The sequence below is a fragment of the Nuphar pumila genome, chromosome 6 (assembly GCF_984573655.1).
Source record: "Nuphar pumila chromosome 6, dmNupPumi1.hap1.1, whole genome shotgun sequence".
NCBI lineage: Eukaryota > Viridiplantae > Streptophyta > Magnoliopsida > Nymphaeales > Nymphaeaceae > Nuphar > Nuphar pumila.
The window spans coordinates 44,341,633-44,413,721 of record NC_143254.1 but is presented as its reverse complement, the minus strand read 5'-3'; the positions used below and the strand labels follow the sequence as shown (position 1 = coordinate 44,413,721).

Here is a 72,089-nt window from a genome sequence, read left to right as displayed (position 1 = left end):
CTCTTGATTAAGTGCCTTTAATGCATAACGACATAAAATACCTTTAAATTCATACATTTTGCACGTACATTCAACTGTTCTATTGTTAACATTGTACGTAACATGTGCTTCTTGCCTTTTCAAATGCTCTTCGCCCTCCCATATAATATGGTATTTGTGCATATTCTCAGTTTGTACATGTCCTTCTATGTTGCAATTCATGGCTTGTATTAACCTCCTTCTTAATCCATTCAAATACAGTTAGTGTATATAGATCTATGAGTCACATCAATATTTTCATGCCCAAAGTTACAGGGCGTGTATTAAAGCATTTCACATCTTGTTCAAGCTCATTCTGTCTAAAATCGTCTACAAATAATTAATATTGTTCCATGATGCGAAACATTGTTAAACATGAATACAGGGTTTTCTTTAGTGTGGCATGCATAGATTCAGCTCTTTGTGTGCTTATCATACCTGCACAAAAGTATTGTCTTTCATATGCCAATGCTCACTTCTCTTTTTCTGCATATAAATTTTGTAACCACATATAGTCTTCAAAGTGGTACATTTGAATCATTTTCTTCCAATCAAACATAAAGGTGACCTCGTCTATGCTCTCAAGTACACACCTTGTAAACTTTTTATCAAACCCTGTATTCTGATTAAATATGTGTCATATGTTCCTTGCTGCATTTTGAAAGATATGTCACAAACATAGGCGATGAGGTGCATCTGGCCACACATGAAGCACTACATTCGCAATTGCGTGATCATCATATGTAAGTACAGCTTGAGGTTGCTTCTCATTCATTACCTGTATAAATACTCTGAACAACCATTCAAAGCTTTCCTTGGTCTGGTCATACAAAAAAGTGCCGCCTAATATACAACTGTGTGAGTAATGGTTCACTTCGACAAACTGCGCAAATGACCATTGTTCACTATTAATCTTCACTGTCTTATCAAAAACAAGCACATCATTGAAGCATTCATAATCTACTCTTGACTTCGAATCTACCCAAAACATATTCACATCATATCCATCTTCATCCAGTTGCATTTCACTAAAGAAACCAGGGTCAGTGCTTGATTTCTTCTGTAAGTAATCAACCAAAGAACATATTTCTTCATTCTTCATGTTATTTGTCCTCTTCCTTCTCAAGTGGTTTCTTAGATCCATAGGTGTGAATGACACATTCTCGCGACCACCATCTATGTGCGCACACAAATTGTATGTTTTTCTTGGTGCAATGTCGCTGCTATCAGTTATTTTAGCAATTACAATATGCGCTTCAGTTACTTTACGATGTGACCTTAACATAGGACTCATAAATGAAGCTACTAAATCATATTTATGATCACTGATTAAAGTATAAACTACATATTTCTCATTCGAAAGTCTTCTTAACACCATTCTCGTTGGACATCCACATCTTGAATCTGGCTTGCTCCTTGTTGGATTTCCACTTGACTTCTTCAAACCTTCCTTAGAACAAACATATATCTTTTTCACCACGATACCCTGTGCATTTTTTGACCAAGAATACCTTATAACACTGAAGCGAAGTTTTAAGGCATAATCATTGTAAAATTTATATGCAACTTCCTCATTATTAAACTGCATTCCTTCTACATGAATAAAGTCAAGTGTACTATCATGTACATTCCCATTTCCTGCACCTTTATCAAGTGTACTGTCATGATCGTCTATCTCATTATCAAATTGCATTTCTTCTGCTGGAACATTCAAGTCAAGAGTGAATCCAATGCTTGCACCCTTCTTATCATTTGCATCATTAGTGCACATGTTCACTTCTTCAGGTGCATCATTAGTACAGATGTTCACTTCTCCATAACTTTCCAATGATTGAGATAGATCATCTTCACTGCAACCAGATGATAAGCTCACAACTGTTATAAGCAAGATATCAATTTGTGTTAGCCAGCACATACATTTACTATGATTTATTCAAGATGCATATAACAACGGATACCAATAAGATTAAGCAAGTCAAAGAAACAATTGAATAAATTATAGTATAAAAGCAACAACAATTTGTTATTTGCTTATACTATGCATCGAGTTGTTATTTACCATGCCAATAAAAGAAATGATTTGTCGTATATGTGTGTTGATGATACGTGACAGCGATTTAATTATATCTACGATGATGTGAAGCAATTTCAATAGAAACCACTAAATAAGCAGCGATTTGAATACAAAAATTGCCATTGCAAGCACGCAATAATGTATTTCTGCATGCACACATTTTAAAATTCTTTGTACAAATATCTTACAAATTGATACTAATAAACACATAATATCTTACAAATCAATATACATATCGCATAATTTATTACAAATCAATACAGCAATTTAGCATAATAGCTTATAAATCGACACTACAAAACACATAATATCTTACAAATTGATATACATATCACAAAATATATTATAAATCATTACAGAAATTCAACATAATAGCTTACAAATTGATTTAACAAACAAAACAATATCTCACAAATTGGTACTATGTTACTACAACCACGATTTGTGATACATTGCATATACTGAGTGAATGGACAATACTAGATGGGGTAGATGCCCTTCCTCTCATCTGTACACAAGCATTCTTGTCAACAGATTCAGCATCTTACACATATCTTTAATTTTCAAACTGTAAAAAAGACAAGATCCACCTACAATAACAAAACAACGCCTTAATGGCACTCACGATGACATATGTTCTTCAACAATAGCATGATGACATGGAAAGGTACTCACGATGCCTTAATGGTACTTGTTGGAATGTTTGTGCATCATTGTTTTTTTTCATACTGCCTAATGAAAATGAAAAAGAAGAAAAGATTATAAAAAGAGATGGTCGACAAATGCCCCTATGACTCCCACCAATGATCGAACCAGTTAATCGATTTATAGTTATCTCCATGAGGTAGGAACGAACCCGAGAATGTTTTGTAACACAAGGCAAGAACAAGAAGGTGGCAATGTGTTATAACACAAGCTAAAAACCAAGGCGAAAACCTGAACTCGAGACGGCGGCAAAGGTTGCTCCGGTGGTGGCAAAGGCTGCTCCGTCGGCAGCAGACGACGTAAAGGGTGCATCGTCAAAAAGAGCTCATGTTACAGCAGATGGTGCAAAATATAACTGCTTAGGGCAAAAATGCAACGTTTGGACTTTGAAGAGTTAACATCATCCTCGACTTTTTGGATGAAGAACATTTTTTGTCCTTTTCTTGAACGGTCGTTTCCTTTTTTTGGATGAAGAATATTTTTGTCCTTTTCTTGAATCGTCGTTTCATGGCGAGAATGACAGAAAAGGGTAATTAAGTCTTTGCAATCGCACTGAACTCTGATGCTAAGTGATGCAGACACACACGAGAATACGAGCCCCACGTGCTTATATATGTGGCGCTCATTTGGACTCCGGAACACGCACTATAGCAAACAATGCATCTTCGGGGGAGAACACACAACACCCTCCCACATTTCGGCCATCTCTTCACCTATTGTAGCGCCTTCATCATCCCAAGGCTCTGATTTTGGTTCCCTCTCTCCCTCAAGCGTGGGTGACTTACCTACCCAGTTATTCTTTGCTTTGTTTCAATCTTTGAGGATATCTTGGTGGGGCTCCACTAGTTTTTTTCTTAAAACACGGATTGGGGCCCTTTAGAATCTCTTTATTATCTTTCCCTACACTTACTTTTTTCTTTTTTTTAGTTGATCGACTTGTTGGACCCGACTTGATCATGGGTTCAGATCCAGCCCTAACTCTGCCCGATTACTGCTTAGAGAATATGAAAAGTCTGATTCGATATTTGGCATACCCCCTGCTTCATTTGGGACAATTTTTTAGGAGGAAACATGAAATGGTGGTTATCATATATTACCTGATTCCTTGGTTGTTCAACCAACATATCATCTTTCACCTTTTTAGCAAGATTTTGTGGATCTCTCCCATCTAGCCGTCCTTGGCCTTGGAGCCTGTGCAATGTCTTTTTTTTATGATTGACCTACCGATCGTGTCCAGCCTCTCTACCACATCTTGTATCACGAAGCAGGTTATATGCCCCCTCCCACCCACCCCCACCCACCCGAAGACGGTTGTTAGCTACATTGTGTGTTTGGGGGGTCCCAATGAGTGCCACATATGTAAGCACGTGTGTCTCGTATCCCCATTTTTGTCAGCATCAGTTAGCATTGGAGTCTGATGCGGTTGCAAAGACTTAAGTACCCTTTCCTCCATTGGTGCCATAAAACGACGATTCTAGAAAAGGAGTGGTTGTAAAGACTTAAGTACCCCGAAGATGGTTATTTAAGACCTAGTCCCTGCATTGCAGGATTATCCAAGAAAGGAATCCCCCCTGAAGAAGGCCATGAACATCAACCCTCTCTTACTCTTTCCCTTCTCTTTCTGCCTCTGTGCACATCCAGCAGACGATCCTATACTGTAGCATGGTTTAACTTGATGAGTTGTGGAGCCTAATTCAGAGTTTTTGCCCTTACAGGAGGGGGGTCCGGGGCTTGTATAAATTCTTTCCTTTCTTTCCCTCTTATAACTGTCGAAAAAGAGCAATAAAGTATTTTGTTTGATCGTGGCGCTCATATGTTTCCTTCAGTTGTTTCTTGCTCGAGGTTTTCGTAACACTCTTTCCTGCGATTTTCTGGGGTTTTTTTTTCGCTATGCGATTTTCGTAAATCGCTACTCGATTTAGCGATTTTCTATTTTTTTTTGCTACGCAATTTTTGTAAATTTCTACTCGATTTAGCGATTTACAAAAATCGCATAACGATTTGCCATTTCTTTTTGCTACACGATTTTTATAAATCGCTACACGATTTTCGTAAATCGCTACTCGATATAGCGATTTACGAAAATCACATAGCGATTTGCCATTTATTTTCGCTACATGATTTTTGTAAATCGCTACTCGATATAGCGATTTACGAAAATCGCATAGCGATTTGCCATTGATTTGGTGAAGAGGTGGGTCTTGTTGGAGAGCACGGCGCCGATGGTCGAGATGAGGACCTCGCAGTGCCAGAACCCGATGAATGTCTGCCAAGACTTGAGGGTGTGAACGCCCATGTTGAGCAGTGTTAGGGTGGCCTGGAAGGCATAGCCTTGATTGAAAGTATTGCCAACGTAGGGGTAGATGGATTGTACTTTGAAAGACTCCGTTGTAGGTGTACTTGAGGAAGATTTCGTTGTAGGTGTCCCTCGAAGGTGGCGGAGGGGCCGCCGCAGTCGGTTGCCCACTGAACGAGGGCAGCATTCCGGCCACTGCTAGCAGAAAGAGGACGACAATCACCATCGGATCGCTGACTCTTTGCCTCCCTTAATACAATGTTTCATGGAGAAGGAAGAAGAAGAAGAAGAAGATGACGACGAAAAGTTCAAATGGAAAAGAAAGAGCGTTTCAGGTTTGTTTCGATGTTTGGACTTTGAAGAGTTAACACCATCCTCGACTTTCTGAATGGAGGATATTTTTGTCCTTTTTTGAACCATCATTTTCATGTTTTTGAATGGAGGACATTTTTGTCATTTTCTTGAACCGTTGTTTCCGATGCTAACTGATGCTGACAAACATGGGGATACGAGCCCCATGTGCTTACATATGTGGCGCTCATTGAGACTCCCCAAACACGCGATATAGCTAACGGCCGTCTTCGGGGGAGAACACACACCACCCTCTCCTTGTATCATGCTTCACATGAACGTGGTGTCCTTCACTGGTCTGCTTTGGTGAGCCCTTCCTGTCGGCCATGCTGTGACGACAATGAAGCCATACATGATACTTCAAGTACAAGGTTTTGATGATGAGCAAGTAGAATCAACTGCATTTCAGCTAAGGCTATGAAGAAATTGAAGAATTCGGTGAAGAATCCTTGAAGACTAGTGTGCAAATGTTTAATTCATTAAAAGTCTTAGATTCTTGTAAGAGCCTTACTTAGAGTGCATATTTAGGTTGCATTTCACATTAAAAGTCATTAGAAAAACTTTTCTAAAAGAAACTCTTTTGAAAATCTTTCTAGAAAACTCTTTTCTTAAATTTTCATGTTTATTAGTCGACCAATAGACTTATCAGTCGACTAATCCTTTCGCGTCATATTTTCTAAAAAGTCATTTTTGTCAAATTAAGTCGACCGAAGGTTTTATCAGTCGACTGGACAGAATGTCTGTTTTCTGGAAAATTAGCAGCAGTCGACTAATGGTTTTATCAGTCGACTGAACAAAACATGTGTTTTCTGAAAAATTTAGCAGCAGTCGACTAATGCTTTTTATCAGTCGACCGAACAGAATGTTTGTTTTTCAGAAGATTTTAGCAGCAGTCGACTAAAAGGTTTTTCAGTCTACTGATGATATTATCAGTCGACTAACTTTTCTCCAGTCGACTAAGTTTCAAAAGTTTAGATTTTCAAACGGCTCGATTAACAGATCAGTCGACCGACGATAACTGTCAGTCTACTAATAACTAACTATTAGTCGACTAACTGATGTTTCAGTCGACTAATTTTGCCGTTTTCCTGAAACTTCAAAAAGGCGTGTCTTTTCATTTTTCAAACGTTTTGATCGTTCAAAATGGACAGTTTTGACACCCTTTCATACTCTCAACGTATGGAATCTTTTAACTATAAATATGAGTGCATTTTACACTAAAAAACAACAAGAATTTAATCGATTTGAATCATTTACTTCTTGCTTTTCACTCCTATTCATTCAAGTATTTGTTTTCTTACTCACGTGATATTTTCACTTCAGTTTTTCACTCAAATCACTTTGAGAGATAGTGAATTCGTGAGTAGAGTGTTTCAACAACCTCAAAAGCCAATTGCATCTCATTTGCATTCAAAAGGAAGGCTCATAGGTTGTATTGTAAGTTGTTATTTCTTTTGTGTAAAAAGGACTCCTTGGTGTAAAGGAGTTGTTTGCTTTCAGTAGGATTGTTACTGAAAGTGGGACCGGTTATGGTCTGTGTGATCTTGTAGTTTACAAGGTTGATAGTGAAAAATCTCAAGCGGGTTTTGCTTGGGGACTGGATGTAGGTCGGGTTTGACCGAACTAGGATAAAATCTTGTGTTCTTTGTGTGTTTGCTTTGAGATTTGCAAAATCATTCAATATTCCGAAGAAATTTTTAAAAACACTATTCACCCCCCTCTAGTGCTCATTGCCTCGATCCTAGTGCACTTTCATTTGGTATCAGAGCAAGGTTTGCTATTACTTTGATTTGACCATCATCTAGCATGGCAACTACAACATCTCAGCACAAAGAAGGAAGTTCCTCTGTTCGTCCTCCTCTCTTTGACGGAACAAACTATGGATACTGGAAAGTAAGAATGACAATATTCCTGCAATCCATGGATCTCGATATCTGGAGAGTTGTTTCAGAAAAGTACCAAACTCCATCAACTGATTTCAGCCGATGGACCGATGATGAAAAGAAGACTGCTTCACTTAATGCCAAGGCAATGAATGCCTTATATTGTGGTGTTGACAAGGTAGAGTTCAATCGCATCTCTCAATGCTCTACAGCTAATGAAATGTGGCATACTCTTCTCGTAACACACGAAGGTACGTCAAAGGTAGAAGAATCTAATGAAGAAGTCGCCAACATGTGTTTTGTAGCACAAGAAGATTCGGTAAGTCAATTTGACTATGATGAGTTATTTGAAGCATTTAATGATTTATATGCTAAATTTAAGAGTCTTAGTTCTAAAAATAAAGAGTTAAAAACTAAAAATTTAACTCTTGACTCTCAAAATAAAGTGTTACTTCAAGAAATAGAAGATCTCAAGAAGGAAAATTCTTGCCAAGCACTTGAGATAAAAGAAATTGGAGTTAGAACCAATCTCTTACAAAAGGGAATATCTAGTCTTAAAGAAAAGTCAAATGATCTTCTTTCTATAGTGAACAAATTCACAAATGGTCAAGAGAATCTAGAAAAACTTCTTGGTTCTCAAAGATGCTCGGTTAATAAAACCAGATTGGGATATAGCTTCTTTGATACTCAAAATAGACCAAACTATGTGGTGAAAAATCAAAGACATTATTCTCAACCTTTTGTTTATAAAACTAAACTTTCTACTTTTAATAGAAATGCATCTAGAAATGATTATTCTAGAAATATTTATTCTAAATTATTTTATAGAAAGAATATTTATTATCAAAGGAAACCAAAATCCAAATGGATATGGGTTCCTAAGACTAACTCTCATGGACCCAAAAATAGAAAGGGGTCAAATGCTCTGTTTTCTGATTTTGTTGTAGGTACACAACATAAGGAGCAAATGGATATTGGACAGCGGCTGTTCCAAACATATGACTGGAAGGCCGGAGTTATTTTCCACCCTCCAAAATAAGGATGGAGGAACCGTCACCTTTGGTGACAATAACAAGGGAAAAGTGATAGGTATTGGTAATATTGGTAATCCAAAATTTCCCTTGATAGAAAATGTTCTTTTAGTAGATGGTTTAATGCATAATTTAATATCTATCAGTCAATTATGTGATAAAGGTTTTCATGTTTCTTTTGAAAATGATTTATGCTTAATTTCTGATTTTCAATCTAAAAATATCATTTTTAAAGGTAAAAGAAGAAACAATGTGTATGAACTATATCTAGATGAATTACCCTCTTTTAATGAAAAATGTCTTATTGTTTCAAATGAAATTCAATGGTTATGGCACAAGAGACTTGGACATGTTAACTTTAAAATTATTTCAAAGTTATCCAAGAATGATCTTGTAAGAGGCCTACCTAGAATACCATATAAAAAGGATCACTTATGTGATGCTTGTCAAAGGGGTAAACAAATCAAGAGTTCTTTTAAAGCTAAAGATATAGTTTCAACAAAACGTCATCTTGAACTTTTACATTTAGATCTATTTGGACCATCTAGAATTCAAAGTTTGAATGGTAGCAAGTATGCTTTTGTTATAGTAGATGATTATTCTCGGTTTACATGGGTGATTTTTCTAAAAAGCAAAAATGATGCTTTTTCAGAATTTTCTAAACTTTGTAGAAGAATTACAAATGAAAAATCTACATCTATTGTTAAAATTCGTAGTGATCATGGTGGTGAATTTGAAAATAAATCTTTTCTAAAGTTTTGTGATTTACATGGTATATCTCACAACTTTGCTTTTCCTAGAGCGGCTCCACAAAATAGAGTTGTTGAAAGAAAGAATAGAACCTTGCAAGAATGTGCTAGAACCATGCTTCAAGATAAAAATTTACCAAAATATTTTTGGGCTGAAGCAATTAATACAGCATGTTATGTCTTAAATCGTGTTCTTATTCGACCAATTTTACATAAAACATGTTTTGAATTGTATTATGATCGTATACCAAAGATCTCATATTTCAAAATTTTTGATAGTAAATGTTTCTTGTTAAATACCAAAGATAATCTTGATAAGTTTGATTCAAAATCAGATGAATCAATATTTCTTGGATATTCTTCTAGAAGTAAAGCATATCGTATTTTCAATAAAAGAACATCTTGTATTGAAGAATCTTTACATGTTGCATTTGATGAGAATTGTGAGCAGGTTATTCCTCTAAGCGAAGAAGAAGAAGCAATACTTCAAGAAGAACCCTTGATAGAGAGTACTTCTCAAGAAAATATTCCTCTTCAACCGGTTTGGAAAGAAGTTCCTAATCATCCACATGAACAAGTTATTGGTGAAATAAAGAGTGGTGTCCAAACTAGAAGGCAGTTAGAAAAATATATTGCAAATGTTGCTTTCATATCTAAATTAGAACCAAAGAATATCAATGAGGCTTGTGTTGATGAATTTTGGTTTTTGGCCATGTCTGAAGAACTTAACCAATTTACTAGGAATGATGTTTGGGATCTAGTTGATAGACCAAAGGATCATCCAGTAATTGGAACAAGATGGGTCTTCCGAAATAAGCTGGATGAAAATGGTGAAGTCATTCGTAACAAAGCAAGGCTAGTGGCACAAGGCTATAATCAAGAAGAAGGCATAGATTTTGATGAAACCTATGCACCAGTGGCTCGATTAGAGTCAATTCGTATGATGCTTGCTTTTGCTAGTTACATGAACTTCAAGTTATATCAAATTGATGTTAAGAGTGCATTCTTAAATGGACACATCAATGAAGAAGTTTATGTAGAGCAACCTCCAGGCTTTGAAAATGAGAAATATCCAGAAAAGGTCTACAAATTGAAAAGAGCTTTGTATGGACTCAAACAAGCACCAAGAGCGTGGTATGAAAGACTACGAAATTTTCTAGAACAATCTGGTTTTTCCATTGGTCGGGTAGACTCCACTTTATTTATTAAACATTTTAATTCAGATATTCTTATTGTGCAAATTTATGTTGATGACATAATATTTGGTTCTACTAATGATTCTCTTTGTAAAAAATTTGCTAAGGCTATGCAGGAAGAGTTTGAAATGAGCTTGATGGGCGAATTAAACTACTTCATTGGACTTCAAATAAAGCAAACTGAAGAAGGAATCTTCATCAATCAGGCTAAGTATACAAAAGAACTTCTCAAGAGATTTGGGATGGACTCATCGAAATCAAGAAGGAATCCTATGAGTACAACTACTTCTCTTGATAAAGATGAAAATGGTAAAAGTGTAGATACTAAGCTCTACAGAGGTATGATCGGATCTCTATTATACTTAACTGCTAGTCGACCTGATATTATGTTTAGTGTTTGTATGTGTGCAAGATTTCAAGCTTATCCAAAGGAATCTCATTTAACTGCAGTAAAACAAATTCTTCGTTATTTGAAAGATACTTCAGATTTCGGTTTGTTTTACCCAAAATCATCTTCCTTTGATTTAGTTTCATATAGTGATGCAGATTTTGCAGGAAGTAAATCTGATAGCAAGAGTACTAGTGGAACTTGTCATTACTTGGGAAATTCCTTAGTCTCTTGGTTTAGTAAAAAGCAAAATTCAGTATCACTCTCAACAACTGAAGCTGAATATATAGCGGCTAGTTTAGCATGTTCACAAGTACTTTGGATGAAACAGACCTTAAAAGATTTTGGTTTGAATTACTCCACAACAACTATTTATTGTGATAACACTAGTGCTATAAATCTTTCGAAAAATCCTATTCAACACTCAAGAACTAAGCATATTGAAGTCAGACATCATTTTTTAAGAGATCATGTGTTAAAAGGAGATATTTCGTTAAATTTTATTTCCACTAAAGAACAACATGCTGATATCTTCACTAAACCTCTTAAAAATGAAGATTTTATGAGAATTAGGAGAGAACTAGGTATTTGCTCATTTTTGGATTTATAAAAATGTTGATTTTTGAACAAAATCTCAAAATCGCACTATATTAGTCAACCGATAAAATTCTAGTCGACTGGTGTTTTATATTTTGGAATGTATCGCACCATATTAGTCGACCGATATATTTCTAGTCGACTGATGATATTTTTAGAATAAGTCGCACTTTTTAGTCGACCGATAAAGTTTTAGTCGACTAAATTTTTTTTTTAAGAAAAAAAATTTAAGTGAAGGGACCCGACACCCCTTGGATTTGTTTTTAAACCCGTTTTTTTTTTTAAAAAAGAGGCATCGTTTCACTTCGTACCTTTTCGTTTTTCTTAAAAACGAAACCCTTAAACCCCTCTTTCTCTCTTGCCTCTCTCTCTTCCAAAAAACCCTCGGAGTGTCGTTCGACTCCATCATCGCCGAGAGTTTCTTACCGTAACAGGGAGACGCCGGAATCTTCTGGCCGTGATCTTGAAACGCCGGAATCCTCTTGCAGTGACTGGCGCATCTTCAAAACACGCCGGAACTCTCTTGCCGTGTTTTAAAATAGAGATACGAGTTAAAAGTCTATTTTGCTTATGCTATTTTTGCCCTTACTCTTTTTGATTCTGACAAAGGGGGAGAAAAAGATAAAGATAGCATTACATTGAAATTGCAGGAGATCTTGAGAAAAAAATGATAGCAATTACATTACAGGAGATCTTGCATGAGAAATGCAAAATTAAGAGAAAAAGAAAGCTTTGAATGAATGTATTTCTAAATATATGAAGAAATGATGAATGGAAATGCAAACCAATCAATATGTGATATATGTGCTTTAAATGTGCTAACTTTTAATGTTTTGCAGCATATTGATAGGGGGAGTAAAATCTTCATCTATGCATCTAAATGCTTCATCTTTGATTAAGTTTGTCATCATCAAAAAGGGGGAGATTGTTACGACAATGAAGCCATACATGATACTTCAAGTACAAGGTTTTGATGATGAGCAAGTAGAATCAACTGCATTTCAGCTAAGGCTATGAAGAAATTGAAGAATTCGGTGAAGAATCCTTGAAGACAAGAGTGCAAATGTTTAATTCATTAAAAGTCTTAGATTCTTGTAAGAGCCTTACTTAGAGTGCATATTTAGGTTGCATTTCACCTTAAAAGTCATTAGAAAAACTTTTCTAAAAGAAACTCTTTTGAAAATCTTTTTAGAAAACTCTTTTCTTAAATTTTCATGTTTATTAGTCGACCAATAGACTTATCAGTCGACTAATCCTTTCGCGCCATATTTTCTAAAAAGTCATTTTTGTCAAATTAAGTCGACCGAAGGTTTTATCAGTCGACTGGACAGAATGTCTGTTTTCTGGAAAATTAGCAGCAGTCGACTGAACAGAACATGTGTTTTCTGAAAAATTTAGCAGCAGTCGACTAATGCTTTTTATTAGTCGACCGAACAGAATGTTTGTTTTTCAGAAGATTTAAGCAGCAGTCGACTAAAAGGTTTTTCAGTCTACTGATGATATTATCAGTCGACTAATTTTTCTCCAGTCGACTAAGTTTTAAAAGTTCAGATTTTCAAACGGCTCGATTAACAGATCAGTCGACCGACGATAACTGTCAGTCTACTAATAACTAACTATTAGTCGACTAACTGATGTTTCAGTCGACTAATTTTGCCGTTTTCCTGAAACTTCAAAAAGGCGTGTCTTTTCATTTTTCAAATGTTTTGATCGTTCAAAATAGACAGTTTTGACACCCTTTCATACTCTCAACGTATAGAATCTTTTAACTATAAATATGAGTGCATTTTACACTAAAAAACAACAAGAATTTAATCGATTTGAATCATTTACTTCTTGTTTTTCACTCCTATTCATTCAAGTATTTGTTTTCTCACTCACGTGATATTTTCACTTCAGTTTTTCACTCAAAACACTTTGAGAGATAATGAATTCGTGAGTAGAGTGTTTCAACAACCTCAAAAGCCAATTGCATCTCATTTGCATTCAAAAGGAAGGCTCATAGGTTGTATTGTAAGTTGTTATTTCTTTTGTGTAAAAAGAAGGACTCATTGGTGTAAAGGAGTTGTTTGCTTTCAGTAAGATTGTTACTGAAAGTGGGACCGGTTATGGTCTGTGTGATCTTGTAGTTTACAAGGTTGATAGTGGAAAATCTCAAGCGGGTTTTGCTTGGGGACTGGATGTAGGTCGGGTTTGACCGAACCAGGATAAAATCTTGTGTTCTTTGTGTGTTTGCTTTGAGATTTGCAAAATCATTCAATATTCCGCAGAAATTTTTAAAAACACTATTCACCCCCCCTCTAGTGCTTGTTGCCTCGATCCTAGTGCACTTTCACATGCATCAGCCTCACATCCTTGGGCAGAGCCGGACTTGTAAAGAGGCCAATGAGGCTTGGGCCTCAGGGCTCCTGGGCCCAAAAAAATTTTAGGGGCCCATTTTTAAGGCCCGAGCTCTCTATTTGTTTGGAAAAGGTTCGGGTAAAGGATCAGACTCAGATGTTTTACCCCGACCCGGATCCAATTAAACATTAAAAACTCATGCGCCCCCTCGTCTTATTCAATTTTTTATTTAATATAATATAAATATTTGAAATATTATATTTGTTTAATGTGAATGCAAATTTTATTGTTATTTTGATTCTTTAAAAAAAAATCGGAGGCGCTGCCCCGAAACTCCTACTATTAATAGGGGGGCCATTTTTCCCTCTGCCTCATGCCCCATAAAACACAGGTACAGCTCTGTCCTTGGGTGTAGGTTTTCAACCGTGAAACCTCCTCACGGTGAGTCTTCTGAATCGTCTCTTCCTCTCTGGTCAACTTGTCATGTGGGCCAGGGTTCGTGCTCGACGACCCTTCTTCAAAATCCATCCTGTTTGTATCCTCCTCCCTGGCCTCTGAGAGAACCGAATCGATTCATGGAGTTCTTTTCCTTCCTTGATGGGGCGTTCTTCTGTTCACCTTAACTTGGTGCCACCCCTCTTCCACTGAAACTGAGTCCTCCTTCGTCATCGTTGGTCAGTCACGACACCGGTTGGACGAGTGCGTGATGGCTCCACAATATGTACAGTACAGTATACTGCTTTCGTACATGATTTCTAGTTGTATGAGACGACTATGTTCGATCTCAATCTCCTTGAAAGGGGCTGGTCAAAAATCCAAGGGCACTTCGCATTTCATCCGCGCGTATTGGACTCGTTCTTTTGATCGTGTGTACTAACTGGCTTCCACTGTCTGCACCCAATGCCTCTGCAATGCCCTCCAGCACATCCGCCGACCAGAGCTCCGTTGAAAGTTCTGGCATTCGTATCCAAATGGAGACTGTTGTGCGGACTTCCAGCTTCATTGGCATGCCCGGCTTTCATGGGTTTGTGACAAGCGTCCTACCCGCTATCCTCCACGCACCTTTCTTGGATATCTGCTTTAGCTGCTCCGCATTAGACGCCGTAATGAGGAACAAAGTCATCTTTAAAACTCGAGAAGGTTATCCCTTTCAGGTGAGCCCATTGAAGTTTGAGCTCTTCGATCATGTACCGATATTCCATCGGTTTATCAGTCAGCCCTCCGGGGAATCCAGCAAGCACCGTGAGGCCCATGGGCTCCAGGAGCTGCTGATACCTTCCGGCCGGGATTCTGACCTTTGGCCGGTGGTTGGTGCGGCTTGCCTGAAAAGTTTCTAAAGCCGGACTAGGTTGAGCTTTTCCTCTGGCCACTACGTTAGCCCAAGAGTGTCCATTTACCACGCTCTCAGCCCTCTCATAAAAAGCTTCTGTACTGTCCATCTTGTTACCGTCTTGTTTGCCTTTATCCTGCGGTGGTGGTGGTGGTGGTGGTGGTGGTGGCCACTCCTCTGCCATGCTCCCTCCCCTGCTCACTGAGTTCATTGGCCTAAAACCCCAGCCAAACCAAGCATACCCTACTCTACAGTGTTGTGAGAGGCGTACCCCTCAGTACTTGAAGCGTACGCCTCACAGGCGAGGCGCACGCTCAAGGTACTGAGGCGCACACTCAGTATCTGAAGCGCTGCCTCCTCAACGGGGATTTTGAGATTTTCTTTTTTTAACAGTCAGGTAAAAAATGATGAAGATATCAAGCATTAAATTCAATCCATTAACATCCCTACAAAAATGTTTTAGATATACCACGGACAAGGTTGTTAAATGTGATGAGGCGAAGCGAGGCGTTGAGCCTGTTATGAAGCGAGGCGTAAGCCTCGAGGCGTTGAAGCGTAAGCTTTATGATCAAAATAATAAAATATATAATATTAATAAAATAATGAAAATTTTATATGGGTAGCTACCATTTCATGTGTACCCATATCTCTAAAGTCATTAGATGGATTTGGTTTCCTCTGTGTTCATAACAGACAGGCTTATCTTGATCAATGCTAGAAAAAGGTAAAGGATTTTTTTTTCAAAAGCTTCTCTTTTCATGTTTTTTTATTTTTTATTTTATTTAATATGTTTATTTATCAATACATATTTTAAACAAAGTATGTGATCTAAGATAATAGGAATTGAAATCGTAAGAAAGTTTTGTAAAAAAAAAGAGATAAGTAGTTGCATTAATGCTAGTACGTCGGTAATTATATCATTTTCTGCCAAGCCAGCAAGGAAAAAAATATGGACGGGACAGTCTACATCACAATAGAAATCTTCCTCTCTCTCTCTCTACTGATTTACACTTATCTTCCTCTCTTTTTAAAAAAAATAACGAAAAGAAAAAACTAGAAAACAAACACTATAGAAAAGAAAAAAGAGGTACGGCATCACTGCTAATAAATATCGAGAATGAATAAGAAATCTCAAATCAACTCAGAAAAGAGGTACGACTTTTGTTGGTGGTATTGGTATCATCGATAGCCAGTTTATTATTCTCTAGAGTGGTGGTTTGCTTTCTCCATTTCCAGGGTTTGTGTGGTTCCTGAAATGGCGCGGGAGAAGATCCAGATAAAGAAGATCGACAATATCATAGTGTGGCAAGTGACCTTCTCAAAGAAGAGGAGAGGGTTGTTCAAGAAAGCCCAAGAACTCTCCATTCTTTGTGATGCTGAAGTTGGTGTCATCATCTTTTCTGCTATCGGCAAACTCTTCTCTAGGTACCTTCCCCTCCCGTCTTCTGCCAAGATTCCAAAAGTTGCAGGGGGCAAGCCCATGCCTGCAAAAAACAGAAAGGGAGAGAGAGGTGGAAGGTGCGGCAGGGGGTCGCTGACCTCCTGTCACTCCCCCGACGTATGCAGAGAGAGGAGAGGCGCAGCAGGGGGCCGCCGGCCCCCTGTCGGCCTCCCGGCGAACATAAAAGAAAGGGGGGAGAAGGAGAAGAAAAAGACAGAGGTAGAGAGGGTGCGTACCTTCGAGGTCATCGGCGGTGTTGATTGGAACACGTGGAAGGAGGTGACATTGGCTGCCCTGAGAGGCGTCAAACGCGAGGTCATCGGTGTTGGGAGCGAGAGACGAGGAGGAGAGAGGTGCAGGCTGAGATTCTGAGAAAGCTATCCCTCCCCTCTGCGATTTTTAAAGAGGTTTGGGGGGGGCACGAAAAGGGAAAGGGGGGGGGAGAATGAAGGTTTAAAAGAAACCCTCCCCCCCCTGTGTTTTTTATTTTCGTGGGTTGTACATGAAGCGCACGCCTTAGAAGCGAAGCGCGCCTCGATATGAGGCGTGCGCTTCAAGCTTGCAAAGGCCTCATACAACGCCTCAGTACCTTGAGCTTGTGCTTCACCTCTGAGGCGTACGCTTCAGGTACTGAGGCGTAAGCCTCTCACAACACTGACCATGGATACTTGAGAGTCTCACGTTGTGAGAGGCATACGCCTTAGTACCTGAGGCGTACGCCTCAGAGGCGAAGCGCAGGCTCAACGCCTCGCTTCGCCTCATCGCATTTAACAACCTTGTTCCAACAGAAGTTGGGCATTCTGCTAAATAGCCTGACTTCTATAGCAACCACAGATCAAGTATCGAGTTTGCTACGAGGGAGATCCGATACACGGACTGATAAAAGATATACGGATTGGTGCAGTGCACAAGGAACACTTCCCTCCGTGATTGCAACTTCTGATCTGACTACACCACCTTTAATATCATGATGAAATGGCACAATTTAGAGGGTTGTGAAATCATGACGTGCAGTTGCTGCGTGATGTTCTATATTGAGCAGTTTTATCTCCTTACACCACCTCCATGCAAATCTCCTCCATCAAATTCTACTCCCCAAAGCCGCTTGGAATGCCACTCTTCAAAAAATCCAGACCAAAAATTTTCCTGGCAGGCTTCCCACCTTTTCATCGCAGGTAGGCTTACCCTCATTAAGCATGTCTTATCCTCTATCTCGAAATTTCTTATGTCTATGTTATTGATGCCCACAGATGTGGAGAAGAAATTCTCTTGTTTGATGATGAATTTTCTCTGGTCTGACTGTCATCCTTAGACTAAGCGTTATATGGTAGCTTGAAATTCTCTGGTGCTTCTTAGGTGTATAGCGAGTCTGGGGATTCTTGCTCCGAGACTTAAAAGTATTGCTCTCATCATGAAGCAATACTGGATGGTGCACTATCCTGACAATCTGTGTGCTCCCTTATTGCATGTTAAATATGGCTTCCTTTAGACGTTCTATTATTATCGTCGTCATCACAAGCTTCCTACTTTGCACATGCGTCACATGTGGCTTAAAGCCATGTCTTTCATCCTCGTGAATGAGGACAATCCCGACCCTGCCACTCAACTTTTGCATCGGGTAATTGTGCCTAGCGGCGCTTTCTGCACCAAATCTTTTTATCAGTCTCTTCTTCCTCCTGGAGCTGACTGGCTACCTGAGCATTTGTTATGGGCTAAAGGCTTAACTCCGCATTCTTGGTTCTTAGCTTGGTTGATTCTGCATGATCGGGTTCAGATGGACAACTTCCTCAAAAGATCCTCAAAAGAGTAGGTTTTCAGCTTTCGAGTAGGTGTGTCTTATGCAATGCGGCAGAAGAATCCACCTATCATCTATTTTGAGACTGCCCCATCTTTGTGGATCTCTTCGAGAGTACGTGGAACAAACCTGATGTCAACGTGCGACAAGACTCCTTCATGCTCGATCTTTTGTGGGGCCTGCCGCAGGTGTATTATTTCAAGAGATGGCGGCTGATCCAGAGAAATTGGCTCCTCACTACCTGGTGGGTTGTTTGGATGACCCACAACAATGCGATATTTTGTCAAATTCTGGTTGTTTTCAATAAACTTGTGCATTGCATCTTGATTGATGTGTACGCAATTTTGTGCCTCTGCTGCTTTGGTCTTCACCGCCTTCAACCACCCTCTCTTCCTCCTAACCCTGGCTGAATTTGTTGGAATTTTGTTCTTTTTTGGCCTTTTGTTCTTATGTTTTTCTGTTTTTGGCCCTTGGGTTGGGTCTGTTGTTTGTTTGCTCTCGGGCTCAACATTTGTTAACCCCTTGTCTCGGTAATGTTAATGTTTCGTTGGTCCCTCTCTCCATATGGCAAGAATCTGTTCATGTAGGGCAGGAGAATCACTCAAGCACATATTTGGTCGCCATCATAGTTACTTGTCATTGATGTTACCATCACATCTACATTGTTATTCATGATACCTTCTTAGCTACCAGAGCGGGACCGTGGGACTTTTGATGATTGTTTACTACAAAGGCCTGGGCTAGTTCCCCTTGTAGTTATGTTTCTTGTGTGCGTGATTTACGCTGGGACCTCTTGATCATCTTGTTCTGTATGGTTTTCAGCAGAATGTTCTGACGGACTTTCGATGCATAAATGAGAGATCCCAAGATGGGTAAGACAGGGATGACATAGGGGATGAGTTGAACTGAATTGCCTCACCAATTCCTTGCCGCTTATGAGCGCAACCATTTAAGAAATTTTCAAAAATACGAATTGTGGACGATAATCATAGACACAATTGAGTTTTCAATATTGTTAAAGAGGCCATATTTTAGGCAGCAGCGCTCCATCTTGGCATTTCTCGAGATGGGTACCACACCCATCTCAAGAAATGTCAAGACGGATGGCTGCCAGGCCAGCAGGTCGCTGCATACAATCTGAAGTCATTGTTAAAAACATACCTAAACTATTTCACGTTTAATCAAGAAATGCAGTGGTTTATTTCAGCCAAAATTTTCATTAAATGTGCACGGTCATTACCAGCATTATGTGTTTTTTTTATTATTGTCAAAAACTACAGCTAATGATAACCTAGGTTAAATTGACAGAAGTGTATTTTTTGATTAACAGAACAAAAATTTAGGTGTACTTTTACAAAAACTTAAGTGTCTTTTTTATTATCACCAAAATTTTAGGTGTGCTTTTGAGAATTTTCAACAAAAAAAAAAGGAAAAAATTTGTCATCGTTGTTTTGGATATGGTGCTATTATATATGAGCCTAATTTGCATGCTGTGGGAATGAATTCTGAAGTCAGAAAAGGGAGCGGGTGGCCCCACGAGAACAGCAAGGATATTTGAAAGGAGAACGAAATGCTGCTATATGGGCCTGATCCTATAACAACACGCCCTGGACTGGAACCAATCCGTTTGCTAGCACCCTTAGTAGGGACATAAACGTTATACCTAGTCAAAAGATTATCACAATAATCCTGTGATATTTCATTTTCCTAGCATGGTACCTACAAAATGACACTCTGTCCTTTTCTCCCCTTTTCCTTGCACTCTTGTGGACATATTCTTCTTACAACTAAGCAACTCTTGAAAGTGGGTTCATTCTGGAACTCTGTATTCTTTGTCCAAATTACACAAAAAAGCTAAAGAATGAGTGAATAATGATTGAATGTACATAAAAAGTAGGGAATGTTTTTCATTCCTTGAAAGTCGAAGCTCATGGCGTTAATCTGAATATTTCAACTTAAAAACTTATACTTTCTAAAAAAAAAAAACCTTAAAAGCTTATACAGTTGGTTTGGATATTTCAAATTAATTAAAAGCTGGCCAACGATAATAATAATGCAGTTTCACGGTTTCAAATGATTTGTATATTTGCTGTATAGAGAAACAGATTTGGGCTCGACTCCCTTAGAAAGAAAAGATGTGTGCTTGACCCAAATCTCATTCATATGCTGAACCTAGTAAGGTCTGTGAGTGCTTACGTTCCAGGTCCTATACCAGCCTTTTTTTCCTCTATGGGCTTCAGCCCAAACCTCATAAACACAGGAGAGAGAGAGAGAGAGCATTTTGAAACTTTATTCTTTTCTTAAGGGTCGTTGTCTCCTATTGTTCTATGGCATCCAATATTCCCTTTATATCTTGTCTTTTGCGTCATCATCAAGTATACCCCCATATAAAAACCAGAGACAAGAAGCACCAACTCACCACCACCAATCCCTCCTAGTTCTAGCCATACATGTCGAGCCCAATCAACAGGGCCCTCCCTGTGTGGCAACGCCACAACAGGCAATACTATGCCAACCGAGTCAGGGAGAGCCTAACTAGCCGTGCCACCAAATGTGTGTGCTCCATCGTCTTGACCCTCCTCCTCATTTTTGGAGTCATTGCATTCGTTCTATGGCTTAGCCTACGCCCCCACAGGCCACGATTTCACATAGAGAACTTCTCCATTCCAGGAATTAGCCAGGTGGGTGGTTTCCAAAACACGCTTATCACGTTCAATTTCACGATCCGAAATCCGAATCAGAATATTGGGATCTACTATGACAAGATGAATGCTCAAGTCTACTATAGGGAACACTTGTTTGGGGCAACTCCCTTGGTCTCTCCCTTCTACCAGGGTCCCAAGAACACCACAGTGGTGGTGGGCCGGGTAAACGGCACGCTATTGCCGACCAACGATCCTGTTTGGCTGATCCTTGTCGCGGATCGGTCCACCGGCATGGTGGTTTTCCAGCTTGAAATAACGGCCCAGGTCCGGTCAAAGGTGGCATCGTGGAACGGCCGCAAGGACCACACAATGCACGCTGAGTGCTCAGTGGAGGTGGGTCCGAATGGGGTGATCTTGCCAAGGTCGGTTGATACAAGGTGTCCGGTTTACTTTTACTACTGTGCATAAAAGTTCTATGTATCCGGTTTACTTTTACTAGGTGTGCATAAAAGTTCTATGCAAATAGTTTTTATGCAGTCATTTTTTCGGAAGCAGATCAGGTCATGCTGAAAATGAGCGTTTTTGCTCATGCTGACATCGTGGCCATCCGATTTGCATTTTATAAAAGCTCAAAAGTCAACAAAACCACGTGGCATTCATCCAAAATGCAAACAGACGGCCACGATGTCCGCATGAGCAAAAACGCTCATTTTCAGCATGACCTGATCTGCTTCCCATTTTTTCTGTTCGTGAAGTAGCATAAAAGCGTTTCTTTTGTCCTTTTTTATTTTTTTATTATTGTTGTAATTTATTTTTAATTTAATTAATCAATGTATTAATTTGTACCAATTGTTGATAGATGATTGAATCCTGAGTTGAAGAAAAATTGGCAATATTTTTTATTGATTTTAAGCACAATCTGACAATAAGATGGACATGCATAGTCAAATCTTGGTAGAAGGAACTGTTCTAGTATAATGATAGTAGAGAAGATCGCCCGGTCTTGTCTACGTCCCAACTGAACCGCATCATCCCAGTGAAAGTTTGTAAGCATATTAGGGTCAGAGGGGTTTCTTCCTTTTTTGTGTACACCACATGGAATTTCGTTAAACTATTTTAAGTTCTTCATTTGTAGTAAAGTTAATTCCAAGTTTTTCTTTGTTTTTTTAGAGAGAGAGAGAGAGTCAGAGAAGTTTCTTTTTTTCTCTGAAGGAAATAAAATATTACAATATTAATAAAGATGGAAAGAATTACGCTAGAAACTCAAGCACACAAAAGCACAGATATTCGATTAATGCGATCTACGTCCACGATGAAAGCTCTCTCTCTCTCTCTCTCTCTCTCTCTCTCTCTCTCTTAACGATTTTTCCTGGGATCAGAGGAAGCCTTTATATAGAATTAATATGTATTACACGGTTTTGAGGTTTCTCAAGCAAAGCTTGTTCTGAACATCAGACTCATCAACAGTTACATGATCAGAACTCTTCACACAATTATCTCTGTATTGAACGGCCAAGATTACGTCTGATCAACTCTTGATCTGAACCAGGTTGGGCATGGGCCTTATCTTCTTTCTTTAATTGGTCTCTTGCTTGATGCTGACCTTTGCTGTTATTCTGTGTCGTGGGTCTCCTAATACAATTAGCCTTCTTTAATTTATCTTCAAGATTACGACTCTGATCAATCTTTAATCTTCTTGGAGATTGATCATGAGCAAGACTCTTCTCACCTGGACATCCCCCTATTGTCTTCGGGATGCTTCTCATCATGTGGATGGATATGATCCAGATTCAATTGGTTTGGATTCATTTTATCCTTAATAGCACCCTCAAGCTCAACGGCCTAGGCAGGGTTTGAGCTTGAATCTGATTACACCAAATCGTGCAGTATCTGCTACTTGATCAGCAGCAGATATACAGTGAACCTACAGATGTCACTTGGACACATGATCTTGTATAAAATGCACAACAATGTCAATATACTTAGTACGACTATGCATGACTGGATTTGCTGCAGGATAAGAAGCCCCAATATTATTGCACCACAAAATGAGGGTAGAGGTGTTTGTAACACAAGATTCGCCAATAGATATTGGATCCATAGAATTTCAGCAGCAGTGTTAGAGAGAGAGACCGATACTCAGCTTTTGTACTTGACCGTGCAACCGTATGTTGTTTTCGAGCATACCAAGAAACAAAAGATTATCCCAAGAACATAGCAAAACCATGAGTCAACTTTCGATCATCAATATTCCCGGCCCAATCGGCATTAAAATAGGCTGAAATATTAAGTTGGAAACATTTTGGGAATCAAGAGCCCATATTGAAGTGTATACTTGACATATTGAAGAATTCTTTTAACAGCTATCCAATGAGAATTAGTAGCATGATGCATAAACTAACATAACTTATTCATCGCAAATGCAAGATCAATAAGATATTGAAGAACACCAACTTGCCGATGTTGTGTTGGATCCGGAAAGGGATCACCATCACCAATAGATAAATTGATGGAGGAGGCCATAGGTGCAGTAACTGGTTTGGCACCAGTCATATTGGCGTGTTCCAATAAATCCAACATATATTTATGTTGTGACAAACATAATCCCGAATAAGTATAGGTGGCTTCAATTTCTAAAAAGCAATGGAGAGGGCCCAGATCTTCAATAGCAAATTCATCACCTACTTTATTAATGATATGCATAACATATGAAAGAAAGCTATCGGTAATAACAATATCGTCCACATGAATAAGAATAAACATAGTGAGATTGTCTATGTAAAAAATAAACAAGAAGGTGTCTATTTTGGAGCTGACAAAGTGATGCAATGCTACGGTGGACTCGATACACACCGATCCACAATCCAGGATCCAAACGGATCCAAATGCACGCGAAAGCTTATACGTTGTAGAGGTCGAATAGAACTCTAGAAAACAGATTTTGGGGACCTGTGCACTCTGTTTCGACAAAGACGGTCCAAATGAAAGTTGTGCGCAACTCGCACAACTTTCCAACGAATATAGACACATCAGATTCGGAGCAGAAACGTTTGCTCCACGGACTCGACACCAGGACTACTAAACAAATCTAACTCAGATTATCGTATTTCAGGGACAAACTGTTTGAAGCGAATTTTGACCCCTCAAACATTGGAGTTTGCAAAAACTCACAACTGATGAAAAGAAGGTCAGATCCCAACCTTTTCAGAACACTAAAGATTGTAATTTTTAGAATTTTTTTACAGGCCTCTACAAATTTTTGAATTTCGTAATGATATGAATTATTGTAGCAGAAATTAAACAATTCAAAAATTCGACAGTAATGGAAAAGATCAATATTTTTGGAGAACAAAGAAATCTATTCAGCAAAATCTCAAAACATGAAAGAGGCAGATTTAGGCTTAACTTTTCACAGAATCAAAAGTATTCAAATTTCATTTAGAGAATCTTCAGATATCATGAAAATACCGAACACAACTATGTTGGTTCTGTAGCAGAAATGTAACAGGGGACTTCTGTTAGTCCAACAACTTGACAGCAAAAAATAGAGGCCTAAACCAATGAATTTAAGAAAACTTTCAACTATAAAGTTGTAGGAAATTATCTTAGCTTTTCAGGAAGCCAAAGAATGCAAAAATTCATTCAGAAACGAATCCTACACAGATGTTTTATCAGGGTCTAATTGGATCTCTGCCAACCTAGACCCATTTGGATTATCATGTTTCAATTTTTGAGATATTTTGCATCTTTCTTAGAGATTGCATTTGTATTATTTTGATTCTATTTTGTCATGTGAGGAATCACGTCAAACATGTTTTTATTTTTATTTTTTTTAGGAGTTGGATTCTACGGATCCGAATAGTTCTGGTGCCCTGTAGGATCTTTTTGTGGTACTAGAGGGTGTATGGGAATATGGGTAGATTTTTATTTTTCATAAATTTGCTGCTCTAATGTGTTTATGTGCAGGGTCTATTTTGTTGCATGATCCAGATTCAGATCCAGACCCGCTTTCAAGGAGGGGTCCTAGGTATCGGTAGGCTAGGTCAACTTTTCCACTTGTGACTACTGGGGCCCGCACTGGGTGTCTAGTAGTCTAACTAGATTTTGCCAAGGTCTTTCGCTGGGTAGACATTTTCCATTTATGCGCTTTCTGATGAACCTCGGATACAGTCCAACATTCAACGAAGTTAAGCATATCCTGTAATTGAAAGTTTAGACCTCCAATATATTTTGATACTAGTTGTTCTTCGTTTTCACGGATGTCATTCTGAGCAATGAGATCATGAAAATCTTTGGTGTATTCATCCACTGAACGGGTTCCTTGTTTCAGACTTTGATATTTTTGATATAGTTCACGATGATAGTTTAACAGAAGGAATTAAGCACGGAGTTTTTGCTTCATGTGCTATCAACGCTCAATCGGGGTACGACTCTGATGTCTGCGTGTTAGCTTGAGCTGACGCCACCAGACTACAGCTCAACCCTTTAATTTGAGGGATATCAATCCCACACGATGATCTTCGGGTACCTCTTTAAACTCAAGGATTTTGCGAACTTCGCTAATCCAATCTAAAAATTCTTCGGGAGTTGATCATGCATATATTTTAGGGTTATTTCATATAAAAAATATGCATGATTTCATAAAAAAATGATTTAAAAACCCAATTTTATGTTAGTTTTCAGTAAATGAGCTAAAATGAATTAAAAATAGAAAATGCTTGAAAATTAGTGTTATTTTGCAATTTAATGAATATTTTAATGTTTGTCATTGTGAGTTCCTAAAAATAAAATAAAAATTAGAGTTAAAAATAGAGTTAGTTAGATATATTTTGAAATGAGGTTTATTGTAAATATTTTTTTACAAGTAATCTTTAGATTAGAGTAGTTTAGTTAGTTTTGAGGTTTTTAGTAAATAAAAAACCTTTTAAACAGTTTTTTAGATTTTTTAAAAAAATATAACAAACCGATTCAAATCGGTTTTGATGTTTTTAAAACCGAAAAAGAAAAAAAAATGGGCGTCTTCACCCTGTACGCCAGACCCTCTTCCCTTTCCCTTCTTTCCCTCTCTTCTCACCCTTCTCCACCATTGTTGGCTGCTTCTTTTCCTTCCTTCCCCTTCTCCCTCTTTCTCTATTCAATCTTCCAGCCGGTGGTGGTCGTGGATCCTCAATCCGGCGACGGCGTGAACGGTGGAGGCCAACCTCTCTCCTAACCCTTCTATTGTTACGGTAAGGTCTTCCGATCTTCTTCTTCTTCGTGTCTATGAATTTTCATTTTTCGTAATGTTGAGTTTTGGCTGATCTGCAATTTGAAAAAAGTAAAAAAAAATTATAAAACAGAAAACTAAGCATATAAAAAAAAAGGATTCCAGCGATCAACAAAAACTCTGTTGGAAATGTTTTTTTTTAAGATGATGCGATTCAGGTCTGGTGAATAATTCTTTGAATTAATTTCTGATTAATGTATTAATCTGGATCTGATGTAAATAAAATAGCTGGATCAATGTATTGATACAAATTTGTAGCTAAAAGATGATCGATTATCTGGATCGATCACTACAAAATCTGGTGTGTATTGTGTAATTGGATCAATCATTTTTTTTTCTAATCGAGGTTGATGTTTGAACATCCAATCATTACTTGAAATTCATCACCGATTAGAGGTCTGGATCCATTCCAGCCAATCAGAATCCTGAAAGAGTGTAAAACTTTGTCTCGATTGGCTGTGTTTTCACTAATTCCAGTAGAATTTAACGTGAGTCTCAGAGTTTTACTAATACTGACTGGATCAGATGGATTTGTACTGTTCATGTTACTGTTTAGTGTTTAGAATTTCTGCTTTCTACCTTCAGTAAATTCCTGTTTTGTTTTTCTGATTTCCTGATTGTTTACTCTTTGAATTGATTGTTGTTCATTCTTTAGAAATTCATGTCTGCATTTTATTCTTGTCTTTGCTGTTGTAATTCCATCTGATTTTCTGTTTTTAGTATTATTTTCAATTTCTTGTATTACTTGGAGCCATCATTTTGATTCAATATTTTTTTTTCTATTACTGAAATCCTGTTATTCATCACATTGCTCTGCAATTTCTGTTAAGTGTTTCTGATTTCCTGTTTTCCAGTTTTAATTCATTTCATGTCCTGTTTCTTTTACTTCCAGAATTCCTGTTTGTTTTATGATTTTACTGAGTTATACTCTTCATTTTACTAAGTTTCTTGTATTGTGATACATGTATTTTATGTTTTTAATGCATTAAATTTCCTGTTTTTAAATTCAGTCCTTTTCCTGTTTTGTTTTACAGTTAATTTATGTTTCTTTACGATTCGAATTTACTGTTTTTAACTTTTTTCATGTTTCTGTTTTTTTTTATCTTGCATTCAATTTCTTTTTGTTCAGTTTTATATTTCTTGCTTTTGCCTCTTTTAATTGATTTTCTATTTTTTTTTAGTCATTTCCTATTTGTTTTTCATTACATCCTTGATATTTTCATTTCTTTCAATTCTTGAATTCCTAATCTCATGTTTTGTTTTCATAATTAGCTTACTCTATTGTTAGATTCTAGTTCATTGAGTTTTAAGTAGTTGTTAGTTAAGTAAATGATAGATAATTAGCATTTGTACTTAGTTGTAATTAGTAATTAGTAATATTGCATAATTTCCTTCGTATTTTTAGCATTTAGTTAGTTAGTATAGTTTCTATTTCTATATCTTGTACTGTTCGTGCTCTTGTGATTTGTGTAGGTTAGCACAGGATTGGAGCAGAAGCGATTACGTGACACGAAGTACGAAGACAGAAGATTTTTACTTTTCAATTTAGAATTAGGAGTTTGATTCTCGGTTTGTAAATATTGCATTTTACTCCCTCTGCGAAGGGTATTCATTTTTTGTAATAGTTAGTTGTTTTTACTTTTCTCAAACATTTTCCATTTAATAATTCAGCAATAAAGAATAGTTTAGAATTATGTGTTTGAATACGAAATATTCTCGTTCTCTGAGTTCGACCCGGTCTCATCCACTAGTGAGAACCGGTTTTTATTATTTGATGTCTGGTTGTCACATGTTTTACATATAAAAATCTTTTCAAAATTACAACAATTTAAAAGAAGACATCAGAAGTCCCAGTTCCCTTGAATTCAGGTATGTCAAAACGCAAGCCCGAATCTCAATGGGATTTTCGAGGTTGTAGGTTTTCTCTCCTCTCGGGACTTCTTCGGTGAGACTCGAACTCATCATCTGAATCATATATTTGAGTCTCATGAGTTCCTCGAGAACTGCGAGAACTCCTCTCATCTCGTCGATCATTAATCCTAGTATTATCGTCCATTTGAAGAGTTAGTTCTTATATTCGACAGTTTGCCTCGGTGAGTTGTCTTTGCATATCTCACATTTCATACCTATGGTCACAGTCATCATTTCCATGATTAAAGTTATTTTGTTTTTGTCCTCCCATTCGACCCGCCATGGTGAATGGTTTCTAAAAAAATTTTGTGACCTCTCACTGCATCGGAAATCATGCCGGATTAAAAAATCTGGCAACTTGGCTTTGATACCAAAATGATGCAATGTTACGGTAGACTCGATACACACCAATTCACGATCCAGGATCCAAACGGATCCAAATGCATGTGGAAGCTTATACGTTGTAGAGTCTGAACAAAACTCTGGAAAACAGATTTTTGGGCCTGTGCACTCTGTTTCGACAGAAGCGGTCCAAATGAAAGTTGTGCGCAACTTGCACAACTTTCCAACGAATCTAAACACACCATATTTGTGGCAAGAACATCTGCTCCACAGACTTGACACCGGGACTGCTAAACAAGTCCAACTCAGATTATCGTATTTCAGGGACAGATTGTTTGAAGCGAATTTTGACCCCTTAAACGTTGGAGTTTGAGAAAACTCACAACTGACGAAAGGAATATCTCAACATTTACAGAACACTAAAGATTGTAATTTTTAAAAATTTTTACAGTTCTCTATGAATTTTTGAATTTCGTAATGATATAAATTATTATAGCAGAAATTGAACAATTCAAAAATTTGACAGTAACAGAAAAGATCAATATTTTCGGGGAACAAAGAAATCTATTCAGCAAAATCTCAAAACATGAAAGATTCAAATTTAAATCTTAACTTTTCACAGAATAAAAAATATTTAAATTTCATTCAAAGAATCTTTAGATATTATGAAAATACCGAACACAACTACATTGTAACTATAGCATAAATGTAACAGGGGAATTATGTCAGTCTGACAACTTGACAACCAAAAATAGAGGCCTAAATCAACGAATTTAAGAAAACTTTTAACTACAAAGTTGTAGGAAATTATCTTAGCTTTTCAGAAAGCCAAAGAATGCAAAAATCCGTTCAGAAACAAATCCTACACGGATATTTTATTAGGGATGTCTCTAACAAACCGAGACAACATTTTCACATAGAGTTTCTTATAACAACGAATTCCAAATCACACAAAGTATTTCAGGGATTATCTTGATTAAGCAAACCAACTTTAACATAAAAATAATCTATTCATGTATTCAACAACAGAACAATAAACGGATCACGATTACCATCAAATGAAAAAGCAACTCAAGTTTCATATGTTAAAGAAAACAAACAAGAAGAACCAGTGATTTATCCGGCTTGAAAATAGAAGTGGCCGTCGTTGGGAAGCAACCAACGCCACGAGGAACACCACAAAAAAATGAATTTCTAGCCACCACGCACAAGGTTGGCAACACGCCAATGGTAATCTTCACAAGAGCACCTTCCACGCAAAAACGAAGTTCGATTTTCTTTCACACCAAGATAGCTTTCTTTCTAGCACCAACCACACTAAAACTCATTTTTTTCTCTCTAGAACCAGCCACACCACCAATTTTGAAAATGAAGAAGAGCCCCTCAACCCCTTGGTTGACCTCTTCTAATTAAGGGCTTGGTGCTTGGGAAGGGCCAAATTAAAGAGGCAATGGGACTTCCCAAGCCTTGCCACTACAAGAAACCTGTGGATTAGCGATGACCTAAATCCATCGCTAAACTATTTAGCGATGGATTAACGTCGAATTAGAGACAAATAGATTTCATTGCAAAATTTCCAACGCTAAGTAGCGACAAAATTTATCCATCGCTACTTTCGTAGCTAATTTGCGATGGATTAGCGACAAACATGATCCATCGCGAGTCCTTTGCTATTTTAAATTAGCGATGGATAATATCTATCGCTAAATTTAAAAAAAAAATAAAAAAAATAATGCTCCCTGTCGGCGCGCGTTCTCCGGCAGGGAGCAATTTTTTTTGCACAAAACTGGTGTGGTCTCTGGCGCGTTCTCTGACGTGTTCTTTTGCACAGAACCGGCGTGGTCTTTTGCACAGCATGGGCATGTTCTCCGGTGTGGTCTTTTGCACAGAACTGGTGCGTTCTCCTTGCCAGTGCATTCTCCGGTGTGGCCTTTTGCACAGAACCAGTGCGTTCTCCGATGTGCTCTCCAGTGCCCTTTCGACCTAGTTCTCTACTTTTTTGGCCCAGCCCGCCATTGCGGGGTCGTCTGCAACGCTCACAATGCTTGTTCGTCGACCTGAAACCATAACCCCCAACAAAATCGTTAGGCCAAAAATAGAAAACTATGCTAAAAAAAAACCCACTTACCAGACCAGAGAGGTCGGGCCGACCTCGTCCTCCAGCGCCAACGGGCGACTCCGACTCCTCTTCTTCCTCGCATTCCTCCACCACAAATTCGTCCTCGTTCGAGAAGTCAAGGAGGCCCTCTGGTCCAGTAAGTGGAACGGTTTAAATCTCAGTCGGTTTAAATTTCGAATGGGGGGGAGGAAAAATTTTGCGCCTCAGGTGGGACCGTTTAAATTGAAAATTAGTGACGAAATTAGCGAGGGAATTTTTCTATCGTAATTAGCGATGGATTAGCGACAGAACAATTCCCTCGCTAATTAGCATTTTTATAGTGTTTTGGCGACAAAAAAATATTGTCGCTAATCCATCGCTAATTAGCGATGGATTTAGCGAGGGAGACATTTTTGTCGCTAATTTTGCAAAAATTTTGAATGATAGCAACAGATAGTTTTCTCTCGCTAATCCGTCGTAAATTTGAGACAGAAAAAAAAATCATCGTAAATTTCTATCGCTAATTAACAATTTTCTTGTAGTGTGCCCAAAAACAATGTTGACTAAGCTATTTTTAGCCAATGGAAAATAAATGGTCCAACAACCATATTTTTGAGTTTGAACTGGTCAACACATATTTGAATGAGGTCTAAGATGGACCACATCAATGTGGTGCCACCTAGGACCCCTCCTTGAAAGCGGGTCTGGATCTGGATCGTGCAACGAAATAGACCCTGCACCAAAACACATTAGAGCAGCAAATTTGCAAAAAATAAAAATCTACCCATATTTCCCATACACCCTCTAGTACCACAAAAAGATCCTACAGTGCAGCATAACTATCCCGCACCAGAACAATTTACCCATGTTGGATAATAGATACTGGGGCTACTGACCACATAGCTTCTAGTATGAATTTATTACATTCTCCATAAACCATCGTTTGTCCGCCGATAAGACTACCCACCAGATTATATGCTCCAATCACTCACACTGGTAGTGCAAACATAAATTCACAAATATTTCTCATTGATGTCTTATGTGTTTCTAGTTTTAAGTAAAATTTGATATTTGTTAGCAAGTTGACCAAAGATTTACAGTGTGATGTCGTTTTCACTAATGAATCTTGTACTTTCCAGGATCGTCGCTCGAAGCAGATGATTGGAGTGGGTAAGATACAAAATAGACTTTATATGATTGAAATCCAGAGTGCACTTTCTAATTTCATCCCTGCTCATCTTTGGCATTATCGACTTAGGCATATTTCAAGTTCTCATTTTCAATATCACATTAATTCTAATAAATTAAATCCTTGCAAATTTGATGGAATATGCTCAATTTGTCCTTTGGCTAAACAATCATGTTTTTCTTTTTCGAACAACTCCATTAATTCAACATCAATTTTTGAACTCATCCATATTGATTTATGGGAAGAACATTATTTTCTAACCATTGTAGATGATTATTCTCGCTTTACTTGGGTATACCTAATGTGTTATAAATTTGAAACATTTTCTCTTATCCAAGATTTTTTTCCATGATCAAAACACAATTTCAAACTCAAATCCAAAATGTTTGAAATGATAATGGGAGTGATTTTTTTTAACCAATATGCAAACATTCTTTCAAAATTAGGGTATACTTTATCAACATAGTTATATATATATACCCCTCAACAAAATGGAGTGGTGGAATGCAAGCACCGAGATCTTTTTAACATGGCTCGGGCCTTGCGCTTTCATGACAATCTCCCTATAAAATTCTGAGGAGAATGTATTATGACTACAACATATCTCATAAATCATGTTCCCAGCATAGCCCTTAATGGGAAAACCCCACACAACATTTTATTCCATAAAAGTCCTAATTACCAACACCTCAAAGTTTTCAGATGCTTGTGTTATGCTCACAACATTCATCACTCCCATAAATTTGATAGTAGAGCAAGAAAATGCGTCTTTCTTGGATACCCATATGGCCAAACTGCTTACCGTTTATATGATCTTGAGTCCCACGTTATTTTTATCAACAAAGACATGATTTTTCATGAACACGTTTTCTCTTTCCAATCTGCTTCATGAGCGCCATTTAACTCTGGAGATGTTTTCTTACCCATCTCATCTTCTGATTTTCCATCAAATGTCTCTTATTCACTTCAAACAATTGATATTCAGGGCAATATACTGGTTTTCCAAAATTGTCCAAGTCCATCACCACCTATTTCTATCCCTCCAACTTCTCTGAGTCCTCCTTTGACACTTCCTGGTTTCACTATCCTTGTTCGGCATTTCTCTAGGACAAAAGCTCCACCTACTCATCTTCAAGATTATAAATGCTATACTGCATTTTTCTTGCCCCAATCAGATGCTTTGAGTACTCACTAGAAATGTACAAGGTATCCTCTTTCTCATTACTTATGATAATTTTTCTCTATCTCACCATGCCTTCTTAGTAGCTCTTACTAAAATCTCTGAACCGCAAACCTTTGCCCAAGCCATAGGGTGTGATCATTAGAGGGAAGCCATGGTGATCAAAATTTTTGCACTTGAAGACAACCATACATTGACGGTTACACACCTTCCACCAGATAAATGTCCTATCGATTGCAAATGGATCTACAAAGTGAAGTACAAATCAGATGGGTCAGTTGAGCATTACAAAGTATGCCTTGTTGCAAAAGATTATACACAGGTTGAAGGTCTTGACTATCATGAAACATTTTCTCCCGTCGCTAAACTCGTCACTGTTCAGTGCCTCTTGGCTGTAGCCACCGTCAAACATTGGGACCTCCATCAATTTGATGTCAAAAATGTGTTTTTACATGGTGACCTTGATGAAGAAATTTATATGACACTACCTCCAGGTTTTCGTCGACAAGGAGAGCAACGAGTTTGTCGTCTCAACAAATCCATCTATGGACTCAAATAGTCATCTCAAAATTAGTTTGCAAAATTTTCAAACTTTTTTAAAGGGATCAATGCTTTACTCGGTCTAGAGTGGATTAATCATTGTTTTCTTGCTTTACAAAACATGGATGCATATTTATCCTCGTATATGTTGACGATATCATTATTGTTGGAAATGATATTTCAACAATCACTCAACTAAAGGTACTTCTAAATAATGCTTTTTGCATCAAGGATCTAGGAGTACTCAAATATTTCTTGAGAATCGAAGTCGCAAGATCTAGTAAGGGTATTTTCTTATCACAACACAAATACGCATTAAACATTATTAAAGATCACAGATACCTTGGAGCAAAGCCGTCAGATTTTCCCATGGAACAATACAAAAAAATTAATTCAAAGGAAGGAGAGCCATTGAATGATCCAACTTATTATTGAAGACTAGTGGGTCAATTGATATACCTCACCATTACAAGGCCCAACATAGCCTATTGTGTCAATAGTTTAATCAATTTATGCATACATGAAGGAGGCCACATCTTGATGCTACACAGAGGCTCTTGCAATATCTTAAGTCCACACCAGGTCAAGGCATACTGTTGTCATCTGATGGCATACTGTTGTCATCTGATAGCAAACTTTAATTGTCTGTCTATTGTGATTTAGATTGGGCATCATGTTCAGAAACTCGAAGATCTACCTTAGGTTATTGTACCATGTTGAGAAATAGTCCAATATCTTGGAAAATAAAGAAGCAGACAACAATATCAAGATTGTCAGCTGAAGCAGAGTATAGATTGATAGGCACTTGCAAGCTGTGAATTAATATGGTTAAAATATTTATTGACAAATTTAAGAATCAAACATCCCCAACCTATATTGATGTTCTGTGACAACCAGGCATCATTGCATATTGTGGCAAATCCGATGTTTCATGAACATACTAAACACATAGAACTCAACTGTCATGTTATAAGAGAAAAAATTCAAAGCGGTTCAATCATAACTCAATTTGTTCCGACAAACTTATAGTGCGCATATATGTTTACCAAGCCATTGGGACGAGATCAGTTTCTTCAACTCAAGAGCAAGTTGGGCGTCATCAATCCCTATGCTACAACTTGAGGGGGAGCATGTTAGAACGCGATTATCTCAATCATGATAATTTCTATCGTGATTGAGATAAGGATAAACACTGGGATAACGATAACGTTATCTCCAGCTATTTTCGTGATTAAGATATACACAATGTTTGTATATAAATAGGTCATGTGTATTTGTGTTTTGTATCTAAGGAAAATCTAATTCTATTTTTTTTCAGTCTGTGTTAACATTTCTTCTCATATGCATTCTTCGAACTACATGACCATAATTTAATATCATCCAATAACATATGGAAGAGAATTTTTATTTTGTGGGTTCTTCAGAGTGTCTGTTACACTCTAGAATCAAGAATTTCTTGAATTGACTCAGTTTTGAGAGAAATACAATCTTTTCTTTCTCAGAATGCAGGAAAAAAAAATGACAAGAAAGTTTCAAAGAGAAATTTGTCTTTTCAAAAATTCGTTTATCTCAATTTGTGTAGAGTTTTGGCCTGAATTTTTTTCTAAAGTAACTTTGGTGTGTGTTCTTAATACCCTAAATTTAACATTTAAAGGAGTTTTAAATTGAGAGAAATTGACCCAAAATTTTGACTGAACCTACTTTAGACACCTACATCAAGACCAAATCCAACCCCTACTGAAAACCCTTGCCTATAGTACCCAATTGGCCTATACAAGACCTAGCACAGTTAAGTTGCAGAAATTGCTTGGCTGAGTTGAAGTATAAATTCCTATTAGATGGCAGCCAAGTATATATGATGCATTTAGTGATGTTTTTCACTCAATTAACGTATATATGATGTATACATTATTTGACATCAATTGGTAGAAACAGAACCTACCTCGACTAAGGTGAATGAGATCATTGAAAAGATTGAAAAACTCTATTGAGATCGAGAAGCAGCTAGTTAGAGAAACATACGTACCTTGTGACCATTATCGGCCCAGATAAACTCAAGTAGACACTAGAGAGTGTACATTGGTATCTTAGACTTTGGGGTACGAAAGCATTCATATCGCTGCTCAATGACGACAGAGTTCGGTTGAAATAAGTCTTGAAAGACTATCACAAGGGATGTTCCACAAAAGAAGTCCAAGACGTCGAGGATGTCACACGTACGTCACTTCTCAAAATCATGAAGAAAATCCGGATGTTGATCTTATGCATGAGTCTTACACATAATTACCACAAGCTGAAAGTTTTGTACAAATAAAAGAAACCATAGTAGAGGATTTTCCCACATGAAATCTCTCCCATGCAAGAAGCTCATTCAGTTGCAAAGATCCTGAATGATTCTTCCACCTCCACAAACTAGAAATTTGACACATAAAAGAAAGTCATCTAATATAGTGGAAGAAATCCAATGTGCTAAACAAACAAGGAATGCTGAAATAGGACATACAAAGGACTAGATGAATGGCCAAACTAAGTTGGACCTCATTGGTGACACAAGATGTGCTGCTGCTAACAGAGAAATTGAAGGAGGAAAGGAGAACATGTGAAGGACCTCGACCGGGTGTGGTAGATCTTGTTGCATTCTTTAATAACCTGCACGAAATAGTGGATCAAGTTTTTGCTTCATCCTTTCTCATGTTTGAAGACATGAGAAATGTATTTGACTATGAGACATTATAGTTCCATAACGGCAACAGTTTGGATTATATGTTCGGAATGCACAATGTGGATTAAATGCTTGTGTATGTGACATGTGTTCGGAAAGACGACTCCTCGAATATGCATGACTTGTCTGTTTGACAGATCAAGGTGTAATTGGTGTCTTGACACTCGGTCACCACAATAAACACGAGGGTTGCATCACTACGATCCAAGGACATGAATATATATAGCTATCGGCGACAACTTTGAAAATGAAAGATTTGAGACCCTTGCCACCTTGGTCTTGGGACCCCCGAGGACAAGGCAAATTTCAAGGAGGTAGGAATGTTGCATTCACTTTTGACTAGCCGCCCCCCTCCCCATAGGGGGGGGGGGGGGGGGGGCACTTGGGATGACTTGGGTATTTGTATAATTCTTGTATTTTTCTTGGGCTTTTGTATTTAATTGGAACTAGGGTGACCTGAATGTAATATTGGGATGTATTAGGGGTACTTAGGTATGGCATGGTCTATATAAGGCCCATCCATGTGAGAAAAAACATTCATTGTAGTGTTTGGTTTTTACTTAACACAATTGGAGAGAAGTTTCTTAAGAGCTCTCTAGTGAAGGTTGTCCTTTCTCTGAAAAGGTTAGGCTTAGGTAGTTAGGTCGCTAGAGCAACAAACTCAAAACCATCTCTTAAATCACTCGAACTACCCATCCAACCAACCCAAAACCACCAAACTTCCCTCCCAAGCTTCCTCTTCATAACCCTCATAGTTTCCCTCTAGCCTTTTTCTTACCCAACACCTCTTTCCCTCATATTCCACCTTTGAATTTCTTACCAACCAAGCATTATAGCATTAAAGTGAATGTTACACCAACTCAGTATGAAAATGAAAGCTTGTGAGACCATATCAACCATTTTTATGGGGTGAATTGCAAAATAGCTCATGCCTTCTGAGATTTTGCAAATTGGTCTTTGAGGCTAAACCATTAAGGGCAGGCTCATTGATGGTTTTGCCCTTACAAAAGGACCATTTTATAAAAATAGAATAAGACATTGACTAATTTGTAAAAAGCGAATAAGAATAATTGTTCTACCCTTACTAAGGACCATTTTGAAAAAAAAAAAAAAAGACGGATGTGCAACAAAAGCATATTGGGGAGGGTATAATAGTTATTTTTGTAAACATATAACCATGGTCGATGACTAACTGTGGTTAGCTTGTCACCAACCTACTGAAAGGACTAAGAGCTCCATTCCACTTAGGGGTGTCAATGGGTCGGGTTTGGTTAGGACCCAGGTGGAATCACACCTGACCTTGATTTTTGAGGTATCAGGTTCAGACCCGAGTCTAATCGAACCCACCATAAGAGAAACCATATTCAGACCTGATAAGAACTACATGAACCAGACCCATGCCATACCCGGTAAAATAATATTTTTTATCATTTTTACATTGAAAATTTAGGGGTCTTAATGGAAACTTGGGTCAAGCCTGAGTCTGGTATAAAATTTCGCAAACTATACTTGGATTCATGTATTAATATTCAGACATTCAGGTCCAAACCCGAGTCTTAATCGGTCTTCTTATTTATCATGATACCCAGACCTTATAGGGTTTGCTACAGGTTGGGTCCAGGTAAACCCGACCCATTGACACCCCTAATTTCAGTCATCCCCTGTCATTCTCTATCTTCATACCCCTCTTAAATCTTAGGATGCAAGTTGTGTTGACCAAGTCTGACCTTATAAATGTATTCCGCAGGGTTGAGTTAACAAAGATCAACAATCGTATTTTTTTTTTTTTGACAAAACAATATGACTTTTTAGATCACAAAATTTTACCTTTTGTCAATTGTTAATTTTAGAATCTCCAAAAAAAAACTGCACCCACATTTAAATGTTGATCTTCACTAGATCAATGATGTAGATGACATCTATGGAGTCCATTTGATCCAAACAACTTGCATCAATGAAATCTCAATAAGGGTACTAAGATAGGGATGACATAGTAGATGATTGGAACTTACTTGTACTAATTTGTGCTGAGAGTGCAAAAGAGGATGACCATTTTGCCAAAGCTCGTAAGTCGGGAACGATTTTGCAAAAAAAAAAACTTTTTTTAGGGCCCGTTTGCTTGTCAAAGAAACTGAATCCTCAAAGAAAGCAAATCTGCAAGGATTTTGGTTCATTTCATTTGCTTTTAACAAGAATTAGAATACCATGTTTGTTTCATGGACAGGAAAAGAGGCATGTATCAACTTTCTAGTGTTTACAACTGCACCATAGAAAAGTAGGGACTCAACTCCAGTTCTTGTCACAAAGTTATAGCTTATGTAAGTACCATTAACGTTTTTTTGAAAGAAATGCAATTTCGTTAAAATGTATGAAGAATTAGTCCAGGATCTCGTTTCTTTAGTTTGTGTAATCCCACGGAAATTACACCTCTTTCTATAACTTTGCACTGTATTTTCCGTGACAAACAAACGGGCCCTTGATGTATTTCTAAACCGATCAAGCGGACCCGAATTGGTTATCTGTTCAACCAAACCCGCATACTTCACAGATTTCTCTCACTCGTTCTTGTATTTGTTCGTTCTCACATAAATCTTCTCCCTCTATCTTACTTTCTCCTTGCACTCTCCAATTTCACGATCTCCGGATGGATATGCTCTCTCTTACTTCTTTTCGGTGGATTCTCAGGCGTTCTTCTTCCACCGAACTATGATCTCTACCTCGCATGCGACCATTGAGGTAAACCATCGAAAGGTTTCGTGTTTCTTTCTTCCTTTCTAGCCTTTTGCTTCTGGAAAAGCTTTTTACCAACTTCAAATTTTGCTAAAATTTGTTTACATCTATTACTTTTTCTCTTCTTGGTCGTGTTTGAAAATGGTATTTTTCCCTTTTCCTTTTGTTCAATTTCTTTTTCTCTTTTGATGGTAGTCATTGAGTTTGAGTATTGTTTGGTTATTGGATTACCAAGATGTTCCAATGTAGGGACCTCTAATTTTTGTAACTGGGTGTCGTTTTGGAGATAATCTGTGTAAATAGTAACTTATTACGATCAACTTTCCATTTTTTTCGGATAGTTTCTGCGGAATTTATTCTTCAAAAACTAGAAACTGGCACATATACGTGTAAATTTTGGTCCGTGTTTCTGCTGCTTTTATAAGAAGAAGTCTTGAGTATGAAATGTGTCAATTGGGCAATTTTGGACTGACTTGTTTTGCTTCCTTCTTTCTTCTTTGCAATGGTAGATGTTTATGTTTATGGAGTTTCAGTGGTGCTTTTTGGCCATCTGTTTCTGCCAATTTCTGATTAGAATGTCTTAATTTTGGTTCTTGACTTGTTGCCTCTGTGGTGTTCGGTGTTGGGGGTGTAGCTGTTTATTTGTGTATTTTACCTTTTTTTTTAATGTTCAGAAAACTGGGTTTTCTTGTTTTTCATGGAACTGACATGTTTGGCGGTCCCTGCAATTAAAAATTACGAGTTGGATTTCTAGATTCTTTCTCTGATTGATTTCAGGCATTTTTTCTGTTGTTTAGTGATTTATATTTTGCTGGTTTCTGATTTGCGATGTCAATGTGATAATTATTCTTGCATTCTTTTCCAGGGAGGCACCATTTTCGTTTGAACTAGGTATCCGGAAGTCTTTGGTCTAATCATTGGATGACTTAACAGTTGATTGTTGCAAAATCCCAAACAAGGGTCAGTTTCTTCTATCGGGTGCTGTGATTATCTAATTATTTGCACATATACTTCATTTCAACATGGTTGAGGGCAAGTTGTACAAAACAAAGTTATGTATCCTATTCAAAAGAGGCCGCTGTCCACGACAGAGCTGCTCCTTTGCCCATGGGGAAGCTGAACTTAGGAGGTTCTCTGGTGGCGGTAAGAAATTGATGGCACCTTCAATTACTCTATCATACTTGTTATTCATTAGGTAGTCACCGAAATCACTTTTATCACATATGTCATTGTTAAATGCTTTAAGTGGCGATGGCTGCACTCTCTGAATACATTTGTACATCTTTGAGGAAAGTCTAAAGCTTGGTTTTGTTGTATATTTTAATCAACAGAAGTAATGTTCATTCAATATGCTTTTCTGTTATTGTGTGTTGATCTGTTGGGACATTAGAGTGCATCATTTCTTGGAGAGCTACAGAGTGATAAGTCATTCCTGCAGAAAACTTTGTTGCTTACATTATAAAACCAATCCCTCTCCACATGCTGGAATAGGTGGTTCTTTAGGAGGAAAACAATATTACAACGGGAATATCTATTAAGGGTATAAATATCACGAGTGGAAGCTGCTTCTAGAAGTTGCTTTCAATAGTGGTCTCTCTCTCTTTCTCTCTCCAGGAAAATCTATTAAGGGTATAAATATCAAGAGTGGAAGCTGCTTCTAGAAGTTGCGTTCAATAGTGGTCTCTCTCTCTCTCTCTCTCTCTCTCTCTCTCTCTCTCTCTCTCTCTCTCTCTTGCGTGCATGCGCGCGCGTGCTTGCACACCCACAAACATGCACACCAAATAGGACTAACTAAAAATTGGTGTTGCTGTCATTTCAAACCTCAATATATGTAGCTTGGTTTAAAAAAATTTTACATTTCTATCCTAGGCGAACAAAGGGGGTTTTCATTGGCATGAACTAAGCCAAAACACTTCAAACTTGAGTTTATCTTATCAGGAGCGAATTGCTTCTGATGAATTTCAAAGTTGAATTTATACAGAGAATTTCATATAAGGTTTGTCATGCTGAAGAAGTTGTGAAGTGAACTACCTAGGGGCTAGAGTATTTCCTTGCTCATTATAAAGCTTCTCTGAATTTGAAGGTGGAATATTTCAACAGAAATACAAAGTAATGTATCTAATGAGTCTACAACTACTGGATGTTGAGAATAAATACTGGAAGCCGAAGTTGTCTATTGAAACTTTGAATTTTTTTGACCTACTTAATATTATTCTCAAATGAAAGGAGATGATTCATATTCTCTGTTACTTGAGAATAACGCTTCATCTTCTGTTTAGAAAGCTTGAAGGAGGTTGATAAGAAAGGTACAAACATGCAAGTTCCTTCCATGGGGGCACAAAAGGCTCTCCATTTTGTGATGATATGCTTAGGTTCATAATTCACGTATTTATTCTTTGGTCATCTCATTACTTTTTGGCATGCATAACTCAAGATTATATAGTTATTGTCATGCTATGGAAGCACTCCAGTCAAGAGTGATTTTCTCAACCCTAGGAGCTTGGCAAGGTTTTGCACAGAGCCGGACCTGTAAAGAGGCCAATGAGGCTTGGGCCTCAGGGCCCCTGGGCCCAAAAAAAATTTAGGGGCCCATTTTTAAGGCCAATGAGTATTGTTGAGGTAGTTTATATAAATATTTTATACATTTTTATTTAATATAATATAAAATATTTGGAATATTATATTTGTTTAATGTGAATGCAAATTTTATTGTTATTTTGATTCTTTAAAAAAAATTGGGAGGCGCTGCCCCCGAACTCCTACTATTAATAGGGGGCCCATTTTTTCCCTCCGCCTCAAGCCCCATAAAACACAGGTACGACTCTGGTTTTGCACATGCTTGTGTGAGTGCACTGTTTTCCTGTGACAAGCGGAAATTGATCAATATGTTATAATCTTTGTTGTCAAAAGTGGCGCCTAGGCACTGCCTAAGCAGGCTAGGCGTAGTGTCATCGCCTAGGCTCATGGGTCTAGGTGGTAGAGCCGTGTTTTTCCACCTACGTTGCCTAGGCGACACCTAGGTTATCCCTGCGTAGACTGCAGGGACATGGTTGTTATTTTTGTTATTGTTTTTGTTTCCTTTTTCTCTTTCTTTTTTTTCTTCCTTCTGTACTTTCTCTCATTTTCTTCTTCTTTTGCTTTTCTTTTTTACCTTTTTTTTTTCTTCTCTTTTTCTTCTTCCTCCTTTTTTCACCCCTCTGCCTTCTCTTTTTCTTCCTCTTCCTCTTCTTCTTCTTCCTTTTTTTCCTTCTTATTTTTTCTTTTTTCCCTTCTTATTTTTTTCTTTTTTCTTCTTGTTCCTCCTCTCGCCCCTCCACTCTATTCTTTTTTTCTTCATTTTTCTTTCCTTTTTTATTTTTGTTGTTTACATGTATGCATGTGTTTTTGACACACACACACATACATAAAATTTATTTTTTCAGTTATATATATATATATATATATATATATATATATATATATATATATATATATATATATATATATATATATATATATGAGAATGAGGTTGTTCATATCCCCTTTTTCTTTACATCACCATTAAGACCCTCTAATATCAAAGTTTTAGGTGTTTTATGCTCAATTTGAACCATTAGATGTGTTTATCAATGCTTATTTAATGAGAAACAAGCTTTGTTTCAAATTGATTTGATATAAAAATGTGAACATTTTATCATGAAATTTTAGTACGATATCAACTCTGCTGATTTTTTTTACCTCTTTGAAATACACATCTGCGCATAAAGATGCTTAATCAATTACATGTTCTCTATTCAGAAACAATCATAAACACATCTAACGATTCAGATTGAGCATAAAACATCTAAAAACTATGATTTTGGATGGCCCTAAGTTTTGGTGTATGTTAAATCATGGTTTTAAAACCCAGTGAGTCACTTGGCTTGTCCTGGAGTGACTCGTGACTCGACTGATTCATGTTAACTTTATATTTTTTATAAAATATATAAATATATGTCTATAGTATCTAAATTTTATAGTATTTTACCAATATAATATATAATATGCATTATATGATATTTTTTATAATATATTTAATGTATAATTTTATTAATGCATGTATAACCATATTTTTATATATAATATACATAATATTTATATTATATTTCATATAATATATATGAATGACTCGCCCATGACTCGGCTGACTCAGCCCATGACTCTGCTGAGTCAGCCCATTACTCGGCTGAGTTTTGTAAAAACCGAGTTCAACAGCTTTTTTGACCTAGTGACTGCACTGACTGGGCAATCCGGGCTGAGTCAACCGAGTCACTGGGTTAATCCGGTGAGTTTTGAAACTGTGTGTTAAATATTATGCGATTTCATGTATTTTGCGACATGTTACACTGAATTACGCACTTCATTCATAGTTACAAACTTACAATCATATGTTTGTTACTAAATTTAACTATTTATTATAATATTTTTATTTTCTTGATGTTTTATTTTTTTTTGGTCCCGCCTAGGCTGGCTAGTCCTTTTAGAGGTCTTCCGACTAGCACTTTTGACAACAAAGGTTATAATGATATCCATACTAACAGTCATTTTTCTGACTTGTCAGCTTGTCCACATAGTACACAAGATGCAGCTATCCTTTAACTTAGTTTCTCCATGGAGAATAGCACTATCTTGTCATCTTCACTCATACCCCTCAGCTTCTGCATTAATCAAAAGTTGTATACTCCACATTCATAGTTTTATGAAAATATTAGCAGATAAATACCAAAAGAAATGGGTTAAATGTGAGCTGGATCAGTAGAATTGCACGATCTCAAACGTGGGGTTGGGTTTCCAATCACACTGCTCTGTCTTGTTTTTCAAAAAGGGAAAGTGACCAAACTATGGCTGTTGGGTTTGTCTTAATGCTTAGATTTGTTCCTAAATGTGCTCTTCAAGTCTCTCTCTCTCTCTCTCTCTATATATATATATATATATACTCACACACACATATATGTGTATGTGTGTGTGTGTGTGTGTCAGTTAGTTAGTTAGTTATAGTCCGCCACAAATGCATGTTTTTAATTAAACTGATGCTTTTGTGCTGTCCCATTTGTGTATTTAAGGTCATTACTCTGAAATATTTTTGCTTGAGATGAGTTCTCTTATAGCATTGGGCATGATATCTTTTCTTTTGAAATATTTGATGCTTCTATACATGCTTAGTGTTCATTTCATTGGCTGAAGATAGTTACCTTTTTAGTATATTTTTTAACCTCTTTTCAACTTGGCTTTCATGATTTCTCTTTGATACATGTAGATCTTGCTGTTTTTGGTAACAAGAATGCATGCTTCACAAATAAATCATTTTCTCAAATGCAACTTTTCCTGAATGTGTTATATGACTCTAGTTCATTAAATAGTGAATGATCATGTTGCCCAAGAGTTTGGCATGTGGCTTTTAACATAGTGTTTCAGTTAGATGAATATGCTCATAATTACAATGGTTTTCTCATGGTAAAAATTTCTGTGGTTTCCATTGATGTTGTTCCATTCATTTCAATTGTCATTGCCGAGATAAGCCAGCTGATAGAGCTTGTTGTCACATCTCCTTTTAAGGAATATTGTAGTTTTCATTTCATCTGGTAATGATTCTCACAACTCACAAGTCTGGAGATTATACAAGCTGGGTTATAACCATTGGTTAACTGCAATGGCTTCTCTACATGGTCGGCAATTTCAATATTGTATCCATGTTTCTGATGTGTGATATTATTGCTATCTATGTGATGTTGAGGAGATTGTATTCCCAGAAACCATTCCTTTATATATACATATATCTTATGGATGAAGGACTCCATGAGTTAAGAGCTTTGCTGATTATGGTGGAATTCTGCTCAACAGTACTGACGTACTTTGCTACAATGGGAGCCCCTTTAATTAGTTATATCTGTTTATGGAATCAGGCAGAGCTTTGCATGGTCCAGATTTTATTGTTTTGCTTATTTCTCAAGAAGGAAGATCTACAAGTCACCATCTATTATTTGCTTCATTATCAAAAGGGTTTTCTCAGTGTTAACATGGCTATTTCTATATATTATTGAATTGTATGAGGACTTCATATATCATGGTCTTTTTCCAATATCGCAAGGAGGAATGCTTATTATCCTTGTTACTTTTCTCATAGTACTCGGTATAAGGGTAAGCTGAGTGTTTAGCATGCCTTTGTGTGTTCTCCACTTGTCATTTCATGCAAAATCACATTCAGAGCATTTATCCAGCTAAATGTAGGTCTTTTGTTACAGTTAAGAGGGATTATCGAGGTGGTGACTTGAGAGAGAGGCTTGACAGACAACAATCTCCTCGTGGAAGGTCTCCCCTGGGATGGGAACCCAGAGGAAGACATGCATTTCATGACCAGAAGCATGATAGGAGTAAGAAAAAACCGCTTACAGCATTCTTTTCTCTTTTCTTGTTCTCAAGGACAGGAAATAGATTGATGTGCTAAATTATCGTGTCTTTCAGTCTTCACTAAAAAGTGGCAGAAGTAAGTGATAGGAGACCCTTATTCTGATGTTTAGACTTCTTAGCTGCTTAAGAATGATGATATTGGAAGATAGGAAAAATTTAGATGGAAGGACATGTAAAATTAATAGGCTTTTTAGATTCTTATTTTTGTTGAAGTTCTGATATACCATGTTTTTTGAGATTGTAATATTGCATTTAATGTGCAGGATTCAGCCCTTCTCGATCTCCTGGAAAAGGGAGGTATATAGATCTATTCTTTGCTCTTAGTTGCCTAATTTATTTGTAGGCTGAGAGTTCATGAAATGATCTTTATTGCATTGTGACAGTTGAAAAGATAATAAATAGTGTTCCTCTAATTTTCCTTTTGGATGATCTCCACTTTTGAGACCCTTTGGTCTACTTTCAGAAAACTATCTTGATAATTATGATTGAATAGATGTTGAGCCTCAGGTTCTAAGTATGACTTCACCTCTTTCAGCTTGAGAAATACAGATCTTTGGCTTCTGTTATTTTATGCCATATTGTCCATTATTTGTGAGTAATTTACAAAAGAACACTTAACTTATCAGCTATTTACAAAAGGTTGTCCAGCATTGGGCTTATTGCATTTAAATATCTGATTTATTGGAATGCATTTCAAATACCTGCCTGAGATGTCAAATGACATTTGTATTCTTTTTCATGAAATAACAATGTATGCCTTGAAGAAATCAATAGAGGGCATTTTAGTCATTTTGTTTGACTAGACAAAAATTGCATCAATGGTTTTAGGACCAAGTGTATCTTTAAATTATAAATGGAAAAGAAAGTCAGCTGAATGTAATATCTAAAACGTTAGGCAGCTTTTTGTAAATAGCAGATAAGTGAATAGCAATTTTTTAAATTATTCACATTTGTGCATATAACCTTTTGTGGTCCATCTCTATATATCTTATGGGGAGCAGGGAGATTCAACTTAACATCCTGGAACCTCTGCTAGTAAGCTTGATGATCATGGATTAGTTTACTGTTAGAAGCTTCTCCATTGGGAAATTCATTATTTTACTGAAGTTGGCAGTATCTTTACCAACTTTCAATTGGTACATTTGTTTCAAATCCAGCTATTTTAAAGTTCTGAGATTCTAGCAAATCTTTCATGTGCAGTGAGAGAAGAAACTCAAAAAGGCAGCATCTAAGTGGCCACAGTGATGTTTCTGATAGTTTAAACTTCTCAGATGGTAGAACAAAGAAAACAAACACTTACTTGAATGATGACAACGATGTTTTGGAAGAGCAGGTTTGCTTTGGTCACTGACCATTATCATCATATGTTAGTGAATTATTATATGTAGAGGGGTACTCAAGTTTCTGTTGTTCACATTATTTAGTTGAGTGAAGGTCATTCTGTTACATGCTTAAACTGACTGTGTATAACTCACCTGCAGTTGAAGGAAGCTCAATTGGATATTGATGTGCTTGATGCTCACAAGTGTGAACTTGAGGTAACTTCTTTAACTGTTTTTAAAGTTTTAGATTATGGTGTGGAAAGTGCACTTAGATCTACTACTGATTCAGCTAGAATGGTTCCATCATTACACTGTTTCCTTATTGCTTAATTCAGCTAGAATGGTTCCGTCATTACACTGTTTCCTCATTGCTTCTCTATTTTAAAGCTTTTAAGGTTTCCATTTCCTTTTGCAAATAAATGTTCCTCTTTTTTCCTTTTTAAATCATCATTTATTATTCATGCATTCTTGGTTGATTTGAAGATATTGCCAAATGATATCATTTGTACGAGAACTGTCTGTGTTTAAGCTGCAAATCTTTCTGTGTGATTGGAGTTTTTAATTTTTTAATAATTTTTCTCAAACATCTTATCAAGTTTCCTTTTGTTTGTCAAGTGCAAAAACCAAAAAGTAAAAAAGAAATTGTCTTCAATCATGGCGTTATGTCTAATTTGATTGTTGATTCTCAATGTTTTGCAAGTAATGTTGCTCAAGGCTAAACCATTGACTAGGGATGGCAGTGGACCGGGGCATGGCGGGGGACAAGGTCTCCACCCCCACCTCGTCTCAAAATCCGGACCTCCATCTCCTCACGGGTTTGGATTTTAACCTCCATCCCCGCTTCCATCCCCGTTTCATGTCCTCCATCCCCGGTCCAAACGGGGCGAGGCAGGGACCTGTTTCCCCTCGGTACATTGCCATCCTTAGAAGGATTGGGGACAGGGCAGGGCAAGGCGGGGATCGGGATGGGGCGGAGCGAGGGAAAGCGTAAGTCCATCCCCACACGGGTTTTGATTTTAACCTTCATCCCCGTTTCATGTCCTCCATCCCCGGTCCAAATGGGGGGTGAGGCAGGGCGGGGCCTCGTTTCCCCCCGGTCCACTGCCATCCCTACCATTGACTCATATGTTACTGTGGTTTGGTAGAGGCACTTCTACCTTTCCACTAGGGTTTTTCAGGGAGAATTTGGATGATTCACATAAAAATTGCAAACTTTTGTGATGAGGTAAATAGTACCTCTCAATATCACTTTTGTTGGATGCCTTTTATTTATTGCAAGTTTTCCTTTGAGCAACTTACAACCTAATGACTCAGTCTGAACTAACAAGTGTTGGTAACCCTTTACTGGGTTCTCCATAAAATTTTCACAGACTACTAAGCATTTTTGTGGCACTTGGCATTTTTATGACGCCCTTTTTCTCTTCAAAATATTTTGCTTTTGCTTGTTTGCAGATATGAGGGTTGTGGGCCTACAAATACTTAGTATTATATTATGGTGATGTGGCTTGTTTCTTCATATACATGACAAAAAATTGTTTGTGGAGCTTTTGATTATCTAGATTTGTGCACAAGCTGTCCACTTATCTTGATTACTGCTTTATTTAAAGAACTCTCTGGAGAAGACAAAAGAAGAAGCTGACAGACTTGCCACTAGAAATGAAGAACTTGATAGTCAACTGAAGATGGTGCGAGAAGATTGTAGGAGGTATGGCTAACTGGTGCCCTCCTGTATATCAATGGATTATATTGGGAAGTTGTGGTAAGAGCAGCTTGACTCTACCAGTGAATCTTGAATCTCCTTCTTCCAATGGAACTTAGAAATTGGTTACTGCTTCAAAAGAATTCCACTGAATCTGTTTTGGTGGCAGTCATAATGTATTGCCATGTATATTTTCTATTCAGGATTGCTTCGAAAATCAAGAAATTTGTTAAAGCTGACAACCGTTATGCAAGGGCACATGATGAACTGAAAAGGTTTGCTGCCTTTTTTTCCATTTCCAATATTGTATCTCTCAATTTTGGTGAAATTTGTAATGGGCTCTTGAACTTGTCTTCCTGTTTCCATATCTTGGAGGAAGATGCAATATATTATGACATAGAGTAATCTGTGCATTTCTTGTTTTGTATGCCTACAAACTGCTCAGGGCTCAAGCTCGACTCCAAAAATTAGGAGATCAGATGGCTTCAGACACTGTGAAACATATTCCCAATGAGGATGATTCAAGCATTGACATCATCAGCGATGGAGATGCAAACAATCTTGTTTGGTTGAGCCCTGGGGTTACGCAGCAGAATCAAGTCTCTCCAAGCAAGAAAAGGTTGCGCATCAGCAATGCAGCTGGTGAAGAAGCTAAATCTGGTAGGCAATGAGTCAAATTCCTCTATGGTAGCCCCAGAAAGTATGAATTATGATTTCTACCAAATGCAGGCTATTGGTATTACTTTTAAGTCTAGGTTTGTCCCCATTGCTAATAAACAAAAATTCAGCAAGTATAAGGAAGTTTATACTTTCTACTATAGCATGAGATATGGCAACATGCCCAGAAGGGCTCCACTCATCTGGTAGGGGCGACTTGTGAATGTCACCAAGTTGATGGGACATCACAAGTTCGAAACCCACAGGTTGTCTCTTGTAAGGGAATAGGCGGAAGTGTAACCTAAGAATGCACAAGCATTCACAAAGTCCAATAATGGACAAGCATTATGGCATTCAAAAAATAAGTCCACAAAGGGACAATATGAAAGCCTAAAAAGGCTATACAAGCATAAAAATAATTAAATATTTATTGGATGAAGCCTCGAAAGACATAACAAATACAAAGGGGAATCACCCATATTTATACAACAAAAGGGCAAAAGGCGAGCCATTGGGGGCTCCCCATAGAGTCGTTGGGAGCCCCCCAACGGTCACATTTGTGACCATTTGGGGTCTCAACGACTTTATGTGGAACCCCCAATGAGTGTTCAAAAAGGGGATTTAAAATGGAAAAAATACAAAAAAATAAAAAAAGATAAACTAACCTAATTAATAAATAGTTGTTTCTATAAACAACTATGTAAAAAGACAAAAATACCCCTATCAGGTTTTACAAAAGAATTATATATATATATATACATATATTTTTAACACTCCCCCTCAAACTTGACGGGGAAAGTTATCCCAAAAGTTTGGAAATACAAAACGAATCTTGGTAAGATGTCCAAGTCTTCAAGGGAAATCTCCATATTTATGGCATCTTAGAAAATTCTTGCAAATATAAGTCTTCAAAATGCCTTTGTTGGTGATCATCCCTAAGCACCTTCATTGGATATCTTCATGATGTATCGAAGGTATCACACCTCAAAGATCCTGCATAGAAAGAACAAACCAAAAGAAGACTCCAAGTATACAAGAAAAAAGATTTTAGCCCAAATTTTCAACAATATATTATAAAGCAAAAATAAAATGGTTTAAACAAAATAGTAATAACTTTTTGAATCATTAAATATTAAGAAAGATAAGAGGAGCATCCTTCAAAGATGAAATTAAATCATAATCAACTTATTTTTCAAGAAACCATAACATTGATCATAAGAAGATTTGATTATTTAAAGGACATATGATTCATTAAGAAGAGAGAATCAATTATGCATAAAGATTATCTTAACTGAAATGGTGGTCTTCCAAAAAACATACGAATTTCTCAAAAAAAAAAGTGTCTATTAGAGACACTTCAAACAAAACCCATAAAAGGGTATAAATGGAAGAACCCAATAAAGAATAAGTAAATCTTTATTTATGACAAAAATGTTGACTTGGTTAACCCATAAGAATCCCAAAGAGGCTAAGTGCAGAAAGGCACAATGAAATACTCACAAAGGAGTACAAATGTAAGGAAGTCTTCAAAGAGACTATATGCACAAGAACACTAAGTTCTCAATATGTGAAGTGTGCACAAAGGCGCAATAAGAAAACTTGGAACAAGTGTGTACAAAGGCACAACACATTTAATAGATCACAAATGCACAAAGGCATAAAAATAATATAGAATATTTATTTAGAGAACTCAAAATCTTTAGAAAGGGCTAATGAACTTTATGCATATAATTATGTGAATCATACACATGAAACAACAAATGAAAAGATAACAACTTTGATCAAAGATGAGTTAATTAAATTTATGCATACCACAATGTGGACACAATAATCAATTAAAAGCATAATTCACTCACCCGTCCTAGAGTGATTTTAAGTATAGAGGACCAAATATATATATATATATATATATATATATATATATATATATATATATATATATATATGTGTGTGTGTGTATGTGTGTGTGTGTGTGTGTGTGTTATTAATGAAATGCATGAATTTTATCAATAAATATTTTTCCATACAAGGAAGGAACAAGTAGTAAAGATTTTAAAAAGATTCATTAAAGAATTTAAAAGCTCCTATATGACAAAGGGAATGATATAAGCACGTTAAAACCAATTTGCGGAAGATGACAAATTTAAAAGAATCCCATAATATCAAGAAATGGTATTTTGCAAACTTTAATAATACAATACAAGATGCATGAAATTATTTCAATCAATCATTTCTCATAGAAGAGAAGATGAGTTTGACAATTTTGAAAAAATTCTCAAACATTTGAATGAGTAAATTAGAGCATCGGTTTAACCATCACAATCTATCACCTCCTAGTCCTTTAAACCTTAAATATCAAGTGTATCAGTGACTAGACCAAGAGCATAAACAACATGCCACTAAAGGGCCGAAAAACACACATGAAAGTGTGTAAAAATACCTCTTGTCTACATATAATGGCACTTGAAACGAGTGTATCAGCGACTAGAACAAGAGTCCAAAGCCAACAATGGGCTAAAAATCACACACGAAAGTGTGAACAAATGTCTCTTGTCTACATATAGTGACACTCAAAATCAAGTATATCAGCTACTAGAGCAATACTACAAAGCCAACAATGGGCTAAAAAACATACACGAAGGTGTGAATCAACATCTCTTATCTACATATAATGACACTTAAAACAAGTGTATCAACTACTAGAGCAAGTATACAAAGCCACCAATGGGCTAAAAACCACACACGAAGGTGTGAATCAACATCTCTTGTCTACATATAGTGACACTTAAATAAGAGGCATAAAAAGGAGAAAACACCCAAGGTAAGAAGGCTTGTAATGGAAACACTAATGCAATTTTTAAAAAATATCAATTTAGACCACATTTCAAAACATCATGGTTTCAAGGAATAGATAGTCATCACAGATACACATAATTAAAAGCATACATAATAAAGTTGATGGCCAAAGAACAAAGGAGTGATACAACACACTAACATTCGGAGATCCCATAACTGTCAGTTAGAGTCAAACTACAAGTTGACAATCTAAAATGACATAAAACGAGGTGCACACAACTCACCCCAATAAACATCTCTGATTCAACAATAATAAGGCCAAGAAGATTGATGCATCATATAAAAGTCTGTAATGGACAACACAAATGCCATAAGAAGGCAATGGACACTCACGAAAATCATTTTCCAAATAGGTGAGTTCATAAAAGGAACTGATATGAAAAGATAATTTCAAATTGAAAAAACCAATAATAGTAGATGATCAATCTTAAAAAAACTGCAATCATATGCATAACAATATGTCTCATGACAATCTTTTGAATAAACATGAATCATGCTTAACTTAGTCAATTCTGATCAAGGAATAGATGCACTAGAGTACGTTATATACAAAAGATTTAATAATTTTAAAGAGAAGACATGAACATATTATCTTAAAAAGAATTCTTTTAAATAAAAAATCTACTATGAGACAAACAAAACATGTAATATATTAAGGAAATAATACATATAAAGTTTTTAGAAGAACCTTTTACACTTTCAAAAGTAGACATAATTACTATCAATCATGAATACTTGAAGCAATAAGATAATCTAATAACTCATAGCCACATAGGTTATATAGAAGCTATGAAATTATACCAAACATAATTCATATTACAATCTAATTTTGTATGACTATGAAATATTTTTTAGAGAAAAACGAGTTAACAAAAATGCATTTAAAGCATCTAATGCAAGATTTACTTTCTATATAAAAGTCAAATCACAAATATCGAAGATCGTTCTCAAGAATAATCAATCGAGAATGTTTTTCAAAGAATTAGTTTTGCATAATGAGAAAAACATCTTAAAGTTAACCATTGTAATGAGATATGTGAAAATACAAATTAGAAGGGATAACACAAGAGGATTTCATAAATAACCAAATCTCACAAGCACATAAAGTGCAAAATACACAAAAACCTACTAAGGGTTAAATGCTAAAAAGTAAAAAAAGAATATTATTGAAGGAAAAATGAGAGAATCGTTGAAATCATATGAGTATGCAAAGATATTTACGATAATAAAGAAAACATGATGACACAAGGTGTACTTCATACAAATTTCCTAAAAATTTTAAGGAAATCATAAAATTCATAATGATTACCAATAATTATTATGATAAAACCAAATGCATATAACAAGGAAATTAACAAAATGAAAAGCATAATCTTTAATATTTAAAGCAAAACCATCTATTCTTATAAAATATAATTTCTATGACAATATGCATAATTAAAACAAATATTTTATGGAGATATGCTTACACACAAGATTTAATAATTTCTTTAAAGAACTATTCATTTTTAATTTTAACATATTTAGCAAGAGGCTACTATATTTTAAATACATTTTCAAATGCATACCATAAATATTTAAAGTAGAGAATCTAAAGAAAATAGCAAAAGTATCCATATATAATTATATATATAATAATCAAGAAAATAAGTGTTTTCTCATGCACAATGCATGAGATAAATAATACAAGAGATACCTTTTAAAAAGTATGTGATAAATACCGGGTAAATTCTTTCTTTGAATTCTAATTTTGAGTGGCATGCTTTTCGAGGCGACCACCGTGATGAAGCAACACACAAGCTATTCTTTTAGAGACCAAGCTCTGATACCATGTTAGGAAATAGGCGGAAGTGTAATCCAAGAATGCACAAGCATTCACAAAGTCCAATAATGGACAAACACTATGACATTCAAACAAGAAATCCACAGAGGGACAATATGAAAGCCTAAAAGGGCTATACAAGCATAAAAATAATGAAATATTTATTGGATGAAGCCTTGAAAGTCATAACAAATACAAGGGGGAATCACCCATATTTATACAACAAAAGGGCAAAAGGCTAGCCATTGGGGGCTCTCCATAGAGTCGTTGGGGGTCCCAATGACTTTATGTGGGACCCCCAATGAGTGTTCAAAAAAGGGATTTAAAAGAGAAAAAATACAAAAAAAAAGATAAACTAACCTAAATAATAAGTAGGTATTTCTATAAAACAACTATGTAAAAAAACAAAAATACCCCTATCAGGTTTTACAAAAGAATTACACACATATATATATATATATGTATGTATATATATACATATGTACATATATTTTTAACATCTCTTGCCACAAGGTCAAACTGGGTGAACTCCCCAGTGGGCAGAGGGGACCTCAAGGATTTTACCAACCAAAGGCCAGCCAATGTGCAGTAGGGGGGGGGGGGGGGTTCCTCTTGGATTATCCAAAAAAAAATGAGATATGGCAATGTGGAAATGTTGATGAACAAGTTGTAATAAGGATCAGCTCTTTGACTAAATAGCATTTGTATGACAAACTGTAACTATCCAAATCTTCGCAGAAAACAGCCACATTGTTGCGCCCAATTTAAACAAGTGTATATTATGTGATGGTCCATATTCCAGGCAAGATTCATGTATTTTCAACAAGTGTGTCTGCTTAACTTGCCCTTTATGCATTCTTCTAATTAACACACTCAATGCAAGAGTGTTCACTCAAAGCGAATCAATCACATCAATCACTGAGAAGAACAAAATCCACATAATTGTCAATAGACTGTTGAATCCCATGTTGTTCGCATTTTGGTTTTCCATGTCTGTTGGTATGAAGAATTTCCAATCTAACTGCTCAAAATTTGCAGCAACGGTTTAAAACCTAATGACCTGTGACTTGACCTGGCAAGAGTTGATCCAGAACTTTGCGAGGTCATGATAGTTTATATATAGAAATAGCCTAATCAACCTTTGACTTGTTGGCATGCTAGAACTCAGCTGACTCGACCAAGTTGACCCACTAGCTGGCCAAGACTTTCATGATTTTCATGTGATTCACTAGGTTGACCTAGTGAATGGCTTGTCTGAGTTGACTCGATTGAGTCAATTAATCAGCTTGGCAGGTTTTTGGACATTGATATGGAGTCATACTAACATATCTAGTTCAGGCAAATATTTCACACGAGAAGATTGAAGCTATATCATACACTCATCATCTTCAAGAATCTATTTATATCTTAATTTTTGCTCCACCATCTGTTTATGGCCATTGTTTTGGTTCTACTGTCTTTTTGTAATATTAAAGTTGGTGGTATTTTGTTATAGTTTCCTTGCAGCAAGCCTAAGGGTGTCTGTGTTGCCTTTGCAGCAAATCCAAGGAAACGAGATGCATATCCAAGTGACATAACCGGATCTGATAAGATTATTCAGAATGATAGGTTCACGGTCCAGGCTGAGATAAGTGGCAAGGAAGCTCAGTGGGGACACAGAATGTCTTTTAAAAAAACTGTTTATAAACATTTTGTTGATCTGAACAAGCCTCGGCGGGGGAAAGTTGGTTCTCCTCCTTCCATTCCTCCTGCAGATAAGGTAGATGCTCGCTCGCTTATTCTATGATTGCTTCTGGCACGTACTTGAGGATGCCAAACTGGCAATATTGGTGCATTTTTATTAGTTACTGTCAATGAAATAGGCAGTTTTTCATTATCAAGATATTGGTTGTTGAAGTGATCATTTGTCTCTTCTCGCCATTTCTCATGTTTGCATGGAAAAAATTATATATCATGACTGCTGGTATTGACATGGCTCATAAACAGGCAAAAGGTTCAGATTTGGGACATGTGGTGCCATCAACGAGCATGGCTGCTAATGCAGTGGATGAACTCATTGAAGCAGTCGAGATTGATGACAAACCTAAGGTGGCAAATGCTACAAATGTTTCAAAAAGTGGCCTGGTTACAGCTTCTGACACTGCTTTTGATAAGCATAGTCCGGGGCCATTTTTGCTTCCTCCTTTACCGGCCATTCCTCGGAATGGCTATGACAAGGTTGGTATTAAATATATCTCTTGTAATGTTAATGGTCTAGAGCTATGTCACATAGGTACGGGTGTGGATGCGGCGATGCGGTACTTTAAAAAAACTTTGGGTGCGGGGGTGTGGGAGGGTATATATATAATTTTTAAGTTTTAACAGTTAACAATAGTAACACTAATGAAATAAAAAACAATTATCATAATATCATCAAATCAATTCATCATCATGCATGCATGCAATAAATCAATTTAACAATCTACAATTCTATTCTTCATCATAAAAACTAGCACCACAATTAAATCAACCTAAATATATTATAGAAACAATCAAATAAGTAAAGCAGAAAAGAAGTAAATTACACAATATACTAATAAAAGAATCAAACAATTCATAATTACATACGAAAAGTATATCCTACACAATGTATATGACGATGAGGCAATGAATCCTAATAATTTTCAGCTTCATCATCAAATGCATCATAAGAAGGAAGACTGGGCTTAGATAAGTCGATGTTTGTAATGTTGAAATCATGCTCTCCCTTTAAGTCACATTCTTCTGGGTTTATATCCCAAAATTTGGATGATCCGTGTCTGCATTAGAAACTCAATTTGAAAATGTTAAATACAAGTATATTTAAATAAAAAAACTAAGAAATAGTCAAATAACTAAGAGAGCAATTAATACCTGTATTCATCATTGGTTCGCGAAAATAGTCGAAGATTAGAATGAACATATATTAAATTCTTTGCATGTTTGTTGGTGGGTTTGTTTCTCTTCATGTCGTGGATTTGAGAATATGTGTTTCAATTTCTTTCACAACAGGATGAACTAGCAAGTTGAGTTAGCAATCTCAATGCAAGACGTTGGAGCAGAGGTGTTTTTGATCCAAATGGTGACCACCATGTGATATGATCTATATTCTCCTCCTCTCTCGCTAGTAATGTTTGTCCATATAATCTCGAAGATGAAAATTCTTCAAACTCTTGTATAACTTGATTTATAATATGTGATTCTGGATAAAGTCTTGTCATACAGATATTTCTATGTCTTGATAGCTCTGGGTCTAAATTTGGAGGAACACGACCAATACCACCTTCCTACCACTTTTTTGCATAATATTTTGGATTGAGAGAATGTGTCATGCAATGCAAAGGAGTGTTGGTCTTATCCCATCTTCTGATTAAAATTGAATGAATATGATTAAAAAATTCTGAATCATCCAATGTAGGATGTTTTTCTTTATGCTTGAAAACTACAACTTGTATTTTTTCAATCATATTATCCTGCATTTCATAAACTTTGTGAAGCATGGGCTCATCCTTATCAACTTCTTAACATTTCCCAAACAGTTTGCGTAAATTCAAAGAAGTATATGTGTTTCACAATGATGGACGCAAAACGTGTTTCAGTGACCTTCACCAATTGCAGTTCAGAATGTCTATTAAATATAGCATTAGCATGATGGTGGTTGACAAAAAAAATTCTAATGCTTTTGATATTCTTTTCTAATTCTTCAATCCATGAACATAGAGCATATGCTAGTAAATTTTCTTCTTCTTTGGGGTTGCAAATGCTCTTGAAGGCCAGATTCAAGTTGTGTGCTATACAGGGAGTCCAAAAAATATGAGGATACTCACTCTCCAAACTCAATGTTGCACTTTTATAAACTGGAGTGTTGTCTGTGATGATTTGCACTACTTTCTGATCACCCACTTCTTTTATTACTTCTATAAATAACTCATTGAAATACTCAGCATTTTTATATTGCCCGGATGCATCAACTACTTTCAAGAATACTGGGCTACTAATGCAGAATATTTTTCTTTATGCTTGAAAACTACAAATTGTATTTTTTCAATCATATTATCCCACATTTCATACACTTTGTGAAGCATAGGCTCATCCTTATCAACTTCTCTCAACATTTTTTAAATAGGTTGCGTAAATTGAAGTAAGTATACGATTTTATCCCAAAACTCATCATCAACAATGAATTTCTTAAGTTCTTGAGCCTTGACAACATCATCAGCATGATAGAATGTCCAATTCTCATCAATCACTATGTTAACCAAAGCATTTTTCACTTAATCATTTTCACCATCACAATGATGGACGCAAAATGTGTTTCAGCGACCTTCACCAATTTCAGGTCAGAATGCCTATTAAATATAACATTAGCATGATGGTGGTTGACAAAAAAAATCCTAATGCTTTTGACATTTTTTTTTAATTCCTCAATCCATGAACATAAAGCATATGCTGGTAAATTTTTTTCTTCTTTGGGGTTGCAAATCCTCTTAAGGGTCAGATTCAAGTTGTATGCTACATAGGGAGTCCAAAAAATATGAGGATACTCACTCTTCAAACTCAGTGTTGTACTTTTACAAACTGGAGCCTTGTCTGTGATGATTTACAGTACTTTCTGATCACCCACTTCTTTTATTACTTCTATAAACAACCCCTTCAAATACTCAACATTTTTCTATTGCCTAGATGCATCAACTACTTTCAAGAATATTGAGTCACTAAGCGAAAAAACAATGAAATTAATCAGTGGACACCTTTGAATATTTGTCCACCTATCAAAAATAATGCAAACTTCATTTTGTTCCCATGAATATTTCTTGAACTCTAGCAATCTCTCAACATTTACCCTTTTTTCTGCAAGAATGTGGTTCGTTGTTTTTCTGAGCTTGGAGGTACATAGCCACTCAAGTTACAATTTGCCAATGAAGTAACTAAATCGTTCCAATAAGGATTTCTAGCTACATTAAATGCAAGTGAAGTAAAATAAAAATACCTTCCTACTTTTCTATCCATCTCATCCTTTCTATATGTATTAAATGATACTTGTATCGTTCCTCTTCATCTACCTTCTACATTCACTTTTCTTTTTTTTTTAGCATCTTCTTGGTGGCTTAAAAAGGGTACACTAATTGCACAAGAATCACTCATTGTCTTTCTTTTCTCATATTCATCTTGTATTTTCTTGTATTGTCTTCATATTGCCTCATCAACTCTTTTGCATCCTGAAATGTCATGTCTTGATATCTTCAACAAATGGGTCTTAACTCTTGTGTAAGACCTAACAAAATCTCTTTTACAAAGCTTGCATCAAAATCTCTTGTTTCCACCACCTCCTTCAGTTTTTGCAAGCTTATCTACATGTACCATAGTGGCCCTCCATCATCACATGTTGCATCTAACAAACTTGAATCAACACTCCCACTACAACTACCAGCAACCTATGTCACATGGGTATGGGTACGGGTGCGACACGAGAGTGGAGCAAATTCAAAAATTTTGGATACGAGGACATGGTTATATATATATAAAGATTGATTTTTTTTTTAAATTTTTATACGTCTTTTGCCCTAAAAATAGACTTGGTCAAAGTTAACCGAGTCCAAAGTGTGGACAGACTCGACCCAAGTGCGTTGACCGAGTCCGACACTTGGTTGACCGTGTCCACCCCGTGTCCGATGTCGCACCTGTGTTGGGGGGTATCGACGCGGGTGCGTCGACCTTATAGCCGAGTCTGTGTGACTTAGCCAGCAACACTAACAATAGAACTTACATGTGGGGATGAGGATGACACAAATCCTTTCCCTTTATCCGTTATTTTTGTCCTGAAAACAAAAAAATGTTATATTAAAATCAATTATGCACACAATCAATATTGATAATATTGAGTGCAAAGTCAATAACATATCCAATAAGTTCTAAAAATCTAGTAGTAGTACTTATAAATAAATACTGAAAGGTATGAGAAAAATATATAATAATGACATTAATGCAACTTGATTTATCTAAATATTTAACTAGTAACTAATAAAAATATGAGCATTTAACCAAATTTTAAGTAACAAAATCAGTAATAACAATCAAATTACCCAACATCAAGTCATCAATAAATAATACACATTAGCATAAGCAACCATATATCACAGGGATTCGGCCAGTCAGGTGTTGCACCCGTGTCGGCTCATTAATTGGGGCTAGGAAACAAGATGTGCAGCGCGTTGTTCGGCTCATTAATTGGGTTCGGTGAGTTGAGCTATGAGCCAACATGTTTAGCGTAAGTCCAAGTATGAACTGAGAAAGCTCGGCTCGGCTATATATATTATATATTAAATGTATATTAAGTATAATGTTGTATATTACATAGGTTTTATACATGTAAAAACTCTTAAAGATAGTTTTTTGAGAAAACGAGCAAGCTCGTGACTAGCTCTTAACAAGCCGAGCCCAAGCAGGAATGTATCCTTAATGAGCCAATCCCAAATAGGACAAGTTCCATTCTCTTACCAGCACTAGCTCCAATCTATGTCACAATGACTCGGCTAGGGGGTCGACGCACCTGCGTCGACACGCCCCGACACGGGTGCGACTTCGGACATGGGCCAGACACGGTCAACCAAGTGTCAGACTCGGTCAACGCATCAGTGCCGAGTCCGTTCACATTTTGGACTCGGTCAACTTTGATCAAGTCTATTTTTGTTTATTTTTTAGGGAAAAAATGATTTTTTTTATATATTTTTAATATATATATATATATATATATATATATATATATAGCTGAGCCCCCGTGTCCAATATTTTTGAAATTGTGCCGCACCCACACCCATGTGACAGGCTACAATCAATATTTTGATTGGACCCTAAAATGGGTAAATATTTTTCCAAAAATGGGCAACCATGGTGTTTTGGATGCCATCCATCGCATGGGTTTAACCGAGATTGAGAGAGAAAGAGAGGTACACAATAACACAGAGGGGAAAGGGGAAAGAAATTGAGAGAGAGAGAGAGAGGTAGCCGAGAAGAGAGATCGAGAGATGAGGGGAGAGAGAGATTGAGAGAGAGAGAGAGAATGCATACCTGGGTTGGAGACAGAGAGGAGACATCGTCAGAATGTGGGTTGGAGACGATGATAGCTCGTCACTGCGTCGGGGTGTTGGAGAAGATGGGCCGCAACGTCAGGTTCGAGAGGAGGGGGCAAAACTTTTTGCCCTAATCCCCTCCCAGCCCATTTCATCGTTTTTTTTTTAAGTCCAAAAATTGGACATTTATGACCCTGGGTGCATTGACCCAGGGTCGGTTTGACCCTACCGGGTGCTGCACCCGCATCGCGTCGACGCGGGTGCGGCACCTGGCTGGCCGAATCCCTGTGACATAGGTCTATAGGATTTCTAATCATGTCTTGCTGGCATTATGATTATTTTTTCAAAGAACCGTGAACTTTGAGATCAGGTACTATGTATTTCTTATTATCTCCATATCATAATGTTTTTGCAAATGCGAGTAGACAATGGAAGATATTGTCCATTTGTTTTCAATGCACATTTTATTTTTGAGTTTATAGAAAGCACCACTTTGCTCATCCATGGTGCCTCTGATGTCACTGTCTCTTCTTTCTTTCTTTCGGTTTCTTCCCTGAACGGTCTGTGTATTTAACTGGTTGCTATTGTATTTTGTATTCATGGCTATGTAAGATGCTGAGCTGCAACTACATTATGGGCAGGTGGGCACGTGCCCACCCTGCCTGAGAGTTCCCCCAGTAGGTAGGATTCGGGTCAGGGGTAGAACCACCAAAATGTGTGAGTTTGGGCGAATTTTGCTAAGTTTTTTCAATGGTTATTTTCTTTTTGTTCGATGGATGCTGATTACAAGTGATTGATTTGCTGCTGATCCTATACCTAGTAACTTACATTTTCTTGATTTAATCTGTTGATGTGTGCTTCAATTGGTCTCTGTTGATGCTCTTCTTCTGCAGTACAAGGGTAATGATGAAGACATGGATGTGGATGTGGATGGAGATGTCCATAAGGATTCAGGCTTAATTGACCTAAATGCTGAAGTTGAAATCGAGAACTAGCCATAACTTGGGAGTAGGTAAAAGAGTGGAAAAAAGGAACCTATCCAACAATTGCTACATCGTTGTCTGGCTTACTAGCTTTACTGAAATTCCAGCTAAAGAATATTATGTAATTGCAGATTGTTTAAGTTCATACCCATTAGGCGGTGCTTTTTTGTTTTTGCTTCCAATGGTTCACGGAAAGATATTGACAAAGCCAGCATATTGAGTGTGTTCTTACTTTTATATCACTTGGAAAGCTAGCATGGTAACATCTTTATGGAAATGTTTGACACAGGTAATGACCCAATAATGTGCAAGCTTATGAAGTTGTACCCTAGGAACAGAAATGTGCGGCTGAATTTCCAGAGCATGATATATGTTGCACTGAGCTTAAGTGCTGCATCGCACATGTGAGTTGTTAAATGCCTTAGTCTCTGTTTTGGAAGCCGTACTTGGGAACGGTGATGGGGGGTTCACCAAATTCCAAGCATCTATGTTGTTGATTGGAGCCTCTGTTGTGGGAGTGGAGACGGAGATTGGAGATTGGAGATTGGAGCGGTGTTGGGAGGGGAGATGGTGTTATCAATGGGCGTCCTAGTGAGGATACCGATTTCATTACTGCTGTCATCACCGCTCCACACAATGGCTTCCAAACAGAGCCTCAAGTGCCTTCTCACTTCTCAGACCAAGTTGGGGCCATGTCAAAATGGGAAGCATCATGGTAAGTCCCCGCAGCCTAGAGTTGTTTGCTAATGGTTTTTCTTAGCTCCAAGTTCTTGGTGCAGATGGACAGGGGTCCACATCAGGCCAGCTCAGCCTGGCCAGACCTGATTAGGACCCGAGAGGCCCAACATGAGCCTGGCATGCTTATAATCAGGTTCAGGTCAGGTCAGGCTCAGGCTGCGCCCTTTAGGCCCAACCACTGAGCAGGTCGGGCCTTGTTGGGCTTATGTAATTTTGAATTGTACCAGGCTTGTTTTGGGCTCATTTAGCTAGTCAGACCTGGGATAAAAAAGGCATCCCAATCTTGGCATATCTTGGGCCGGGTACCGGGAAGCCCATCAGGTGCCCAGCTTGATCCACCCATACTCTCGTCTCTATGGCCTTTATCTGGTGCAGTGTCTAAGATGTAGGTGTGCATGCTGGGATGACCCTTTTACCAAGTCTTCGGGAATTTCATTCAGAAGCGGACTAAGCTCGAGCCTTGCCTTAGGCACAATTTTTTTTTTTTTGAATGAAAGTTTAAACAATTTATTAATTAGAATCAAATATATGTTTACATGAATGATTGCATGATTAGGTCGATGAGACATCGGCCCACATAAGAAAGAACAAATCAGGGCAACCCCAGAATAGCACATCAACACTAGAATGAGTCCATTTGATCCTAACCAGGTGAAAGACATCAACGAGTATGCACTTAAAGACTGAACTGTAGATTGCTCGTCCTTGAACGTTCTCTCATTCTGCTCCTGCCAAACAATCCACCAGATTGATAATGACCAACAACTCCATACAAAATACCATTGGATTGGATCTGAACTGAGAGTGGCCTAGTAGCAGGTCTCTAGCGAAAGATGCCTCGCGAACAACCATGTCTTGCAGTTGCCAGACCGAGTGGAATAGGTCTTGGAAAAAGGTGCAAAACCAAAATAAGTGTGAAGCCGTTTCAACCTCCAACCACATGTAAGTTATGAGAATCAACCAAGCGAGGCATTTAGAGCACGCAGTTGTGCCAAAACCCAAAATGCATTGAACCTGAAGTAGTTCAACACCCTGATCAAGAAGCGAAAGACATAGAGAAGACTCCATAAAAACACCCGAAGCGCTGCAAGTCCATTTGCATTCAGCAGTAGGATCCTGAACAGGTGGAAAGATGCTGGCTGAACAAATGCCATAGAGATAGAGGACACCAATATGACCATACCACCGATCCAGTGCCTCTGAGCGTCCTAAGAGCCCAGGTGTGAGGCGGGGCCTGCAGGTCATACTTAGTGTGTAGATAATTCACTAACTCATCCTTGGTGGAGCAAATGATCCACCACCACTTGGCCAGCAACACATCATTATGTAAAAGTGTAGAGGATGATCACTGTGATACAGTTGACCAATACACTAATGGCATGGCCCGCCGATCTGACTTACCGCACCAAAGAAAATCCCAAAGACGCTTAATAATGGCCCTTTCTATTTTAACTGGCATTTTGTTGATCAACAAAAAATTAACTCGGAATGGAACTAAGTGTAGTTTTGATAAGAGTTACCTGACTTGCATGAGCGAGGTATCCAAGAAAGCCTTGCATCGATTTTGTCCAGAACTGGTTGCCATAAAGACACTCTTTTCATTTGGCAATCTAGCGGAATCCTAAGGTAAGAGGTAGGCAGCGTTCCAATCCTACAACCAAAAATAGTGGAAGCAGTGATAACCATTTGAACATCAACATTGAAAAGTGAATACCTTTCTTTTATCCTCATTTATCTTGCAATCCAAAGATCATTCCAAAAACTTTAAGAATGAAGCTAAATCGACATCTACTAGGTGGTTGCCTCTGCAAATATAATAAAGTCGTCCACAAATTGTAAAATGCTGAAATTGAAGCCATGGAAACACAGTGGGTCAATGAAACCGATCTAAGATGCTTGCCAAATCAAGACGAAGATGCCCTTAGCGGCTAAATCAAATAGGAGAGGGGAAAGGGGACAACCCTATCTCAATCCCCATTATAGAGGGAAAAAATCACTAATGATTGCATTTATGTTGACAGCTGCAGAAGTAGAAATAACTGCATATTACCTTTTTTCGCTTTTCTTTTCCCATCTTCCCTGCTAGAAGGTTGGTAGGTCTGGTTCAAGTTTATCCAACGGCAATTTGGAAACAAATTCTAGCATGAAGTGAATGGAACCTAGAAATTTGCGTGTACTCTTTTTCTTTTATTCATGTATAAATCATATAATCAACAAAATTTGTTGGCAGATTAGGATTTGTAATCTGTGTAAACTATATGAAGTCCAAGTGAGACTGGATTATACAAGGGGATGATATTTCCATGTGTGTTAGGTTGATGTATTGTACACTTCTAAGTTCTGACTTTATTTTTTGTCAAGGAAATTCCCAAGATCTGTACAACCATTGACTTTCCATTCCTGTAAAAAACAGGGAATGATTTTCTGGGCTATATAGTTAAAGCCTCTAACGTGCTTTATATCTGAGACTGATACTGTAGGTGGCATTTTTCGAAACCATAGATCCAGTTGTTGTTATACACATGGGTAAGCTTCAACATACCATGTGAACTTTGCCATGAAATCCATGTCTCACAAATAATGTGGACAACATTGATCAAAATATACTCTTTGACGCAACCAGGTGAATCCTACCTTTATCAAAATATACTCTTTGAAGAATGTTAAAAACACCTGCATGATTCCAAGTTCTGTAATTTACACCAAATGGAAGTTACACTTCATATATTATGCATGCAACACAATCATATCCGATACTATGCCAAGTTTTTTGGGAGCATCTTCTTTCATACAGTCCCCAGTTGAAATGTTCATATGAATATCTATTTTCTAGTTCATTGGTAAATATAAAACATGACAAATAGATAACAAGTTGTCAACTTCTCAATATCTGCAAAAGCAACTATAGCTCACAGCTGGAGAACTTCAAGTGACAAATTTGTTTGCTATCACCAGGAAGTATAACGAAGCTTTGTATGGTGGAGCTTCTATAACAGGCCACACAATCAAGGCCTGGAATAGAACTACCTCCCATTAGCTTTCACCAGAACCATCACTCCAACAGTCAATCCAGCTCAGAGTACCGAAGAGACGAAGTGATGTGCATTTCATCCAGCTGTTGACATGTAAGAATTTGTGTAATAAGAAAAGTTATTTCAAGTGATTAATTCAGAAGAAGAATTCAAGAAGAGGCATGGCCTTGATTAACTGTAAATGTTGTCAATGTAACACCACCCACAATGAAAGCTGATGCCACTGGTAGGTATTGAAAATTAAAGTATGTGCATAAGATAAAAAGCCATGAGATGAAACCACAAACTAAACTAGCAAAAAAATGAGTCAATAGTTACAAAAGTTGTATATCAGAAGTAAAGTCAGTCAATGCAATCTGTCTACAAAAGATAAGCATCAAGGTAGACAAAGAGGAAGATGAAGACTACATACTGAAAATGTTTCAAATCCATTTAACTGGAATGGAGGACTGCCTGGGCTGACCGTGTAATGGCCACTGATAAGATCCATGGCATCCTGAAAGCCTCATTAATAACAGGCCAGGGCAAGGGACTTCAGTAACCAGTAATGTTTATTTCTTTTAATCCCAATTCAACATAAATTTGAAGGACGAAAAAAGTGAGAACTTGATGGGTAAACCACAGTTTTATTGAGTAAAAGGAACAAACAGTACACATTTTTAAGCATAGCATAAGCAGAAGAAACAACCAAGGAGACATAAACTTATAAAGACAGCATACCTGACAAATACCATCTTGAAAATTGTTCAAATAATAATGCAATAAGGCACTCAATCCATCATTAATCAATCCAGGTAGAGTCTGCCTTCCATGTCTGAAAAGCATAAATGCATGCATTTGCTTGAGGAAAAATAGAGAGAGAAACTGAAAACAAATTAACAGATAGATGATCACGATTTTAATGGTATTTATCAAGCATCAGAAACAAATGCCACACCATACCTGACCACGTCACGCTTTTGGTCATGTGAACCAAAATACTGCAGACTAATATCATCGCCCTGTTCAACCCATGCTGCAAGGCATGAAAGACATCAGATGAACATGAAAAAAATATTTTCTTAATGTATCACTTAGGACAAAACATACATATTTTAAATTTTTCATGTATATCAGGACGTTGGGATATGCAATCTGTTGGCGAAATTACCCCCATCCTTTGGACCTGTAAGTTCAAAGCTTTTTCAGGTAAGAAGCATTGGAAAAGAATAAATAGTCAAAGGATGTCAAAAATCACCACTATGATTAGGTATTATTCACAAGGTCATTAAGCAGAATTTAAAGTCACCTTTGTTCCGAAATCTGTCAAGAGTATGACCATGTTATTCTTTGCAATCTCAAAGTTTGGAGACATGCAATCGCCTGAAGAAAAAAATAGAATCCAACAACACAGTATAAATAGAAACGGATAATCAAAATACCTAGAAATAAGCATTAGAAAGTCAACATTGTTAACAATGAACAAACACCTCTCATAACAAGCAACAGCTGCTTCCAGGTCACCGCTGTTTTCTTATATGACGCCCATATTGCATTATGCCTATGCATACATTGGCCTCTGTTGTGCAGCTTTTTCATAATAGCTAAATCACCAAAGCAGAAAGTCATCCACACATATCACCACAAACAATACAATAATGTTGATCCTTACCTAGTTTTCAGTGGAGGCAATGTACATGTTCTTAGATTTGCAAGGGGACAAGTTGAAAATTGATAGGAAATCACACCACAACAAAGAGTATACACACATCACAAAAACATTTAGAATAAGAGTCGACACTCAAGGATTTCACAGAACACATCCACATGCAAATAGAATAAAAAGAATTATATTTGTAGCACCTCCTCATTTGAATGAAAGTCAGTGCTCCTGTGCAAACAAATTTAATAAGAAAAAGAGCATGTCAAACTAACAAAACACACATGCTGAGAAGAGAGAAAAGAAGGTTGGCTATACAAAATGGTATTAGCCACAAGTTTTATCTGTCCAAAAGGCATTCATCCAAAATGTCTTAAAAAAGATTTAACATATCATCCAATTATATCAACAAAACGTTTCAAAATACGGCACACCACAACCATGACCTAAAGAATAAAACAAGACAAAGTTAATTAATAAATTAACTTTTGATATAGTTAAAATTTTAAATTCTAATTAAATAACCTAAGATTGCTGTGAAGCATTTGCTTGGTTGATCCTTATAAATTCCATCAATTGATGAACTTGAGCTTTCAGCTCATTTACTTTCTCTACTCGGGCCTCCAACTCATGCATCCTTCCAATTTGAAGTACTTAAAGTTCGAAAATGATTAAAATTATCATTGGCTAACCCGAGTCTCACATTGTGACTATCTGAAGCAAAAGATAGATGCAATTTATCAAAAGATTTTCAATCTACTGAATCTGAAACCATCTTTAGTACGACCTTCATAGTGTTATCTCATGTATGACCTTCATAGTGTTATCTCATTTCAGCAGCAGTCTTAGATGACGTAAACAATCTCTACAATCTTGGTATCAAGAAAAAAATATGCAAAGTCTTCACAAAAAAATTGTGAAATTTTCTGAAAGAAGTGTTGTCATACTATTTAATTGATCTTCACCGTCTTTCTATCTTTAAGCCTTACAAAAATCACCTACTTCGTTTTTAGCAGATTCTTTCCAATATAACATACAATTGTTTTGACATAATATATATTTTTAGAACTCAGACCAAATTTTGCAATTCTTGCCTTTGTGTCATAATATGACTTTGACAATTATACACCTTCAGGGAATGCCTCTTGCAATAATTCCAGTAGCATATCAAACGATTTATTACTATATCCATTGAGACATTTTATATGAAATAAGCAAACAATGAACGACAACTTTGTAAATCTAGCACATCGAGATATAGTTCTGTTCAGCATCACTTAGCAAATTGAAATATGTATTAGCTTCTAAGCTCTAGCTTTCAATAGTCTCATCTAGTCTATCACCATGAGAATCTTGCATTTCAAATGCATTATGTATCAATTGATCCATATCATCTATGTTATCTTCACATGCATCAACATGCTCTCTTGTAGGTGAGATTAGTGGTTCACTATGACCATGCCACCATGTATAGTTTTGGACAAAACCGAAACATACCATATGATCAACAACATTTTTGACTGATTGAAATAAGCAATTCTTACACCTTATGCACGGACACCTTATCATTCTCTCATTAATTGCACTGTTCTCGTAAGCAAAGTTGATAAAGCTACAAACTCCATTCTCCATTGAAATAGTCAGCATTTCTCCTATCAAAAGCAAAACATAATCCAAATTATCTACATGTATCAACATGTATTATATATTTTTTTCAAAACAATGGAATCTTATTTGTTGGCATAAATACCTATCCTTTTGAATCAAACTTCTATCGTCCATGGTGACTACCTGTTTCTTTCTTTCTTTCACTAGCTTAAAAATTATGCAAACAAAAATCAATATAAAAGTTTTAAAAACTTATTATACATATGTATAATATATTGATATATTTAACTTATAATATATATATATATAATATATTGCCTACCTCGTGGATTTCAAAGCCCCTACACGAAATCCATAGAAGGGAGGGCATTCTAAGCACCTACGTTGAATAAACTTTCACCTATGATTTGTATCTCATTAGTGCCTTACCTTCATTAATTAATGACAAATATTTTATCATATATATATATATATATATATGAAAAAAAATTGGTTTTTAAAAGCACTATTCACCCCCCCTCTAGTGCTCGTTGCCTCGATCCTAGTGCACTTTCATTTGGTATCAGAGCACAGGTTTGCTATTACTTTGATTTGACCATCATCTAGCATGGCAACTACAACATCTCAGCACAAAGAAGGAAGCTCCTCTGTTCGTCCTCCTCTCTTCGACGGAACAAACTATGGATACTGGAAAGTAAGAAAGACAATATTCTTGCAATCCATGGATCTCGATATCTGGAGAGTTATTTCAGAAAAGTACCAAACTCCATCAACTGATTTCAGCCGATAGACTGATGATGAAAAGAAGACTGCTTCATTGAATGCCAAAGCCATGAATGCATTATATTGTGGCGTTGACAAGGTAGAATTCAATCGCATCTCTCAATGCTCTACAGCAAATGAAATTTGGCATACTCTTCTAGTAACTCACGAAGGTACGTCAAAGGTAAAGGAATCTAAAATTGCTTCTTTAGTTCATAAATTTGAATTATTCAAAATGAAGCAAAATGAATCTATATCGGACATGGTAACTAGAATGACCGATATAACTAACACTTTGAAATCCCTTGGAAAAGAATATTCACAAGTGGATTTAGTCAGAAAGATTCTAAGGTGCTTAACTCCTGAATGGGAGAGAAAAACCACTGCTATTGAAGAAGCAAATGATCTCAATACTCTCACTCTTGAAGACTTAGTTGGTAACCTAATGGCATATGAGGTCCAACTTCAAGATAGACAAGAAGAAGAGCCTAAGAAGAAATCTCTTGCTTTTAAGGCTACTTCTGACTCAGAAAATTCAGAAGAAGATGAAGATGAAGCTATTGCCCTCATCACAAGGCAATTCAGAAGATTCATCAAAAAGGGAAGATTTTAAAGAAAGGTAAAGAAAGCAGATTCTTCCATTCCCAATGAAGTCAAGCGCTTTAACTGCAAAAAGGCAGGACATATCAAGAAAGATTGTCCTCTTCTCAAAATCAAGCCCAAGGACCAATTCAAGAAGAAAAAGGCATTTCAAGCATGTTGGGATGATAGTGACTCCTCTTCCGATGAAGAATCAAATGAAGAAGTCGCCAACATGTGTTTTGTAGCACAAGAAGATTCGGTAAGTCAATTTGACTATGATGAGTTATTTGAAGCATTTAATGATTTATATGCTAAATTTAAGAGTCTTAGTTCTAAAAATAAAGAGTTAAAAACTGAAAATTTAACTCTTGACTCTCAAAATAAAGTGTTACTTCATGAGATAGAAGATCTCAAGAAGGAAAACTCTTGCCAAGCATTAGAGATAAAAGAAATTGGAGTTAGAACCAATCTCTTACAAGAAGAAATATCTAGTCTTAAAGAAAAGTCAAATGATCTTCTTTCTATAGTGACCAAATTCACAAATGGTCAAGAGAATCTAGAAAAATTTCTTGGATCTCAAAGATGCTCGGTTAATAAAACCGGATTGGGATATAGCTTCTTTGATACTCAAAATAGACCAAACTATGTTATGAAAAATCAAAGACATTATTCTCAACCGTTTGTTCATAGATCAAATAGAAATGCATCTAATCATGGAAACTATAATGCTTATAAGCCTAGACATTATTCTAGACATGATTATTCTAGACATGATAAATCCTTTTATAGAAAGAATATTTATTATCAAAGGAAACCAAAATCCAAATGGATATGGGTTCCTAAGACTAACTCTCATGGACCCGAAAATAGAAAGGGGTCAAATGCTCTGTTTTCTGATTTTGTTGTAGGTACACAACATAAGGACCAAATGGATATTGGACAGCGGCTGTTCCAAACATATGACTGGAAGGCCGGAGTTATTTTCCACCCTCCAAAATAAGGATGGAGGAACCGTCACCTTTGGTGACAATAACAAGGGAAAAGTGATAGGTATTGGTAATATTGGTAATCCAAAATTTCCCTTAATAGAAAATGTTCTTTTAGTAGATGGTTTAATGGATAATTTAATATCTATTAGTCAATTATGTGATAAAGGTTTTTGTGTTTCTTTTGAAAATGATTTATGCTTAATTTCTGATTTTCAATCTAAAAAGATCATTTTTAAAGGTAAAAGAAGGAACAATGTGTATGAACTATATCTAGATGAATTACCCACTTTTAATGAAAAATGTCTTATTGTTTCAAAAGAAATTCAATGGTTATGGCACAAGAGACTTGGACATGTTAACTTTAAAATTATTTCAAAGTTATCCAAAAATGATCTTGTAAGAGGCCTACCTAGAATACCATATAAAAAGGATCACTTATGTGATGCTTGTCAAAGGGGTAAACAAATCAAAAATTCTTTTAAAGCAAAAGATATAGTTTCAACAAAACGTCCTCTTGAACTTTTACATTTAGATCTATTTGGACCATCTAGAATTCAAAGTTTGAATGGTAGCAAGTATGCTTTTGTTATAGTAGATGATTATTCTCGTTTTACATGGGTAATTTTTCTAAAAAGCAAAAATGATGCTTTTTCGGATTTTTCTAAACTTTGTAAAAGAATTACAAATGAAAAATCTACATCTATTATTAAAATTCGTAGTGATCATGGTGGTGAATTTGAAAATGAATCTTTTCTAAAGTTTTGTGATTTACATGGTATATCTCACAACTTTGCTTTTCCTAGAGCGGCTCCACAAAATGGAGTTGTTGAAAGAAAGAATAGAACTTTGCAAGAATGTGCTAGAACCATGCTTCAAGATAAAAATTTACCAAAATACTTTTGGGTTGAAGCAATTAATACAACATGTTATGTCTTAAATCGTGTTCTTATTCGACCAATTTTACATAAAACATGTTTTGAATTATATTATGATCGTATACCAAAGATCTCATATTTCAAAATTTTTGGTAGTAAATGTTTCTTGTTAAATACCAAAGATAATCTTGATA

The 72,089-nt window shown here is 36.8% G+C and overlaps 2 protein-coding genes across 2 annotated transcripts; both read left to right on the top strand.

Annotated features, from left to right (window-relative positions):
* Positions 1-20,644: 20,644 nt before the first annotated feature.
* Positions 20,645-21,307, top strand: LOC149834756 (NDR1/HIN1-like protein 1). The gene has a single exon (XM_090009448.1). It carries the CDS (start codon positions 20,645-20,647, stop codon positions 21,305-21,307), a length of 663 nt encoding a protein of 220 aa, XP_089865574.1.
* Positions 21,308-38,693: 17,386 nt separating this feature from the next.
* Positions 38,694-61,910, top strand: LOC149834755 (zinc finger CCCH domain-containing protein 13-like). Its single transcript, XM_090010286.1, has 12 exons — positions 38,694-38,823; positions 39,683-39,960; positions 45,078-45,206; positions 45,507-45,540; positions 46,444-46,576; positions 46,725-46,781; positions 48,173-48,270; positions 48,468-48,539; positions 48,710-48,924; positions 55,138-55,358; positions 55,586-55,816; positions 61,581-61,910. Exons 2-12 carry the CDS (start codon positions 39,840-39,842, stop codon positions 61,680-61,682), a joined length of 1,413 nt encoding a protein of 470 aa, XP_089866412.1. The 5' UTR covers positions 38,694-38,823; positions 39,683-39,839; the 3' UTR covers positions 61,683-61,910.
* Positions 61,911-72,089: the final 10,179 nt, after the last annotated feature.

Coding starts and splice junctions, on each gene's coding strand:
- LOC149834755 (XM_090010286.1), top strand. CDS start 39,840: ATGGTTGAGGGCAAGTTGTACAAAACAAAGTTATGTATCCTATTCAAA. Junction 46,577..46,724: donor ACGATGTTTTGGAAGAGCAG/GTTTGCTTTGGT, acceptor ACTCACCTGCAG/TTGAAGGAAGCTCAATTGGA. Junction 48,271..48,467: donor GTGCGAGAAGATTGTAGGAG/GTATGGCTAACT, acceptor TTTTCTATTCAG/GATTGCTTCGAAAATCAAGA.
- LOC149834756 (XM_090009448.1), top strand. CDS start 20,645: ATGTCGAGCCCAATCAACAGGGCCCTCCCTGTGTGGCAACGCCACAAC.